This window comes from Magnolia sinica, chromosome 2 (assembly GCF_029962835.1).
Source record: "Magnolia sinica isolate HGM2019 chromosome 2, MsV1, whole genome shotgun sequence".
NCBI lineage: Eukaryota > Viridiplantae > Streptophyta > Magnoliopsida > Magnoliales > Magnoliaceae > Magnolia > Magnolia sinica.
This window is the reverse complement of record NC_080574.1, coordinates 108,284,815-108,356,903: the sequence shown is the minus strand read 5'-3', so window position 1 is coordinate 108,356,903 and position 72,089 is coordinate 108,284,815. Positions and strand designations below refer to the sequence as shown.

At 40.0% G+C, this 72,089-nt stretch overlaps 1 protein-coding gene across 1 annotated transcript; it reads right to left on the bottom strand.

Moving 5' to 3' along the window:
- Nucleotides 1-34,592: 34,592 nt before the first annotated feature.
- LOC131237361 (calcium-dependent protein kinase 18-like) lies at nt 34,593-56,852 on the bottom strand. The gene is made up of 12 exons (XM_058235078.1): nt 56,236-56,852; nt 49,345-49,475; nt 49,049-49,090; nt 48,404-48,515; nt 47,695-47,773; nt 47,369-47,538; nt 44,731-44,857; nt 43,979-44,094; nt 43,750-43,857; nt 41,158-41,220; nt 36,978-37,151; nt 34,593-35,171 (listed from the first exon to the last, which is right to left on the bottom strand). Exons 1-12 carry the CDS (start codon nt 56,629-56,631, stop codon nt 35,010-35,012), a joined length of 1,680 nt encoding a protein of 559 aa, XP_058091061.1. The 5' UTR covers nt 56,632-56,852; the 3' UTR covers nt 34,593-35,009.
- Nucleotides 56,853-72,089: the final 15,237 nt, after the last annotated feature.

Here is a 72,089-nt window from a genome sequence, read left to right as displayed (position 1 = left end):
GGACTTGGGTTAGAGCAACACATCATGAGTTTCTAGAAAATACGCCATCCTTGCCTAAGTTAGAGAACTTCTATCATTGCTAGTTATAGGGAGGTGTAGGGTAGGCTAGGCACGTGGAACCTAGGGTTGGCCCACATGGGTAAAGTGGGCCCCACATCATGATCGATGGCCCAAATAATGTGCGGCATACAACTTTTGATGGACACGTTGGATTTACGCACGAGACGTGGCGTTGGAACCGCGGCGACGATACGATTAAGATGGCATAGGTCTAGGGTCGATCCGAGTCGGGCCTACGTGACCGACTCAAGGATGACCGCAAACACAATTCCAGGGTCGCGGGTCGCCAGAATATGACCAGTAGGACTGCGGGACCAAAATGAATGGAATGCATTCGCACACACACATGCACACATGCGAACTAGGGTCGGATCTTACAATCCTCCCCACCAACAAAGAAATTTCATCTTCAAAATTGATAAAATCAGAACAACAAAATGCATAGCATCATCATATATATACCTCAATCATCAAACACAAGAGAAGGCAATGCAAGCAATACAAGCAATCAATCATCGAATAAATGGGGATAACGCTCTCTAATCTCGGCCACGTGCTCCCAAAATACCTTGGCCTCCAAATGATGACTCCATTGCACATTCACTAAGGAATGACCTTGGTCCTGAGGACCTGCTCCTTCTGATCAAGAATACGAATCGGCTGCTCAATATAGGAAGCATCCTCACGGACCTCAAGTGGCTGCTAATCAATCATAAGAATAGTGTCCGACTCACACTTCCGCAACATAGAAACATGGAACATGTCATGGATTGCGGACAACTCAGGAGGTAAGGCAAGTCTATAGGCCACAGCGCCCATGCGCTCGGTAATCTCAAAAAGTCCAATAAATCTCGGGGCAAGCTTGCCCTTCACACCAAAGCGTACCACACCCTTCATAGGTGAGACCTTGAGATATACTATGTCCCCGACTGCGAACTTGAGGGGTCGACGCTCACGATCAGTAAAACTCTTCTACCGGTTCTAAGCTGTGCACATCCTCTGCTTAATAACATCAATAGCCTTCAACGTCTGCTGCACAAGCTCGAGACTTAAGAGATGATGCTTTCCAACCTCGTTTCAATAACTAGGAGATCTGCATGGTCTACCATAAAGTGCCTCAAAAGGAGTCATGCCGATAGTCGCCTGATAGCTGTTGTTTTACGAGAACTCAGCGAGGCGCATATGCTCATCCCAATTGCCCGCAAAGTTGATGACACAAGCCGTGAGCATATCCTCAAGGATCTGGTTGACCCATTCGGTCTGCTCATCTGTCTGCGGATGATAAGTGGTGCTGAGACGCAAGGTAACCCCCAACGCCTGCTGAAAACTCCTCCAAAACTGAAACGTAAATCTGGAGTCTCGGTCTGAAATAATTGAAACTGGGACGCCGTGCAGTCTCACTATCTCCTCAATGGATATCCTCGCCAACCTGTCCATAGACCAAGAAGCACGCATTGGAATGAAATGAGCCGACTTCGTCAGACGATCGACGATAACCCAGATGGTATCATGACCGCGCTGAGTCCTCAGCAAACCTACAATAAAATCCATCGATATGTGCTCCCACTTCCACTCTAGAATACTCAACGGCTACAAGAGACCAAGGGGTCTCTGGTGATCGACCTTGATACATTGGCATGTGTCACACTCGGCAACAAAACTAGCGATCTGGCGCTTCATCCCCTGCCAAAAATACTGCCTCCTCATATCACGATACATCTTCGTGGAGCCCGGGTGAATAGTAAGTCTCGATCGGTGTGCTTCGGTCATCAGATCACGACGCAACTCTGGCACGTCCAGGACACACAATCGGCCTCTAAAGCGTAATCCACCATCGAAACCAATCTGCCAGTTTGACTGCTCTACGGATGCGCCCTCTAGTCGGTACTCCTGAAGTGACTCGTCTGTCTGTTGAGCCTCGATCACCCTAGCCACCAAAGAGGGTTGAATCGACAAGCTCGAAAGATGAACAATGGAAGACTGCAGACCGAACTCAAAGTCATACTCTGAAACATCCTTGAGCATCTGCCACTGTCGAACCATCATATGTGCCACTAGGCCTCATTGCTGATGGCTGAGCACGTCCACCACCACGTTCGCCTTGCCTGGGTGGTACTGAAGATCAAAATCTCCTTCAATAGCTCCATCAATCGCCTCTGACACAGGTTCAACTTGGACTACGAAAACAGATACTTTAAGCTCTTATGATTCGAGAAGAGCTCGAACCTGACCCTATATAGATAATGCCTTCACACCTTTAGTGCGAAGACAATTGTTGCAAGTTCCAAATTAGGAGTGGGGTAGTTCAGCTCATGGACTTTGAGCTGGCGCGAGGCATACGCCACTGGCTTCCCATGCTGCATCAATACAGCACCCAAGCTAACTCTGGAAGTATCGGTGAAAACAACAAAACCCTCACTCCCATCAGGAAGAGTGAGAACATGAGCGGACGTGAGGTGGTCCTTCAACTCCGTAAATGTCTCCTCGCAGGAGTCACTCTAGACGAACTCGACACCCTTCTGCGTCAACCGGGTCAGCGGTGCTACAATACAGGAGAAACCCTCGATAAACCATCGATAATATCCTACTAGACTAAGGAAGCTATGAATCTCGGACGCATTCATGGGCTGGCCCCATTGATGCACTGCATCAACCTTCGAAGGGTCCACAGCAACACCCTCCCTTGTCACCACGTGACTGAGGAACTTCATCTCCTCCCGCCAAAACTCGCACTTCTCCAGCTTCGCATATAGCTAGTGGGCACTGAGGGTCTCTAGCACAATCTGCAAGTTATCAGCATGGTCCTCTCGAGTCCTCGAATATACAAGAATATCATCAATGAATACAACTACGAACTGATCGAGGAACGGCCGAAAAATCTCGTTCATCAGCTACATGGATATGATGGGCGCATTAGTCAATCCAAACGACATGACAAGGAACTGATGGTAATCGGAGTGCAAATCTATCTTGGAAAAATGGTGTGCTCCCTACAACTGATCAAACAGATCATTAATACGGGGAAACAGGTATCGGTTCTTGATGGTGACTTTGTTGAACTCGCGACAGACCACACAGAGGGGCAACGAACCATCCTTCTTCTTCACAAACAATACCGAGGCTCCCTAAGGCGAACTGCTGGGACAAATGAAACCTAACTCCTAGAGCTCATCTAACTGCTCCTGCAGTTCCCTCAACTCCAACGGTGTCATCCGGTAGGGGGCCTTCGAGATAGGCATGGTACAGGGCACCAGATCAATCTGAAACTCCACCTCTCGACGCGGTGGCAAACCTGGGATCTCCTGGAACACATCCGGGTACTCACAAACAACTGGCAGCTGCTCAATACACTCTGCCATAGAATCCTCGATGATAGAAGCCAAGAAACTAGATAACGGCTCTCCTCTGGGCTCGGCGACGAACTGGAACACTGACAAGCCTGAAATGTGGAACGTGATTGTTCTCACAGTACAGTCTAAGATGGCACTATACTTTACAAGCCAGTCCATACCTAATATAACATCAAATCCTGTCATCGGCATCATGAACAGATCAGCAGAAAGAAACATCTCGCCCACTGACACTGGGCAAGAAGGGCAATAACGGGTCAACACAACGGATTTTCCCATGGGAGTCGAAACGGCCAAGGCCTCAGACACGAACTTAGATGGAATACCGATCGATCGACAGAACTGCTCGGCCACAAAGGAATGGGAAGTGCCAAAATCAAACAAAACATGAGCAACGTAAGCAAAAACAAGAAGAATACCCTCAACGACTCCACCATCTATGACTGCGGGTCCTAGCCTGGCGCCTGCTGTGCAGAATAAAAGTGGCCCTGAGTTGGCAGGGGAAACAACTCGGAAGACTGAGGGTCCTGAGTTTGAACCTGCTGGGCTGCTATACACACTGGACTAAGGGACCGGACATATGGATATCCCTTCTGCTGGTGCTGTGGCTGCTGCTGTCTATGCTACTGTTGTCTCTGCTGAGCGGCTGGCAGTACTAAGATGATGATGAAACTACTGTCTGAACCACAGGTTGTTGAAACCCTGATCTGCCCCTCCATCTCTGCTGACGATGCTACTTGGAACTGCCGGCTTGACCTCTCCTCTTTCGGTCTCCACCGGAACTCTACTCTCTTGACCTCTGGGTTAGACCAGTCCTCCTCATAAACTATTGCTCGATTGTAATGACCCAAAAAATTTCGTGCTAAGACCCGAGTACTACCCTATTTTCCTTAGAAGCTATTTGTGGGGTTACCTAGCGCTAAACTCAATTGCTTGAGAAATTAGCATCAATCACTTTCAATTTGATCTGCATGACTCAAAACCTATAGTATAGTTAGCGCTATGTTACTCTGAAATTTGGGATTCATCGCTAAATCCAGTTGCTCCTGAAAATTTTTAGAAGCTTTGGATCGGACCTAGACCGCGCGTCGAAAGTCCGATAGCGATGATCTTAGACAATTGTGGTCACCATGTTGGACTTGGCCATCACCTCAAAAATCAAGTCCAGATGATGTCCTGAGTCGATTTGATTGAGTCCGGAGTGAAGAGTGTGAGAACGGTGAGAAATTAAATATGATTTTATAAAATCTGAGTCGTGTCGCTTGCGCGATAATTTTAAGCAATCTGACTATTGGATTCTGACCCAATTTCACCCTCTGATCAGGGAAGGTGGCCCAGGCAGGTCATTATGCTTGTGGACCTGATCGAGTTTCGGTGACTGTTGAATTGAGTGTGGTCCGCCACGGCTAATCTGAAAATTCGATCGGTACGAAAACTCAGTCTGACCTAGATCCATGGTCAGTGAGCTTAAGTCCGACCGTACGTGGGAAAAGGACCACCGAAAGTGTTCCGTTGGATCGAGAGAGGCCTGATTTGATTATAACCTAAGTATACCTTGGCCCTGGGGTTATTTTCATCAATGTTAGGCCTATATAAAGACCTTAAAACCCTCACTCTCTTTTCCATACGAATTTCCTAACCCTAGCTAAGAAAGAGAGAGGAAAAGAGAGAAAGTGAGAGAGAAGTTGGTGAATCATCTTAGATTCTTTCCTGTTGCTCTACATCCTTAAACCATCACCTTTGAATCGTTATTCCGGCAATTCTAAGTTCCTTCTTGGGTAAGTTAACCTAACCCTAATCTGTTTTAGAGCTTAGAAAAGTTTATGTGTTGTTGTAGCTCATTTTTATTCTTGCCTTAGGTTATCTAGTCGCCATTAACGAAGACATATCGTCTGAATCAGTTCGGTGCGCTATTTCTGGTTTAAGGTGCGGACTATATTCGTATAGGTTATGGTTTTCAAGGCTTTCAATGTCAGTTAATGATTTATTCTTGTTGTGGGTGCAATTTCACATGCTAAATGTTATGTTTATATTGTATTCCTGATCTATACGCCTTGTGTAGAGATTTGTGTATTCTATGTTTATGTAGAAAGTACCGTGTACGTATAAAATATGAGCATATGATTGCCATGATTATTTGTCATGTACTTGTGCTAATTGTATGTGTGACAACTCCTTGGCAAAAGGAATTGTCCAAATGCGTGTATTTCAACATGTGTCATGTATGTTGAACTATGTATTCTAAGTGTTTGTAGAAATGTCTGAATGGTCTACAGTGTAACATATTATCCTATTTACGGGCGTTGAGGAGCGATTCTCAACTCTCCTATTGGTGTGTATGTTTTCCTACATGCAAGTCACATTCCTTGTTGCTTAACTTCAAGTATTTCTTATGTTTAAATCCATGTTAAGTTGATATTCTTCAAATGCTCACATACTACATGATTTGAATTATTGTTCCATTACTATTCTAAATTGTTGATATGAATATCTGTTATAATGGAATATGTTTGGGACTATGAATAGTCCAGGAAATCGGTAATCGGTCTTGAGTTCGTGGCTGAAGTTGCTTTCGCCACGAAGGACGTGATTTGACGAACCCGAGTCATATTAGAGTTGTCGGCAGTGGTTTGGCCATACGGAGTGTTTGCGCACTCTATGTCGTTCAACCCAACGTGCGCTCGTGCTAGTCGAGTTCGTCAAGTAACCTGATTGTCCGATGTATGTTCACCATGTATGGACGCTATTGTTTGAATCTAGGGTACCAAACTTACCGATGAAATCCCGTTAACCGTTATACCTTGATCCGCTAAGACTCATGAGCCGAACATGGTGGTATGGGACACTATATTCATATTGTCGGCCTACATTGATTGGTGACGAGCCCTTTGTAGTGACCTCGAGCATACCTGGATACCGCATTAAGGTGACGAGCCTTATTGTAGTAACGAAGGTATGATAGGCATGTATTGATTGGTGACGAGCCCTTTGCAGCGACCTAAAACCATATGTTCGTATGAGATTGCCTAGGACTGAAGACCCTAGAATGGATCACTGTGTGGAAATTGATATGAGGAAGGTACCTTAGCTTCCCAATCCTGCTGTATGAAAAGGACTAATAACAACTTGGTAATCATGTTCATACACCGCATTGCATGTGCCTAGAAGAGGTGGAGCACTTGAGGTGATGTCATGCGTAACGTAAGATGAAGACGTTGAGGGTGTACAGGCGAGGGCACGCATCATTCTACATACATCCTTGCACTAACAAGAGTGATTAGGACATGTTTGATTGTTCTGCTTTATCATTACTGCTTGATTGAATTGATAACATGTTAACCTTTGCTTTATTGTTCCACTGAGTTGATCATTCACTCCCACATTCTGGGATGGTGTTTAAACACCCACCAGACTCTGTCTTAGATGCAGATATTGATGCGACCCCTGAGGCAGAGCAGGAGTTCGAGGATGATGAGGCTGCATTTTCTTTCATGCAGTTTTCAGGCGGGTTCTTGTGTGTCATGTCCTGATGTGCGGGAATTCTGGATTTTCTTTTGGAATAGATAATGTCTTTTGATGCTTGTATTTTTTATAGCAACACTTGTAATATGACCTGGCATGTATACGTATTTCAGGGACTTACACATGTGCACCTATGTTTCTTTAAGTCTTCCACTTGCGTCTTTTACTTATCCCTGAATTATGTTTACAGTTTGGCTTAATCTATTCCATGGTTTATGTACTCATACAGACAACATACATCTATCATTAAATATGTTGCATAAGTGATGTTTTGAAACTCAGGAGCTGAGTTATGCTCGACCTCCGAATTTCAGGGCGTTACAAGTTGGTATCAGAGCATGAATTGGATCAAACCGGACCTGGGTTATGGTCACACACCGCACACTATCACCACCTTAGTGTATTTGGGTGCAAGTTTATCGTAGAATTTTTGTTTGTGTCCCATTGCTTCTATCAGCGAAAGTTTACTGAAAACGATCGCCTAGATCGAGTCTGTGCGCACTCCTGATCACACACAGCGACCCAAAAATCTCTTCTTGACAGTCCCTTGATGAGTTTAGATGGTTTATCTTCCCATCTCAACCCTTCAAATTCAGTAAACCTCTGTTTGTATCAGATTTTAACCTGAGTGGCCCGATGTGTATCGAATTGGACTAAGGGGCCGATCGGGGCATTTTCAGGGGGACCCAGGGGGGACCCACACCATTTTACAGCTTAGGGGCCAGGAGGACCTCACCTAAACGGTGAGTCATCCCCGGATGGTCCAGAGACCGGCGATGACCTCGCTGGTTCGGCGAGCCCTCGCCGCCCAGCGGGCCAGGCCGGCTCGGGCCGACGCCTTTGGGGCCTAGTGTGGCCCACTCCTCCATGGTTGCTCGATTAAAACACCTCCTAAACCCTATTTTCTTCATAAAATACCCTCCCAAGCTCTCCTTTTCTTCAAGTTTCTCTCAAAACTCCACCAAAATCCCTCCCCAATCTCCTTCTTCTTTCATTTTCGTGCACACCCAACTAGCCCATCTCAAAACCTCATCCCCATTGCTGATTTTACTCTCTTTTCTTCTCATTTGAGCTCTCAAATCCTTCTTTGAGATCTCAAGTGTGTGGAAGCTTCACCATTCTTCCCATTTCTCCCTTTTCTCTCATTTTCCATGGCCCTCTTTGAGTTTATCACGGCCATCTTTTCCATCTCCACCCTTCTTTCTTTGATGGGGAAGAAGAGAGCGCCCGTGGATGAAGCCGGGCCTAGCCGCCTAACCCGTGCACAAAGGCCGAGAGGTGCCGCCACGAGCAAGACCGCCGTCCGTGAGTTTCAGACCAAGCGGGACCTTGATCCTCAAGCTCCCATTGGAAGAACCTTGTTGGCGGAGCTATCTCATGGAGTCTATGAAGGCCGTAGGGTCCTTTTTGAGGCTCATATTGATCCGCGGCTATTTGGAGAGTTTCTATTGTTGGAGCACCTGGAAGGGGCTGGTTGGTGTCCCTTGTTTGATGGCGAATATCGCGCCAATGCAAGCACTGTTCGAGCTTTTTATGCCAACATTCATGATCCTTTGCTGGAGCCTCTACAGTTCAAGATTCCTTGTGGTAGCGGTCGGGAGGCCACGGTCAACGTCGCTTTGATATCCCGACTCTTGAATGTGCCGCTTAGTGAGGTGCATGCCAGTGAGAAGAATTTAAGCTGTATGCGCGAGAGGGATCATCGCACCCGGCTCTTGTGTGGTCGTCTAGTCGAATGACAGCCTAATAGAAGCCTTCTAACTACCAACATGACGGACGACTTTCGCTTGCTTCACCACATGTGTACATTCAATGTATATCCAAGGTGGAGCAACTGTAGTGAGTGTACGCGCCTGATGGTAGATTTTCTGTATTAGGTGGGGTAAGGAGCGAAGCTATGTGTGCCAACGTACATCTTGCGCCAGATTATCCTTATCGCTCGTTCGAACAGGAGGACCGAATCGCTCCCATTTGGCCGACTTATCTGTAAGCTTGCACATGAGTTTGGCTATAGGCTTGGGGCAGAAAAGTCGGTACCTGTTCGCCACATTAATCTGACAACCCTAAAGCAGATGGACATTGGTCTTCATCGACAAGCCTCAGAGAGTGAGGATGAGACAGAGAGCGATGAGGAAGAGAGTTATGCCGAGGGTGGAGCTGAGATTGAAGAAGAAACAGAGTAGGACGAGGAAGAGGTAGAGGCACAGGATACGAGTGAGAGTTCTCCTCCTGTGGCACTAGAGCAGAGCGTAGATCAGGCTACCAGGGATGCCCGTATCGCTCGGCTTGAGGAAGGGCAGGCTGTTCTACGTCAGAATATCATGGATCTTCGAGGCCTTGTGAAGCATAAGTTCAAGAAGGTGACTCGAACTCTGAAGTCTATCCTGTGTTGTTTGTATGATAAGGGTGCCCCGCCTCCATCTCCTGATTTCGATGAGTAGCTACAGTTGTAGTCGTCCTTTGCTTTGTTTTGTGTTTGCCGTTGTTGGCATAGTAGTTGGAAGTTGTTTGTTGTTTGCTGTTTTAGATGTTTTAGTTCACATGCTTTCCCTGTCGTGATTCATGTAATGCTGCACTTCTTGTATTGCGAAAATTTTATTAAATGGAATGCATGTTGTTTATCATTGAAGTTGTGTTGTGATTTGCTGTATGGGTGGATTATGTGGATGTAGAATCTTACACGTTGCATCCTCTGTTGAAGGTAGAGTATGTCTCCGAGTGAAATGGAGGAATTGAGGAAGCAGATAGATGGTTTGTTGAATTTGGGTTTTATTCGGCCTAGTGTGTCTCCTTGGGGAGCACATGTCCTGTTTGTGAAGAAGAAAGATGGTTCCTTGCGATTATGTACTGATTATTGCAGGTTGAATCAGGTCACTGTGAAGAACAAGTACCCTTGCCTAGGATCGATGATTTATTTGATCAGTTGAAGGGGGCACGGTACTTTTTGAAGGTTGAGCTGCAGTCAGGGTATCATCAGTTGCACATCAAGAATGAGAACGTGCAGAAGACCGCTTTCAGGACTATCTTTGGCCACTATGAGTTCCTTGCGATGTCGTTCAGTCTTATGAATGCACCGGTCGTGTTCATGGATCTGATGAACAGGGTGTTTCGGCCATTCTTATTCCGATTCATCATTATCTTTATCGATGACATCTTGATATATTCTGCGAGTCGGGAAGAGCACTAGGAGCACTTAAGACCGGTCTTGGATACTCTTAGGAAGAATCAGCTTTTTGCACAGTTTAAGAAATGCATTTTCTGGAAAGAGGAAGTCAAGTTCCTGGGACATGTGGTGTCCAAGGAAGGGATAGCTGTCGATCTTGTTAAGGTAGCTGCAGTTCAAGACTGGAAGAAGCCTGGTTCAGTTACTGAGGTAAGAAGCTTTCTGGGTCTAGCAGGCTATTATCGACGCTTCATACGAGACTTCTCAAAGATAGCCAGACTGTTGTCTTAGTTAACACGAAAGGATTTGAAGTTTGCTTGGAATGAGAGGGTGGAGATAGCTTTTCAAGAGCTGAAGGACAAGTTGACGTCCGCCCCTGTGCTAGTATTACCAGAGCAAGGGGTTAAGTATACGATATATACTGACGCCTCTCGCGTTGGCCTGGGTTGTATCCTTATGCAGAAGGACGGGGTGATTGCTTATGCTTCGAGACAGTTGAGGAAACACAAAAAAAATTATCCTACACACGACCTGGAGTTGGCAACTGTCATTTTCGCATTAAAGCTCTGGAGACATTACCTCTACGGAGAGGAGTTCGAGCTCTTTTGTGACCACAAGAGCCTTAAGTATATTTTCACGCAGCGTGACTTGAATATGAGGCAGCACCGATGGATGGAAACATTGAAAGACTTTAAGTTTGATGTTTCTTACCATCTGGGCAAGGCAAACATTGTGGCAGACGCGTTGAGTCGCAAGAAGGCTATAGAGTTTGCGGCTCCGCTAATGATAGCAGAATGGGACATGTTGGAGTTTGTGCGAGACTTTGAGCAGAAACTTACAGTGGAAGAGCTGTATGAGGTTATCGCACACATTTGTGTGCAGCCCCTCATGGACGAGAAGATCGTTGCAGCTCAGGCAGATGATGAGCTTTTGGCGAAGATGAGAAAGCGGGTTGGTACAAATGAGAACTTTGAGTGGAGTGTTGGTTCAGATGGGGGCCTACGATTTCATGGCCGGTTATGTGTCTCAAGCATTCCTGACTTGAGACAGGAGGTTCTCGAGTTAGCCCATAGTTCTAAGCTTGCGATGCATCCAAGTAGCACGAAGATGTATCAAGATATGAGAAGATCTTATTGGTGAGACAACATGAAGGTCCACATTGCTGAGCTTGTATCTCGTTATCTCACGTGCCAGCAGGTCAAGGCAGAGCATCACCGACCTCCTGGGCTGCTTCAGCCCATGCCCATAGCAGAATGGAAGTGGGACTTCATCTCTATGAATTTTATTTCAGGGCTGCCGAGAACGAGGAAGGGACATGACTCTATCTGGGTGATCATCGACCGATTGACAAAGTCAGCTCATTTCTTACCGATCAGAGTCACAAACTCTATAGACGAATTGACTAGGTTGTATATCAAGGAGATTGTACGTCTGCATGGAGTTACCTTGGAGATTGTTTCTGACAGAGACACACGTTTCACATCTATCTTCTGGACTCGTATCCAGGAAGTGATGGGTGTGAAATTGAAGTTTAGCACCGCGTTTCATCCGCAGACAGATGGGCAGACGGAACGTGTGAATCAGTTTCTGGAAGACATGTTGCGAGCTTGTGTTTTGGATTTCAAGGACAGTTGGGATGATTGTCTCCCTTATGCAGAGTTCGCGTATAATAACAGTTTCCAGGCGAGTATTGGCATGGCTCCCTACGAGGCATTGTATGGTCGCCCGTGCAGAGCACCGCATTGCTAGGCAGAAGTTGGCAAGCGTAGTTTGATTGGCTCGGAGTTGGTGTAGGCGACTTCAGAGAAAGTTGACATTATTCAACGTCGACTTTTGACAGCCCAGAGTAGGCAGAAGAGTTACGCTGATACGAGGTGGCGACCGCTTGAGTTTAAGGTTGGAGACCATGTATTTCTTAAGGTTTTCCCTATGAAGGGAATTCTGCGGTTCGGTAAGAAGGGAAAGCTCACACCGAGATTTATTGGTCCATTTCAAATTCTGGATCAAGTGGGAGCAGTAGCATACCGCCTTACTTTGCCCACACCACTTGCGGGTGTGCATAACATATTTCATGTCTCTATGCTGAAGAAGTATATTCCTGATCCTTCGCATATTATCAGTTGGGAGCAGGTGCAGTTGAGTGAAGATGCCACATATGTACTGCGACCGACGCGTATTCTAGACAGGAAGGAGCATGTATTGCGTAATAAGGTCATCCCTCTTATGAAAGTTCTATGGACGCATCATAGTGAAGAAGAGGCTACTTGGGAAACTGAAGCTGAGGTCAGAAAGAGCTACCCTCAGATCCTTGAGAAATATGAGAAGGTACGAATTTCGAGGATGAAATTTTCTTTAAGGGGGGTAGATTGTAATGACCGAGAAAATTTCATGCTAAGACCCGAGTACTACCTCTATTTTCCTTAGAAGCTATTTGTGGGGTTACTTAGCGCTAAACTCGATTGCTTGTGAAATTAGCATCAATCACTTTCAATTTGATCTGCATGACTCAAAACCTGTAGTATAGTTAGCGCTATGTTACTCTGAAATTTGGGATTCATCGCTAAATCCAGTTGCTCCTGGGAATTTTTAGAAGCTTTGGATCGAACCTGGACCGCGCGTCGAAAGTCCGATAGCGATGATCTTAGACAATTGTGGTCACCATGTTGGACTTGGCCATCACCTCAAAAATCAAGTCCAGATGATGTCCTGGGTCGATTTGATTGAGTCCGGAGTGAAGAGTGTGAGAACGGTGAGAAATTAAATATAATTTTATGAAATTTGAGTCGTGTCGCTTGTGCGACAATTTTAAGCACTCTGACCATTGGATTCTGACCCAATTTCACCCTCAGATCAGGGAAAGTGGCCCAGGCATGTCATAATGCTTGTGGACCTGATCGAGTTTCGGTGACCGTTGAATTGAGTGTGGTCCGCCACAGCTGATCTGTAAAGCCGATCAGTACGAAAACTCAGTCTGACCTAGATCCATGGTCAGTGAGCTTAAGTCCGACCGTACGTGGGAAAAAGACCACTGGAAGTGTTCCGTTGGATCGAGAGAGGCCTGATTTGGTTATAACCTAAGTATACCTTGGCCTTGGGGTTATTTTCATCAATGTTAGGCCTATATAAAGACCTTAAAACCCTCACTCTATTTTCCATACGAATTTCCTAACCCTAGCTAAGAAAGAGAGAGGAAAAGGGAGAGAAAGTGAGAGAGAAGTTGGTGAATCATCTTAGATTCTTTCCTTTTGCTCTACATCCTTAAACCATCACCTTTGAATCGTTATTCCGGTGATTCTAAGTTCCTTCTTGGGTAAGTTAACCTAACCCTAATCTGTTTTAGAGCTTAGAAAAGTTTATGTGTTGTTGTAGCTCATTTCTATTCTTGTCTTAGGTTATCTAATCGCCGTTGACGAAGACATATCGTCTAAATCAGTTCTGTGCGCTATTTCTGGTTTAAGGTGCGGACTATATTCGTATAGGTTATGGTTTTCAAGGCTTTCAATGTCAGTTAATGATTTATTCTTGTTGTGGGTGCAATTTCACATGCTAAATGTTATGTTTATATTGTATTCCTGATCTATACGCCTTGTGTAGAGATTTGTGTATTCTATGTTCATGTAGAAAGTACCGTGTACGTATAAAATATGAGCATATGATTGCCATGATTATTTGTCATGTACTTGTGCTAATTGTATGTGTGACAACTCCTTGGCAAAAGGAATTGTCCAAATGCGTGTATTTCAACATGTGTCATGTATGTTGAACTATGTATTCTAAGTGTTTGTAGAAATGTCTGAATAGTCTACAGTGTAACATATTATCCTATTTGCAGACGTTGAGGAGCGATTCTCAACTCTCCTATTGGTGTGTATGTTTTCCTACATGCAAGTCACATTCCTTGTTGCTTAACTTTAAGTATTTCTTATGTTTAAATCCATGTTAAGTTGATATTCTTCAAATGCTCACATACTACATGATTTGAATTATTGTTCCATTACTATTCTAAATTGTTGATATGAATATATGTTATAATGGAATATGTTTGGGACTATGAATAGTCCAGAAAATCGGTAATCGGTCTTGAGTTCGTGGCTGAGGTTGCTTTCGCCACGAAGGACGTGATTTGACGAACTCGAGTCGTATTAGAGTTGTCGGCAGTGGTTTGGCCACACGGAGTATTTGCTCACTCTATGTCGTTCAACCCAACGTGCGCTCGTGCTAGTCGAGTTCGTCAAGTAACCCGATTGTCCGATGTATGTTCACCATGTATGGACGTTATTGTTTGAATCTAGGGTACTAAACTTACCGATGAAATCCCGTTAACCATTGTACCTTAATCCGCTAAGACTCATAAGCCGAACATGGTGGTATGGGACACCGTGGTCGAGCTGTCAGCCTACGCTGGGGTGACGAGCCTCCCCATAGTAACCAGTGAGCAACCAAACTCGTGAGCTGATTATGGTGGTATGGGACACTATATTCGTGCTGTCAGCCTACATTGATTGGTGACGAGCCCTTTATAGTGACCTCGAGCATACCTGGATACCGCATTGAGGTGACGAACCTTATTGTAGTAACGAAGGTATGATAGGTGTGCATTGATTGGTGATGAGCCCTTTGCAGCGACCTAAAACCATATGATCGTATAAGATTGCCTAGGACTGACGACCCTAGAATGGATCACTGTGTGGAAATTGATATGAGGAAGGTACCTTAGCTTCCCAATCCTGTTGTATGAAAAGGACTAATAACAACTTGGTAATCATATTCATGCACCGCATTGCATGTGCCTGGAAGATGTGAAGCACTTGAGGTGATGTCGTGCGTAACGTAAGATGAAGATGCTGGGGTGTACAGGCGAAGGCACGCATCATTCTACATACATCCTTGCACTAACAAGAGTGATTAGGATATGTTTGATTGTTCTGCTTTATCATTACTGCTTGATTGAATTGATAACATGTTGCTTTATTGTTCCACTGAGTTGATCACTCACTCCCATGTTCTGGGACGGTGTTTAAACACCCACCAGACTCTGTCTTAGATGCAGATATTGATGTGACCCCTGAGGCAGAGCAAGAGTTCGAGGATGATGAGGCTGCATTTTCTTTCATGCAGTTTTCAAGCGGGTTCTTGTGAGTCATGTCCTAATGCGCGGGAATTCTGGGTTTTCTTTTGGAATAGATAATGTCTTTTGATGCTTATTTTTTATAGCAACACTTGTAATATGACCTGGCATGTATACGTATTTCAGGGACTTGCACATGTGCACCTATGTTTCTTTAAGTCTTCCGCTTGCGTCTTTCACTTATCCCTGAATTATGTTTGCAGTTTGGCTTAATCTATTCCATGGTTTATGTACTCATACAGACAACATACATATATCATTAAATATGTTGCATAAGTGATGTTTTGAAACTCGAGAGCTAGGTTATGCTCGACCCCTGAATTTTAGGGCATTACATCGATGAACAACCTAGTCAAACGTCTCCAAACAATGCCCAACCACACGGCTGCAAAGGGCAGGACGCAAACCAGTCACAAAACGATGGGCCCTCATCTTCTCATTGCTGGTGAGATGAGGAGTGAATCTAGACAAGGCTAAGAAACGGGCCTCATACTGAGATACAGACAAATCATCTTGCACTAGGGTCTTAAACTTGATCGCTCACTGGATCTGAACGTGCTCAGGGAAGAAATTCTAATCGAAACGGATCACGAACTCCTGCCATGTCCAAACGAACTGAGGCCCGACCATCCTGGATACAGATGACCACCAATGACGGGCCTCACCCTGAAGAAGATAAGTCACAAGGGATCCACAGGACACTGTATAGTGTTAAAAATCCTCGCAACTTCAGTGTGCCATGCCTCGGTAGCAGAAGGCTCAGAATCACTGCTAAACCTCAGGGGATCATGCTGCAGGAACTCTCAAGCTATCACACTAGCATGTGGTAGGTCAGACTACCCAAAAACTTCGATGGTAGCAGGCTGACGGGTCTGCAATGCAATAGTTACAAGCTGCATCAACTGCTGGAAATGCTCAGCTCCTATAGGTACTGTCAAAAAAGTAGGGGTGGAACTCGCGTCAGGTAGAGGCACGAGTGTGGCCGACGGGGTAGGAGCCTCTGTAACTGGAATAACAGGCTGAGGAGGGGGAACCGATGGGGGAGTTGGAGCAACTGAAGGAGAGGGTGCTATAGGCTCAATCGAAGGAACAGGATGGATCGGAACCTCAAGAATCGGATTCTCAACAATGGGAGCAGGATGTGCTCAAGTAGGACGGGTATGTCGAGCGCCTCATCCATAGGCAACACGACCACAGGTGTTACGACCTCAGGTGCCACGTCTAGGCAGCATCATCTACAAAACAATGACGATGCGAAGAATTAGGACAATTACAAGCTCGATACAGAGCGAAAGGAAAGGTCTCGGGACACTACTTGTCCAATGCCCTAAGTAGACATGTGATGTTATCCCGAGTTATCCCAAAATTACTTGTCATACTCTAATACCAACTCTTATCACGCCCCAGACTCGGTACCCAGACTCATAAGGAACCCGATGGCCGGTTCTGGCCACAACAGCCTCCATAATACCCCATTCTCGACTCCTAAGACAGGTTCCGATCCTCAGATCCTACAAGGAGGATTTTCATAATAGTGTAATTATTTCTAATACGAGCATACCCAAGATCACAAAAAGTATATCTGAGAATAATAAGGCACACATCACAAAATCTACTATGAATTTGAACTTTTACAAGTTTACAACAGGTTCAAAAGGACATACAAAAGATAATAGAAAATAGGAGAAAGTCACCAACACTGGGTCCTCAAGCTCAGCTCTAATCCACGCTTTGCCGCTCTACGGAACCTGCCTAAGATCACCTGCACGCATCAATCGTGCATAAGCTTATAGAAGCTTAGAGGGTGGTGAAAGTGTGTGACAACGGTGCACAGAAGAATAGTAGGATATGCAAGAAGAGAATCATGCTCACTGAAGATATCACTAGCCTTTTCAATGTTTATCATTAATACGATGCAATGAGTATTGGGCACCATACCAAGGCAATGCATGAGGGGCTTATACAGCCAATGTTAAAACGATGCAAGTAATGCTAGTGCCCATATCCAAACCATAAGTCAAATACATTTCCAATAATAAGAAAATCACCGGGGTCCATTACACTACTGAATGACTATCGCTCTACAGACCCCGCACAGTCAAATGAGCGTAAGAGACCTCACTACCTGCCTGTGGACAGCCTGACGGTAACGGACCCATTTACGAACTGGTCGGACTCAGTTTAGCAATGCCTTCCCTCACAGGCGGATAAGGCCACATCTCTACCCAATCGACCATACGATGGTGGAAATCATGGCCTAACGGTATAAGGCCCTCGTGCGCTTATAGTTTCCACTCGGTCATGGCGTTGGGGCAGATCCTTGGTACCATGAAAGTTTTGAGAATTTCACCCATGGGCATCCTATGCACTCGGTATGCTTAAGTAATATTTTCGGTGTCCACACATACGGCCATCCACGAATATCCCTGTGAAGGCAAGGCTCTGATGAAGTAAGGGCGGTATCATCATGAAATGCGATGCCAATACAAGAGTCACACATACAGATCATGCACAAGCTTCAAGCACTCAATGTGCACAAGGGAAGAAACTCCATCTCTCAATAACCACCATACAATGCAATCAATTTATATGTGTCATAATGATGTGAGTGTGCTACCTATAGAATGTATTCCTCCGTCCTAAGGAGGGACAATGTTTAGGTACATAGACAGGTACTAAGGAGAAGTAAAGTCCTCTAGTGGGGGCCCAATACTTTAGGATAACCCACAAGCTAGAAGAATCATAAAGCCTCAAGGAGGAGACGGGACTAACAAGGTCCAAGGTGGGCCTTCAACCACCTATAAGGGCCTTATGGGCCTACCTTAGGGCCACCAAGGAGGACATCCAACCTCAATTAGGTCCCAAAAGGTAGCCTGCTACGCATATAAAATAAGGTCTAAGGCCCAAGCAATACGTGACCTGATGGGCTATACACGAGCTCAACTCATAAACAGTATGGTGGGACCTCAAGCGAGGTTTCGAACCAACTATCATAAATTCACATTTTGTGGTGGGCCTCATCAGCAGCCCAGTAGTTCATTCACATGGGCCATTTTGCACTTAACACAAGCGAGTTGGGCCTCACATCCTAGCCCAAGTATGTGGTCAATTTAGTGGGCAGCGAAAAGGCCCAACTACTTGCATACTGTAGCCCTTAAACCCATCACAATAGGTAGAAGAGTATAGGCCCAAAGGTCAATGGGCCTACTAAAAGGATCTAGTCCACAAGGCCTAAGGAATTAGTCAACTAATCACACGCAACATTCCAATAAAACTCAACTTAGGTGGGCCTCAGCTGAGACCTAATCACACCACAAAATGCTGTAGAGAAAAGGAAGGATAACTGATCTAAGTCCTCCTCACATCTGATGGGCCATGCTGTCCCAATTCATTTATGGGTGGCAACATTGGACCCAATGCCAAATTCCAGCCCACCCAAATTTCTAGGTTGGTTGGAGTCCAACAATAAAAGTATTTCTTAGTATATTTAATCCCTGATGACCCACACACATCACTGTAGACCCCACCAGATGAGAGAGGATATGCAACACATATATCAAGTGGGCGAGGCCGTTGGAATGCAGGCCCAGCACTAGCCTAGGGCAGGGATGTCCCATGTGTAGGTAGCCCTATGAGCCCGGGGTATCTAGCCCAAAAATTCACCCAATGGGCCCCAATTGAATACCAAAAAAAATAGAGGATGATCAATCTCCTAAGGACCCTACATGGATGGATGGTGGGGTATACAACACATCAAGGTGGGCCCACAAAGCAGGCTGGACGCCCCAGCCTGGGCATCCCTGACTGGTGGACCACTCCCGGCTGTACCACGGTCAGATCAAATGTCCGTTAGGTCTGAAATTTTACAAAGTGATACTTACATAGGTGGGTCACACCTCCACTAAATTTCACAATTTTTGGATAACTAAAAATATTTTAATTAATTTATATAAATAAGTCTATCTAGAAAATCGGACTGACCTAGACGTCCTAACGTGGTGGGCTGGTCTAACCCTTGCCACGGTATGTATAGGGGTACATTGGCCCTAAAAATTTGTAGGTGGGTCCTAAAATGAGTAGGACACCTCTATAAAAAATTTTAGAATTTTTGGACAACTGTAAATATTTTAATTCATTTTAAGAAAACAATCTATCCTAAGATTCTGCCTGATCTAGACACCAGAATATGGCGGGCTGGTTCAGCTATTTCCATGGTGAGTACAGGTATCCATTAGTCCTGAAGTTTTGTGGGTGTGTCCTACTATATATGGGCCATCCCCTTGAAAAATTTTAGAATTTTTGAAGTAGTAGAAGTATTTTATTTAATTGATACAAATTCTAGACAGCAATGTTTTCCAAAAAAAATCTGCTACTGCACAATGTTGCTGTCCCCATGATTGGCACCTCATGGGGTGGGCATAGGCTTCTCAATTCACTGGGAAAATAGGTGGGTTTGGTACTCCCATGTAAAGAGAGCGGTTGGGGTCCACTGGAGCGGCCCACTTCCCCAAATTCAAGGTACAATAGGCTCCTCTCCAACATGCAACATTGCTGGACTGTCTAGAAATTTATGGACATCCAGCCTACTTTGGCCCATCCCATAAGCCTCAATCAAGGGTTAAATGATATGGGGCCTATCCTACATCAAGGTAAGGTCCATTCCTCAAAAAAGCTCCAAAGAAATTTGGGAGAAAAAAGGGCATGCAAACAAATCCAAACATTAGCTCAAAAGTCATGCTCAAACTGGGCCTGAAATCTAGATAGCAACATATGTTGTCCCTATTTCAGCCCATATATCAAAGGGTTTATGACCCTGATTCAACATGTGGGGTCCACCTTGATGGGTTAACAAAATTCTAGACCCATGAGCACACTCAGACCTCCATGAAAAAGCCATTTTGGAGGCCACTTAAACCATGCATGTATGGTGGGCTTGAACATCTAGTCAAAGTAGTCATGGACTTCCCATCTAGCTAAGGGTCTGAGATGTTGCTGACCTCTCCTTGGTGGGCCATACATCATCAAAATACACTGGAGAAAAATAGAGAAAAAGGGAGAAGGAAGAAGCAATTGGCCATTGGTGGAAGGTCCCGCCACTAATGGACCTCCCACACCCAAATCCACACTGTCCACTATGTTATGATATATACATGTTATAATACATCAAAGGAACTTGCTGGAGGGTAGGGATCCTTTTTTCCACATGCATGCAAGGCCTAGATGGCCTATGGGGTGCAAGAAATGAGAAGGAGAAAGCATCATGGTGGGTCCATGGAGAGTAACCCACCATGGATAGAAATATGGAGGATCTAGGCCCATGGCCTCATCCTAGGAACCATGTAGGACCTCCACCATGGATTGGTGGGTCCTACATGCTTCCATGCATGTAAGGAAAAGAAAGAAAAGAGAAGAAAGAGAAAAAAAGCTAAGGAGAGCACCCACCTAGAAATATGCCTTCAAACTCCAAGATCTGGGTACTAGGCTTCAATAGGAAGATAATTAAAGGTTGTAGATGGGTTACTGATGGCTAGATGGAGAGGAAATGAGGGAAGAAAGGGCTAGAAAAGAGGGAAGAAGGGGCTAGAAGTTTTTGCTAGGAGGAGAGGAGAATGAGAGAATGAGAGAGAGAAAGAGGAGGAATGGGAGAGGTATAGCAAAAAAATGATGGGATTTCTAGAAAGATGAGGAGAATGATGAGTTTTCTCTCTTGAAAAGAGAAAAATCCAGATTTTTGCTAGAAAAGAGGACTTGGGTTAGAGCAACACATCATGAGTTTCTAGAAAAGAGGCTATCCTTGCCTAGGTTAGAGAACTTCTATCATTGCTAGCTATAGGGAGGTGTAGGGTAGGCTAGGCACGTGGAACCTAGGGTGAGCCCCCATGAAAAAACGTGCACATGGGTAAAGTGGGCCCCACATCATAATTGATGGCCTAAATAATGTGTGTCGTACAACTTTTGATGGACATGTCGGATTTACTCACGAGACGCGGCATTGGAACCACGGCGACGATATGATCGAGATGGCATAGGTCTAGGGTCGATCCGAGTCGGGCCTACGTGACCGGACTCAAGGATGACCGCAAACACAATCCGAAGGTCGTGGGTCGCTGAAATTTGACCGGTAGGACCGCGGGACCAAAATGGATGGAATGCATACTCACACACACACATGCACACATGCGAACTAGGGTCGAATCTCACACATAGGTTCTTAAACCATACCATTTGCCGATTCTAATTAGAGTGTTGTAAGTTCTGTTTTTGTGGTTGTTGATATCGTTGTGGTTGTCCTTATTGAGTGACGAATGGTGTGTTGTGGGCAAAGGTGATAAGATTGTCATTTTTATTGGATAAGGGATAGGGATATCATCATCATCGCTCCAGTATTCGGTAGGCTCGTATTCGATGGACTCTTCATCCACCTAATCCCACTTTTTTAGGGAAGCCTGATGTGGCCAGGGGGAGATTGTCTTAACCCTTATTCCGGTTTCAACTTGTTCCCCATCACAGATTAATTTGATGAAGTTGGCATATGGATACAAGACAAGGTATCTAGATATACTCGGGTTTGCCGAGTGAACAATCATGGAGATCTGCTCTTTCTCATCGATGGGTGTTTTCATTTTGGTGACCTTGGCCCACCACTATCCAACATAAGCTAACAAAAAGTCATTATTCCTTTGTCTCAAAGTAGCAAGATCTACCTTTCTGGGTGTTACATTTAGATTGTACACAAAGCGATTAATGAATACTTAGGATATGTATTCCCTAGTCTTGACTTTGTGATGATCAACTGATGTGTACCAGCTTAGCACGTTACCTCTCAGAGACTTTTAGAATAATCAGATCAAGATTCCACCATCCTCCGCCATAACATTAAGTTCACCACAAAATGCTTTCATGTGGGCTACGAGGCATTCCACACCATCATACTGTTCAAATTTCAACACCTTGAAGTTTTGAGGCACCCTAACTTCCAGGAAAGGGCAAAGATCTCTAAATTTGATGGACAGGAGATCCACCGCATGCCGCTTTTAGAGTTCACTTTTCATGGTCCTGAGTTGATTATCGAAATGTTCCCGGAATCGATCAATTTCAAAGGGACTAACTGAAATGGGTTTCCCCCTTGTGGTGCGTGTATCGCTTCCTCCTCCTTTTGAGGAGAGACCAGATTATTGCTCCCATTAGGGGGAGTATGATGGATTGGAACTGGGAGGGGAGATGGCAAATGAAAAGAAATCCCACCAGCAGGATGATGATGGCTACAAGAATGTACATGATGTGGTTGACCGGAATGACGTTGGCTCCCATTAAGGGGAGAATGTTGGAATTGATTGGACAGACTTTGAGTGGGCAATTTGATTTGGAGTGATCAGCAGGTATCCCGGCATGCTTTGGTTTGACGACGCAGCTCCGCTTGGAAGGAAGTGAGTCATGAGATTTTCTAATATATTCATTCGAGGGCTAGGTCATTTATTGGAGCAATCACGGGTTGCCTGGGAGACTCTAAAAGATATCCTGGACTGTCTCCCTAGACCGACATGGTTGTCGGTGTGCGAGTTTGGGTAAAGCTCTGGTGCATGTGTGTTGGGTGGCGCACTAGTAAGCGATTATTTTTTATATATAATTACAACAGAAAATAAAGTGCGGTATGTATAGACAGAAATGTAAATGAGACTAGTATGTACTGGAATGAAGGATGTAAGCAAGAAAGTATGGAATTGGAATGCTGGATGATTATAAGAAAGTAAATGGACTAGTATAGAATTGGAATGCTAGATGATTTCTATAAAGTAAATGGACTTGTATGGAACTGAAATACTGGATGATTGTTTGGAAGTAAATGAACTAGCATGGAACTGGAATACTAGAATACTAGTAAAGACTGAAAGTTAGAAGAATCCCCTAAAAGTGTACAGCCCGGTGTTTCAAGTCGGGCGTTGACTAATGGTTAGCCATTCCCTAGTGGAGTCAACATTCTGTGAACACTAATGGTTGCATGAGTCAAACGATGGATATATATATATATATGGTGCTAGATCTAGGAATATTGTACGCACAGTTGATACGGGCAATAGCACGTGAAGGCCAAATACCGAAGGTTATCCAGATCTAGTGAAACCCATTACTAAGACATCCATACATGAACCTTACAGAGGGGTTGAGAAAAGAAGGTTAATAATTTTTAGGTGTTCAGTTGATACGGGCAGCAGCATATGTAGGCCCAAATCCGAAGTCTATTAGATCCAATGAAACACATATCTAAGACCTCCATACCTGAACCTTGTAGAAGGGTTGAGAAGAGAAGCTAATGCTTATACTTATACCGTTCGTAATACCTTATACAACCTTTTCGTGTTCATGTATTGGTCAAAATGAAGGCCTCAGAATTCACAGTTGGGTAGAATCTATGGAATAGCGTAGAGATCAGGAAACTCAGAGAATTTCTGATTTGAGTAACTCTTGGATAGGCCTATGATATAGATTTTGGGTAAGGACCTCGGTTATAGAAAAGGAAGAAGTCAAATACCCTTTTACTGCCCGTGTGAAACATGGTCTCTACTTTACTAGGTTAAATGCTTTCAAAAGGGATTCAAGGAACTTCCAGTAAAAAATTAAGATCTGGATGTTTAAACTACAGGAGATAAATTGAAAATGGAATGAAAACGGTAGAAAAAGATTTTTTGATAAAAGTACAAAAAAGAAAAGGAACATAAAGTTTTTGGTTACTCCTTAACTCACATTTTTGATACAGAATATCCTCAAGAGAGGCAACTGTAAAGCATACTTTACGTGATATCAGAGCAAATCCTATTACCCCAGGTGTTCAAAGCAGGAGAGTTGAAATGTACAGACTGAAAAATGATAGATTAAAAATACACTTAGCTTCGAAATTGAAATGAGATAGAAGGGATTAAAATATTAGAAGAGGTCGAGGGAATAGAGACTCAAAATCTCTATTTCTGTCTCGACCCTAGCTGGACGCTCCCTAGATTCTGGCCTCTCTCCATCTCTGAAGGCCCTCTAGATGGCTCTCTGGCATATGCCCAGATCCACTTTGGACTGATGACCTCTTTGGACCGACGCCCCCTCCCTCAGATGTTGGCTCTAGCTCCCCCTCCCCCAATAAACATTTTCAGTGGGCAGGCTCGACTACCACGAGCCTCAAGCTTAGGTGTTGAGGTAGGTTTCTGTGAACCGTGTCATCACATGGATCATGGGTATGAAGGAGGCACATGTCATTGTAACACCTCAAACTTTTTAATACCCAAGTATTGAAATTTCTCGAGTGTTACCATGAAATTTAACTTATTATGTACACATATACGATACCAATCTAGCTATCTTCACCTTACATCTATTCTCCAACACGAATCTGACCATTGGCAATAATCTTTATTCATAGATCAAGCCATCTGACCGTTGATTTTGAGATAGGATCATCATATATCCAAGTATTCTCACTTGTCTATCATAACCAACCATTCAGTCAACTATTCACCGCTAGGTAAAGATATCTGATCGTCCACTTTGAGTTTGGACCACCTGATCAAAGTAAACTAGCTATTTGATCTCAGCATCCACTCGTACACATATAAAATTAAGATTTTAATCCGTTCATCTTGTTCACCACCTGTGAATATGCTTAACCCACCATCAAAACTATGATCTGAGAAACTTACATATGTGAACAAGTCACTTGAATCTAACAGTATTCATGTTCTACCTCTTGATCACTCCAAAAACTCACTTGTGATCATCCGTTTACAAAACTGACCATACACCCAGTTACATACATGATCAGAGTACTAACCATTAGGTTTTTTTTATTTTTAACATGTCATCTGACCATCCATTATATAGTTGATATATGTACATTCTCTTAATTAGTTTGGTGAATAATTCATTATTCATAATGATTTAGATATAAGTTCTTTTGTAGGAATTACTTAGAAATGTTCCTATAACCATGTAGAACCAGTAGATTTTTCTAAACTCTCATATCAATAATGATTACAAAAATGGCATTAATCTAGACCCCTGAATTCTAGATCACATGGTTCCCACGATCCGTTTGATGTGAAATTTACACCATGCCTATGTGTCATAAATTAAATATACATGTCAAATTTTAGCCCTTAAATCATTATAAAAGTGACCCAATTGACAAATCAGCCCCTTAACCGTTGATTTTGGTGTCCATCAAGTGAAGTAACCTCATGGGTATTCGTAGTAGAATATTTTCCTTCATATGAACGACTTGAATTGCCCATAATATAGACTAAGTGTGAAATATGAAAACCCCACTTTGGTAGGTTTTTCCTTAGGAGCGAAGCTATCCTTTAAATGCCTACCAACTCCTTATAAATCTGGATCTTTCGATTTAATCACTTCCTGCCGTCCAATGCAACTTAAATTTTGACCACACTTTGGTCTCATATGACTATGAAGTTATATAAAATTTAGGCCCCGATCTATGATCCTACATCGTTGAAGGTTGAAGACAGTTCCTTCCTTTTGATACAAAATGTGAGATTTTAGATTTATGATTTTTCCACCATCGATCAACTACCAAATTTTGTCCAACCATTTGCCTATCCTAACTACACATTTTCTCCAAAATTGAGCTATATTATTAAATGTGGACCGTAAATTGAGATCAAGTTCGTTTTGGTACCCATTAGGAGAATTTTCAAGATAAGTCAATCTAAATTTTAGATCACCATGAAAATCACATACCCCGACTCTATTCGATGACTCTGACACAATGGATGAATTATATTTTTAAAAAAAAGATCGTCAAAAAAAGAAAATTTGGAGAAACTCAATCTAAGCGGGATGAGAAATACACCCCTCTCACAGGCCCTCCTTTTAAAAGGGGTGTGCGTGCCCTTCTCCACTCACACACCCATACCCCCAACTCCTAGGAGGGGAGAGAGAGAGAGAGAGAGAGAGAGAGAGAGAGAGAGAGAGAGAGAAGGAGAAAGAGAATGAGAAGCCTAGACACCCTCTTTCCTTTCTATATGTATAGTGTCTCCCTCTTGCTCAAGCGATGTCGTGATTCATGTGTAAGCTTTCCTACATAGATATCTACCTAGGGTTTAAACCTAAGACTAAGGTGAGGGATTCCTTTAAGCTTATCTTAATTTAAGTTGATGCAATTTACCTTACCTTTTACATGCTTTTATGTTACTATGAATTCTCCCTGCAATTGTTTGATTTATCACCATCAATTATTTATCCTTTAGGAATTATGGTATGATGTTAATTACGTGTGATCTTTATTAATTTATGTGGGGCGATGGATACAAGTCTTACCCTTGCCTTTACTAATTTTATTGAGTTAGCCCTTACTTCTCTCCTCTTTTGTTGAGTTAGCCCTTGTTACTCTCCTCTTTTGTTGAGTTAGTCATTGCTACTCTTCACCTTCATTATGTTAGCCTTGTACTACCTCCCTTTATAGCTTGGGCATGTGTCTTGAAATTCTGAAACTCTCATGGTTAAATTTATTTTCCCTTTAGTGCAGGTGATGTGTTAGAGGTCTCACATCTAGTGATTCATATATTTTATCGTGGACGTAATGCGTTACGGGTAGTGGCCCTCTTGGTTGGCATGTAATTCCATGGGTTAGTTGGCGTTGTGCACAATCGAAGTAAGTAAATCACCATGCATGTTACATCACTTTTCGGGATTGGATGTCGCAAACAGTCGCTCCATGAATACATTGTGCTACGTAAATCCTTAAATCGCATTGTTGTGTTGCTTTGAGATGTTCGCATAAATCCTTGCTAATGTTGGACACGCCGGTGAATCTCCATACTTATGAGACTCGGAGCTAGTCGGGTTTTCTATGAATTATATTTCACATTGTGATGATCACTACGTATGATGAGTCACACACACTTTGCTAGGTATGCGTTCATATATATATATATATATTGGTTGCGCATACTAACACCACTCGTAATGGTGGAGTTTGAAACATATTAGAACTCTTATATTACTTTTGTGAATCTCTTGAATTATTGTAATCTTAAAGGATAACCATCACTATGAGTAGGCCATTGATCATCTCCAACCATACAGATGATGCAAGTGATATACAAATTGAAGACCTAGAGGACCATCTCCCTATGGAAGATTATACTAAATGAATAAGAAAATAGTTTTATATTTCTGTTGCGAACTCAATAATGTAATAAGTTCCCATTGAGAGGGCATTTAATAATTTATTGAATTCTTTTACTCTAATGAAATAATAAATACAGTAGATTTTATTCTCATGAATGGTTACCTTGATAAATGTAAATGGATGTGATATATATATATGTGTGTGTGTGTGTGTGTGTGTGTGTGTGTGTGTGTATATATATATATATATATATATATATATATATATATATATAGTACGATTTTTAAAAGCATTCAATTTATACATTATTAACACCCGGAATCCTCGGGCACGAGTATATACTCGGGCCACAGAAATTTTAGGATGTTACAGTCATGACATGTATGATGGCATAAGTGAGGGCATGTGTGAGCCAAGCCATATGTAAGGGAGCGAGTGGACGGTCAGAATCCGCAAAATCACTAAAAATATGTTTTTTCAAGCAAAGATGGCGGCGGCGCCACCCTCTTTACACAAAGACGACACTAGTACTGCCGTCTTCGAGCGAAAACCAGCACTTACCAAAGCTGACACATGGCACGTTTCTGGGCTATACTTTGGCTCAATCTAGACCGTTGGTTGCCTTTCTACGATGATTTATCCATTCAAATCAAGGGCCCACCTAAGTTACAAGGCTAAGTGGTCATGTTTTAATCAAGGGGTATCTACACTCCACCCTTGACTTTTAACGGGCGAAACCTCAGTGATTATATGAAATCCACTCTAATCATTTCTTATCAAATCGTAGCTTAGTATAATGATAATTAGCTTTGAAAATCTCTCAAAAAAAGGTATATGAATGTAATACTATATTAAGTTGGTAGTTTTCTATAAATCTCTTATTTAAAAATTATAGTTATTAAATGTCTAATCAAAGAGTCCAGCCTCGTGCCCACCAGTCCGCTGGATACCTAACTTACGCTCTTAACCTGTGGCATGCTGAAGTGGGCCCACCATGATGTTTACGTAAAATCAATCCTGATCATCAGGTGCCTTAATCCATTTTAATCATAGGACCCAAAAATCAGCCCAATCTGTGATTTAAGTGAGCCATACTAAAAGAAATAGTTGAGAGAGAAATTTACATCATTGAATTTTACATGATCCACTGTAATGATTATGTAAATTTTGATCAAACCAACATAAACACAAAAATTAGGCATGGCCCTCAAAAACCAGGCCCATTCATAATTCAGGTGGGCCACACCAAGGGAAACAATTTGGAGGGTAAGTGTTATCCAATGTATCTTTTCTAATCATGTGATCTATTCGAATCATAGATGGAGCAGTTTCTACAACCTTATGGTTAAAATTGGATCACTTACTTGATGGTTGAAGTGGATTTAAAAAATACATGATATGATCCACCTAAACAAGACCACAAATTCACCACAATGGCTCTTACGCATGACACGGACTGTGAGTGAACTCCTCACGATGATGCATGTGTTTTATCCAGGCGAGTCATTTTTTATTATTATTTTTTCCAACTCATTATATGGCATGATACCAAAATTGAAAATGATCAATGCTCAAGGATGGTTTCAATCGGTGGACGTCAGTATCCCCACTGTCTTTTGCAGTGTGGTCCACCTGAGCTTTAAATATACTTCAATTTTGGGTTCCTGTCTAAAATAAGCTGGAGAAACAGATGAACGGCATAGATTAAACATATACATTACAGTGGACCCCACAGAGTCTTCACACCATAAGGTAAAGGGGGGGGTGAGGGCCTCACCCCACAATCCCATGGACATCAGAACTATAAAAGTCTCCAGGTGGGTGGGCCTAGCCTCATGTATTTTAAAAATCCACTCCAACCTATACACAGCACTAAAATTTATGCCCTGGCCCATCCGTAATTCAGGTGGGCCACACCAACGGAAACAGTTCGGAGGGTGGACGTCCCACTTCACACTGTTTTCACTCATGTGGCCCATCTCAATCACGAATAGAGCTTATTATTGGGTCCTAAGCCCAAGGAGAGCTAACCCATCTGATACACATCACACTGGGCCCACTTGTGCTGGTCAATGCACCTGACCATGAAATGCTTATTGACGGTCTATATTCGGGGAGACCGATGGGCCTAAATCAAGTATATTAATTATATGAAATTACTCTTAAAGAGCATTTCTAAACACATGCGCGGAGAAAATGGCAATGCACACACCACTACATGTGCTAGTGGCCGGCAGGTGCAATATCCAAGCCATCCATACGGTGGTCCTGACCATGTCTATGTTCCCTTCCAAATTTTGCAGCTGGGCCACAATATCAGAAACATTAGCACAGTTAAAAATTTTCATCCAAGCCATAAATTTATTTTATAGACTTTGGTTCATATGATCAATATACCAGGTTGATCTTGTGGCATGGATCTGCCAGTTTTTTGGCAGATTCAACTCAATTCGGGCAAACTCCCTAGTTGAATCACCCAATTTTAAAACAATGGGTTAAAAAAAAAAATCAATTAAAATGAAAAAATAAAAATAAAAAATTTATAAATGCATGAGCAATTATGTATGCTGGTAATTGAATAATGAGTTCATATTATTCAATTTACTTAAATGCCTTTGAGAAATTGAGAGATGATAACTTTTCAAGGGCAATTTCATATTTTCATGGGTGGAGAGAGAATTCAGATTTAAGTTAAATCCAAGAAATACTAAAATAGAATGAAATTACTTAAAAAGTTTTAGAGGCAAATCGTTTTTTAAATGAGAATTCTTCTTTAGTTAATTAATTAACTAAATTACATAAAAGCGTTTAAGAACCAAATGGAAAATTGGTTTAATAAGCGTATTTATGACTTTTTATAAGTTAGCATATTAATTTTCAGGGAATTACTTTCATGCCCTTAATAAGTTTGAATATATATTAAGGTTTTTTTTTTTCCTAAATAGGATATGGAGTGAGCGTCCAAATAGCACTCTTTTTTTTAAACTTTGTTTTTTTTTTTTTTCTGAAAGTGTCTTTTGGGTGTTTTTTGTTTTTTGTGAGACGAAAATGCCCTTAAAATTTTCTTTACTACTATTTTTTGGCTAACTCTTCTTTTACCACTGCATTCTAGAAACCTTCCATGCTTTTCGACTATTCTCCAATAATCATTCATGCTTTTTTACTATTTTTTTGGGCAAAAACTCTCACCTTAGAAAAATGGTTTTTTCTTCTTTACAGCTATTATATTGAAATGAGCCTATTTGGAAAGAAAATGAGAGAAAATTAGATGAAAATTACTACAAAATTTTCACTTTTGAAAGATGGGTTTTTTACTAAGAAATAGATGGAAAGAAAAGATATAGCAAAAACTTTATTTTTAGAAGATGAGTTTTTCTTCTTTCTACAAAGATTCTACTTAAATGAGTCAGCTTGGGATGAAACTGATAGGAGGAGACAAGATATATTTAAATAAATAAATAAAATCTACTTTACTGACATGACTCCATTGTTTGTTAGGATGTACTATTCATGAGCTAGATTTTAAACTCACTTTTGAAAGGTTAAATGGTGCCTAGATGAAATGATTCCAATGTTATTTGAATGGTCATTAAATTATCTTTCCAATGAGAATAAGATTGTCCTGATCGGACATATAACAGGGGAGCAATAACCATTTTCGTGGAATCATGCAATGCTAGAAAAATCGCAATCGCGATATGAATTTTGGGCCCACTTTCAAAACATGTTATCGAGATCTAGACGTTGGGCTCACTTATTAAAAGTCGAACAATATCTAAATGAGATTATTCTTCTTTTATTCGAAAGCTCATCAAATTATCTTTTCAATAATAACCCCAATCTAACATGTAATAAGGGAGTTATTACCATTTTTCTAAGATCGCATGATATTGTAAAATAGTAGTCGTAATCACGTTATGAACTTTGGGCCCTCTCTTGAAAGGTTAAATGGTATACAAATGAAATGATTCTAATCTTATTTAAAAGATCATCAAATTATATTTCCTATGAATCCAAGATCTCTTCGATCTGACATATAACGAGGGAGTTATAATCATTTTTGCGGGATCACAAAATGCTGAAAAAATAAAGATCGCAAGCTGAACTTTTAACCCCCAATTTTAAAGGTCAAATGGTGTTCAAATGAGATGACTTCAATCATATTTTAAAGTTTGTTGAATTATCTTTCCAACAAGCCTAATATCATCGCAATCCAACCTGTAACAAGGAAGTTATGACCATTTTCACAAGATCGCATGATGCTGAAAAAACAGCATCGCTATCAATTGCATTACGAACATTGGGCGCACTTTTGAAAAGTTAAATAGTGACGAAATGATATGATTATAGTTCTCTTTAAAAGCTTAAAAAATTATCTTTCTAACAAGCTCAAGATCATCTCAATCCTACATGTAATAAAAGAGTCATGACCATTTTGTGAGATCATGTGACGCTAGAAAATCCATGATATCTTAACACTGTCCCCGCTTTTATAAGTCCATATTACATTGTCCCACAAAAGTAATCATAACTCCCTCATTATAAGTCAGATCAAGGTGATCTACATCTTGTTGGAAAGATAATTCGACAGTTTTCAAATAAGACCAGAATCATCTTATTTAAAATTTGTTTCACATTTCAAAGGTGGGCCAAAATTCTATATCGCGATCATGGCTTTTCTAACTTTGAAAAATCTCATGAAAATAGTCATAAATCCATTGTTATGGGTTTAATTAGAGTGATCTTGGACGTATTGAAAAGATAATTCAATGAGCTTTCAAATAGCATTAGAATAATCTCATTTGGAAATCATTTGACCTTTGAAAAGTGCCCCAAAGTCTAGCTCATGAATAATACATTCTATACAACTGTGGAGCCATCTAAGTGAATCTTTTGCAGAAAGAAAAAAAAAAAAAAATTTAAATTAAATTAAAAATTGTCTTCTAAAGGTGGAGTTTTTTTTATGTATCTCACCTCCTTTAATTTGTTTCTTCCTGAGCAAAATCTTTACAAAAAGAAGATAAATGCATCTTTTAAAAGTATTGGTAAAAGACTCTTTCTCAAAAAGTGAAATTTTTTCAATATGTTTACATCTCATTTTCTTCTCAAGCAGTATATTTTTACATAACATGTAAAAAGAGGAAGAAGAATCCAATTTTCTAAGGTGAGAGTTTCCGCCGAAAAGAATAGTCAGAAAGTGTAAAAGATAATTGGAGTGCAATAGTAAAAGAAGATTTAGATAATAGTGGTATGAGAGATGGGTAGAGAAAAAGACCCAAGGGCAATTTTGTCTGTAAAAAATAAAAAGCACCAGTAGGCATTTTCAGGTATTAAAAAGTAAGTTTTTAAAAAGGGGTGCATTTTGTGGCTCCCACCGAACCTTGGGTGTATTTAAGAAAAAAATTGAAATAAATTTTCAGGAATTTAACTTACCAAGGGCATCACTGTAGAGGTGGACACGAACCAAGCCGAGCTGGGCACAACTCGGCCTACCCCAGCACGAGGTCGGCTCGATTCAGTCCGAAGCTCGAGCTGAGTTCGAGTTGAAGCGGCCACTGACAATCTAAAAATTATAGGGACAATCGGGCGGCCATTTACAGTAGCTGAGTTCGACGGCCGAGCTGTTAGTTATGGAGCACAGGGATGACCTGACGGCCATTGACAGCAACTCGATGTCCAGCTCGAGCGGGCGCCCAAAATTAAAATGAGATGGAAAACAAGGACGATCGGGCTATCAGTCATGGAGAACAGGATAGCCCGACGGCCATTAAGAGCAACTCCGTGTCATGGAGAACAGGATAGCCCGACGGCCATTAAGAGCAACTCCGTGTCATGGAGAACAGGATAGCCCGACGGCCATTAAGAGCAACTCCGTGTCCAGTCCAGGCCGGCCACTCGGGACCTGGGTCAGAGAGAGAGAGAGAGAAGGGAGCTCGAATCGGGCTAGGGCAAAAAGGGAAAGGACGGGCTCAGGTCTAAGGGAAAACTTGATAGAAAAAGGGGCAGGCGATTCTACGAGGGGGGGTGTTTTATATATATATATATATATATATATATATATATACTCGGATCCAAAAAAAAAAAAAAAAAATCGAACTCAAAAAAAAAAAAACAAAAGGCTCTGCTCGGATCCAAAAAAACAAAACAAAAGGCTCTGCTCGGCCCGAACCCAGCTTTCGATCCAAGCCAAGTCCAACGAGAGTAACGGTTTGTGTCCAACTATAAGGGCATGCACGTAATTTAAAATTAAATGCTAACATGTAAAAAGACATAAGTAACCTTATAAAACCATTTTCCACTTGGTTATTAAGGGCTTTTAAGTAATTTCAGTTAATTAATTAATTAAAGAGGAACTCTCATGTAAAAGAGAATATACCTCTAACACTTTTAAGGCCTTTCAAAATATTTATAGTTAGTTCTATTTTAGTATTTGGAATTACCTAAATTACTAAAATGCCTTTCAAAACATGCTAAAATTACAGAGGTGACAAAAATTAGAGAATTGTTTCAAGAAATATAGATAAGAGTGTCATATCCACTACTAGCAAGGGGCACCTTTATACCAGGTGAACATGCTTTTTCAACTAAACATCTCATAGCAGGCAGGCGTAAATGGCTGAGATATCCCCCCCAAATAATGCTTCGCTTCATGCAAATCGGGGCTCCATCAGAGGATATCAGTGAACTCTTCAGAGGTTCCTGTTTTCTGCAAGGCCTCAATACAAAATATTGCGACTTGTTCACATTTGATGATGCATTTAAACCATAGTTAGCAAAACTGCATACAGCATAAAAGCTAGCCCATGAATACTTCCAAAACTCACCAGACTCGACTCAAAACTCCACTGAGTCCTTGCGAGTCAAGTGAGGAAACTTGGTTTTGAGACTGATTCGACCCAGACTCGAGAAGACTTGTCAACTCAACTCAGATATGATGCTTGAATGCAAACTTGTAGTTCATAAAATTAAGTGATGCCCCTCTACCAGCTAGACAGATTTGCTGTTAGATAATTTCATTTTACAATTCTTACATGAGAAAACACTATTTTAATCTTCTTTATGTTTTTAAATATTTTAATTTATGATCATTAAAAATTGAGTTAAGTTGGGCGAAGTCTTTGGGTTGATCATAATTATTAATTAAATATCGAGTCAAGTCCAGTCATATCTTTAAGTCAACCTGATCTCAACCCGAGTTTTCACAGGTAGGGTATCATGACAGCTAAAGTTCCAAAATGCAATAGGAAAATAACAAATAGAATTACGAAAAATGTTGCATTACACAAACATGAGATGCTACCAGCTCGAAACACCAAATTGGCATTGATAGATGTAGTCACATTACATTTGCCAAGCAAGACGAAAGAGGCCCCTTCAAGCCTAAGGATGTACAGTAGTGTGTGGAAGAACATTTTACCGGAACTGCTCGTCGGTGAAAAGTTGGGAAACCGGGTTCTTCTTGAAGCAACATGGTCTTGATGAGGCCATGCAGATTAACCATTGATTTCCTATTCTTCAGTTGACCACGCAAACATGAAATGAGGTGGGACACAGGAATGGCTGCAATGTAGTCTATGAGATTGCAAAATGAGCATCGGCTTGATCTCCCACAACCCTCTATTTTCTTTTTCTCATCAACCATCTCCATATGGTCTACTTGCTGGAGTTGCGTAAACCGGATGGACTGGGCACGTTGCGTGAGCTCAAGCTTGCAGTTCTCAAAAGCCTGCGGAATTCCGACAAGCTTATCCTCCCATCTTTGTCGATGTCGGCCTCCTCTAGCAGCGGGTCAATGGAGCCCTTCAAACCTGTATGCTGCAAATGACAACAACAAAACCACTCAGACTCTAAGAACCACAATGAAGTTTCCTACCCAATTGAAGTACTCCAAAAATAGCATTTAGAGCAATTTGATGGCTGCTCACTTGCTCTTCTGCCACCGTCCCAGCTTCAAATGGCAAGTGAAATGCACCTCCAGGCTAAAATTAACTTGAAGGACAGTTCGTCCATTGACAATTGAATCAAGTATAGTAGGTTTCCAAATACACCATAATGTTATAATGTTTTTATAAGACCTAGATAATTCTCATCGAAAACCATCTCGGATGAATCAGGAGAGTGTGCACTCTGTTTTACTCATATGGGATATTATTGGGTGAGGGTGTACTGTAATTAGGTGGTCCTCTTGTGCACCATGCATTTCTGTTTTAGGGTTTTTATATAAAATGATAGTTTGGGTTTGTAATCTTAACTTGCAATTGTAATCAACCTTAGATAGTATGGGTTTGAAATCTTGACTAGTAATTGTAATCAACCTAAGTAATAGACTATTAGATAGTGCTTGAATTTAATCAAACAATGCAATAGTCTATTACATTGTAGTACCAGTGGGAGTCTTCTGCTCTCATTGCCGGTCCCAGGCTAGGATAAAGGAGGGTTGCGTCAGGTTGGCAGACTGTGTCAACCTTATACCATAACTTCCATCATGAATCCAAACCCTATGACATTATGGCCAAACAGGATTCATGTAGGCAACCCCAATTAATTGGGATAAGGCTTAGATTATGATGAATGCTGTTTGTTAGAATTAGCTTCTTTACACGGCCCTTTTTTCCAGAGTTTATCTTTTCTTCTTCTTTCTTCTCCACCATGTGATTGATTCAGTGTCCATCCTACATATGGATACCACAGTTTCTTTCTTCTTTTTTTTGGGAAAGATGGTGCAATTTTTATTAGGGCCAGAGGCGGAGAAACAGAAATACCACAGGTTTCTTAACCAGGAAGCTTTTCAAATGGGGATTATCAAGTCCCAAGTCTTAGGAAATGTTGCACTGGATTCTGTACAACGTGAGGTGCATGGTATTGTGATCAAGACTGTTTATCTGACGGGCAGAATGTTAATGGAGGATGCCCCAGAAATCTCCAAAATTGGAAGATCCTAATCCTTCAATCAACTGCCTATACATCAATGGTTACGAACAAAGTACATCTAAGGTCCACATTCAACAGAAACAGGCAAGAGATACAGGAGTTAGGATCTTGAAACACAGGAGAGCTTTTAGTAGCCTTCATCAATGGTGGGGGTCATCAGTGCAACTGTCTGGAAATCTGAACATGGGCTCCAGTACACATACAAACTACAAGCTCATGTGACTCTGCAAACTAGACATTTGCTGAGGTGAAAGACTAATAATTCCTCTTTTAAACATACACAAATTGATGAGCTTGTGCAGTTGGGACTGAAGAACATCCAGGGTGGGTCGTACCATGGGGCCCACATGCCGAGATGGTCAAATAATGGGAATCATCCATCTTCCGGGTGATAGAATGGATAGAACAAATTGATCTCATTGAATGAATAACTCCGACCATAGATGTTTACATTTAAGTGCAGGTAATAGAAAATTTCAGTGGTTCATATTCAATTCCACAAATCAATGGTCAAGACCATCCTTTCAGTATGATCAATCTACTCGCCCATCCACAATAACTGCCATAATATGGACAATTTAATCATCCAACCATCTCTATATGGGTCCCATAGGTCAAGACATCCTGGTGAGCTGAGAAGCAACTCCTGTGAAACAATGTCTAAGGCAATTATAACGTTTTGGAAAGTACCATCCTTAATTCATCGGGTGTGATGTATCCATCTCTATCAACATCAAACTTCTCAAAAGCCGCTTGAGAGCGTTGGTGCCACTTCTCAGAGTCATGTTCCTCCAATTGATGCACATGCAAAGTTGCCGCCACAAACTCAGTGAAGTCCACCAAGCCATCCGTGTTGCTATCAATCTGCCACAACGAACCAGATACTATTGTAAATTTTCATAATCTCTAACTCCCTGCCAAGTAACTTTAATTACAATCAGCATGCAATGATCATTACAACACAACTCATCTGATATATTTGCACTTCAATTGTATTTCTGATTGGGGACATTCAGAATATCCACGTGAGCTTGTTTGGTGCCCACTGCGAATAGGTGTGTGCACTTACAAACATAGGTACATCACACTTTGTTGCATATGCATGTATGTATGTATGTGCGAACTATGTGGAGATCCAATTCCCCTTTAACAACAAACAGGGAACTTGTTGTGACCAAGTTTGTACATGTAGGGCCCATGATTGATTAATTCAAGCCAATGATCAGATGGCCCCCACCACGGATGGACCACGCCCCCAAATTGGTTTATACAAGCCATCGAATGTTCGGTCTTTTCTCCATTGGTTGAGGATTGTTGGTGCATTTCTTCTTAATCATGCATTTGCATGCCAACAATGGAAAGGTTAGGTTGGATCAATTGAGGAGATTAACTGGGCATGGTCCACCCATGATGGAGCTCATCAGATCAATGGCTGGGATAACCAACAATAGCCCCACATATACAAACTCAGTGCACAACAGGGAAGTTCCTCGTTTGTCATAAAACTCGACATCCACACACACACAGCAGCTTGCATAAACCAACGCACAAAACAGACCCATGCACACATGTGCGTGCACATACATACCAAAAATGTATATACGCAAATGGATATATTAGATCAATGGTTTGGATAAACTAACAATGGCTTCACATGTACAAACTGAGGGCACAACAGGTAAGTTCCTTGTATGTCACAAACAGGGAACTCAAGGCGTTTACCTCGAAAATGCATTTACGTTTCCACAGCAATGCTTGCATTTCCTCCTTAGAATCTAGTGAATGGATCTCCATTTCCATAGAGGAAATGCAACAGCATTAACTAATACCCATTCATATCTCAGAAACAAGCACTGACTTCAGCGATTCTATATCAGTCGTCCTTTCATCTCCTCCACTTCATACACATCCACTGTTGACCGCCATTATCATTCAAAAGGGAAAATGCTGCAAGGAGCCAACCACCCCACTGCTCAGGTAAGCCCCTCACTCCTTTGCTTTAGGGCCAAGGGGGTTTCTGTGATGTTTCTTATTTATTTGGAAAATGTATTAACAGCAGTTATTAAAACTTGCAGACTTAAGAACATGTTGCCTCTGTTGTTTTATGTGATCATCACGTACCACTCAAACTGAATGGGAAATTTTATAGAATAACTATAAAACCAGCCATGCTTTATGGGACAGAATGTTGGGCAGTTAAGGAATAACATGCTCATAGGATTAATGTAGCTGAAATGAGGATGTTAAAATGGATGAGTGGCAAGACACGAAGGATAGAACTAGAAATGACTGCATTCAGGGAACTTGGAAGTAGCACCAATAGGTAATAAGGTGGGGGAAAGTAGACTTAGATGGTTTGGTCAATGTGCAACGGAGACCAGGAATCATGCCGGTTAGGAGTCAGTACAAGTTGAAGGCTCTAAACGGGCAAGGGGAAGGCCCAAAAGGATGCAGGAAGAGGTAGTAAAAAAGACTTCATGACCTATAGTCTAACTGAAGTTATGGCCCTTAATAGAGTGGAATGGCGTGACAGTATTCATGTAGCTGGCCCCAATTTTATTTTATTTTTAAATGATTCAGTGTTTCTTTCTTTCCTTGAACAAGAAAATATGTCAAACTTCATTTCAATGGAACAAAACTCGATCAACTCTGTAGCTGTGCAAAAAGTCATATTTTGCCCATTAAAAGACAGAAGCTTGAATCTTTGCATGTGGATGTAGATTCCGAAAGCACTATCACACTAAGGCCTATTCTGGAAATTCTATCACCCTGAAAATTTTAACCATTATCCACAATTCGACTGCATGCAAACTCTCTAGTTAGGGATGGCAATGACCCTAGCCCGGCCCTAGATCACTGAGCCCTGGCCCAGGCCCTAATCAGGCTAAAAAACCCCCAGCCCTAACCCTAAGGGCCAGCCAGGCTCACACTTGACCTGAGACTGCATAACCTAAACCCACGAAGACAGCATTTTTGTGTTTTTTTTCCAGAGGTTATTTCGGTTTGCTAATTCCACGCAAGTGTAGAGCCATGCACATCCACATGCAGATAGATGTGCAAATACGAAACACGAGTGTGATGTCTAAGCTTTCCATAAGGTTGGAAATAATGATTAGATATTTGACCTAGTAAATCAAACAGTTTCACACTTACAGTGTGCCACACAGTAAATTGACGATTCCAATTTTCTTTGCTAGCCATTCATTTATTTTGATATGCTTTGGACCACCTAGGGTGTGAAATTGTCTAATTTTTCTTCCAAAATATCTAAACAGTGTATTTCACCTATTAAATGGAAAGCTTAGATCTCCCACACATGTCAAATTGTGACAATGTGCCTACGTGTGGATGTGTACGGCTCCCACACACATGTGGAATTAGCAAACTCCTGCATTTTTTTTCTCCAAATAGTAATACGAAGAGGCTGGTTCCTCTAAAGTCCTAAGTGTCTTATTCTGTAGGTGTTGCAAGTATGGCCACCAGGTTGTGCATATGACATCTAACACATCCATCAAGGTCAGTGCGCGATGAAAGTTGGATGCTTCAAAAATCAGGCCAATCAACCATCAAGCGGGTTGCCATCTGAATTTGGAGGTTTGTGGATGGTTGTCCATTGTTTTCTACAGTGGGTCCTACCACTGTGTATATGCCATCTAACAGTGAATTACTGAGCCCCACCACAATGATGGGATTTCCCAAAAATCAGGCTTATAAAATAATTAGGTGGGCCACACCATAGAAAACAATTGACAACCATTTAAAAAACTCCAAATTCACATGGTAGCCCATGTGATGGTTGGATCAGCCTGATTTTTTGGGCATCCAACTCTCATGGTAGGGTGATTCTGTTGGACAAGCTGGCTGCATTACATGATTTGTGGGACCCACGTGCAACACTAGTAGAATAAACTTCTAACAAGCACTTGTAGGGGAACTGGCCTCTATATTGAATGCCCTCATTGACTCACCCATTTTGACAGTGTGTGTGCATGTATGTGTGTGTGTGTCACTCTACATTACCAAAAGAGTAAAAGAAAACACTTTGATACTCTGGCAGAGTGTGATGGATGATATGCAAGCAGTTAGAAATTAATATTGCACACATGGCATCAAATGGAACCATCTAGATTATTAATACCAGTTTAGATGTACCATAAACCAAAAATTATGCTTATTTGATCTACTAACTATCAGATTGGTGGACACTTATTGGATGGTTAAAACTGAAAAATATCCAATGGTATTATTTCAACAAACAAGGTCTATGAACTAGGGGTCAGGATTGTTCAACCAATCTGATTTTTGGAGGGTAGGTTATCGAGAGTGGTTTCCACAGTTTATTCAGTTTAACTTAAGTTAATATATGCTGGCTTTGGCCTTTTTATATTATATCATCATTGTTCCAAAAAAAAAAAAAAATGCCATGTGTACCATTTCTAAGTGCCTGTGTATCAAACATCATATGCAGCCGGAGCATCCAAATAACTCTCTATGAAATTCAATACAGTATACAGTAGGGGAGTTACCAAGGAAAAAGGAGAATACGATCAGGCAGGCTAGGCTGGGCTATTCATAATTGGCCTTGGCCAGGCCCAGCTGGACACTGGGCCTAGATTGCAACCCATGGTCCTGCCCTCGGACCAAATTTAGGGCTGCTGGCCCGGCCCTACAGGGGCACGCTGCCTGGGCCCATTTCCATCCCTATTTCTAGTAGTACAAACAAGTCGAAGGTGGTGACCTTAACTGTGGAACCATGGAAAAAGACACTTATGAAGTAGCCAAAGAATATGTAATATTGAAAACATGGAATCACACCAAGGAGGACATATTGTATAGAACTGAGATGAAAATGAGGGGAATATCGGCTTACGGCTTGAAGAATCTCCAAAACACGTGCCTCTCTCATTCTCCAAGGAAGATCTTTGGCAAGGGCCTGCACAGTGACCAACAAAAATATGACGATAATAAAAGGACAAATGTGACCTCCACGATATGAACTAATGTTAAAGAACATTAATCTGTACTTGAAAGAAACTGATTATATACCAATAGTGTAAAATACATAATGGTATAGAGTACTAGATTAATGACCAGCAGTAGAATGCCTATTAATCTCTACGTTTTTTGCAAAAGATTCCAACAAGAATGCTAGACTACCATCAAATCTATATCTTCTATCTATGATTTACATCTAAATATATAATAAAGAATTAATTACAAATCATCCAATACTCCATTCTAACAAAGAAGCATTCGCTAGTGCTGTTTTTGGAGAGATTGTTTCTGAGCTCGAGCCATAAACAAAAGCAGGTGAGGATTTTTTTTTCTTTGTTTATGCATCACAAAACCAAAAACTTGTAGCAGCGAATGAGAAACCTTAAATATTCAAATTAAGTAATTTTCTGTGGTAGATGTTCATGGTGTTTTAAAGGTTCAGTACCAAACATTTGTTTGTTAGAATCAAAAAGTAAGAGCAGGTTCAAATGTTCATTTGTGTTTGAGGCTATAACATGCAACACTATTCCTGTACTGTGGGAAAAGCATGAGACAGACGACTGTTGTCAGAGAGCTGAAAGAACATCTCGAAAGGTGGTGACAAGTGTTCTAGGCATCTGTAATTCTGCTCCAAGATGACAGAAAAACATTTCACAAGGTGGTGTTCGGTATTGTAAGTTCTGTCATTATGCTGAAAGACACTGAAATAACATCTCACAAGGTGGTGTCAACGTTTTAATTCTTCAAAAACTCAATGGGCATATTTCAAAAAATGCTAGAGTATTTGAACCATCCAACCACTTTCATAATTGCTCCAAAAACTCCTCTCCCGGCAAGCTTGCTAGACTAGGGAATGTTCCGTCATTACTTCGCCCATATTGACAATAGGCCAGCAAGCATGGATAGATGCTATAAAATCTTCCCTTTTAGCGGTGGCAAGCTTCATGCCACTTCAAGAAGAAAGACGCAATCGATCAAGCCATCACCCAATAGATGTTGAACAGATCAAGAACTTCACCAGACACATGACACAACCTCTAGGGTTTTACGTTATAAATCATCTAACAGAAAATTTGTGGAAAGGGCCCTTCTAAATTGAGATATCAAGATCACCCCTCAATTTTTCTAGCTCTAATAGAACATATCAGCCAAGGTGTTCCGTAACGGTAGCGGTGGCCGTAACGGCCACCACCAGTACCATTATGATACGGGCCGTAACGGCTGTCACAGCCCCCTGTATCGGTCGTTACAGCCATTTTCTATTTTTTGAACAATGTTCTTCCTGGACCGTTATGGGGCCGTTACAAGACCGTTACAGCATGTTTTTCTGTAACGGCCGTTACGGCCGTTTCGACCCAGTAATGCATAACGGTTATGACCATTACCGTTACGTAACCGATTTTGAATACCATGATAGCAGCCAACCCAAATGGCTGGGAGAAAGGCCAAGCAGATGATGATGAGCCCAGTAAGGGACACCACAATTCTCTACAACCATATTGAAAATATTTTATATTTTTAGTTGAACGCCACTTGATTCAAAGTTCCATCTTTAGTTAGAACTTAGAACACATGCTATCCCACCTTGAGCCCCAACACAAGAAAACCTGTCATCTAACTAAAGGCCTTTCCATTACTTCTGCCCTCTTCTATTGAAAATAATAATAATAATAATGGATCTATAAGAAATACAAGATCTATTTTGTTTTTTTTTTAGTCTTCTTCTTTTTTTTTCTTTTTTTAATGATTAATAGAGTCATATTTTCTTCCATTTTATTTGCAAAAACATGGACCAACCAGTGAAGGTTTAGCCCTTGCACGCAGTATTGTATGATAGCAAAAATAGTATAAATCGAGTCATCTTAACTGTGGGCTCACTCTTTCGCAGAACGGGTAAACGATGGTTCAAGTTCATGCATAATCTATCCACACAGACTACTTACGTCAGTCAGTAACTAAAGATCCAAAATTGGTAGGAAAAGGTGAAAAAGTTGGAAACAAAGCTTAGCTTTCAACATATTGGCAAACAATGGTTCAAGCTTCATGCCTAAGTGATCCACATAGACTACTTTCATAATTTTATCAGCCAGTACCTAAAGATCCAAGTTTGATATAACATGGCGAAAAGTTGGAAACATTTCTGCCAAAGCTAGGCTTTTAAATATGATGAGAACTTCAGTAATAGAATATCTTTTCAGATTTTAAGGCTCCTTAATGAATCTGTTCATAACGTGCCTAGATCTATGGTTTGATCAAATAAATATGTTTCCAAACATTACATGATGCAATGCTACACCAAGCATATAATGACTAAAAAAAAAACAAAATGAATAATCAACCTTGGAAACAGAAAAGGAGAATACCCCAAAGTGCATGCTGCACCGAAAGCACCATAGAAAAATAAATTAATAATTTCATAAGTACTATTAAATTTGCATCCATATTAAGAATATGAAGAAAGACATACTTGTCTCATTTCTTCAAGACTAATTGATCCATTTTTATCCACATCAATTGCATCAAACTGATCGCGGATATCAGCCAACTCCTCTTCATTTAGTGTACTTGCTAATGCCTTAAAAAGATCGAGAAACAACCAAATCAGAATCCTTCTGAACTATCTGAAAGAAGTCATGGTAACAAGAAATATTTTCTTTTTTCTTCCAAAGGATTTCAACCAAAAGACAATTTCTTACCCTAAGAGCAAATTGTTTCAAACGGCTGTATTTCACAAATTGACGCATGTTGGATAGAACAGATATATCCACAGGGATCTCTGATGCATCTCCCCCTTCTCTCACCCATGGATGTGCTGGAAGAAAGAATATTGATCAGAAGATATTTCCAATCAACTTACAAGTAAAACTGAAAGAAAGAAAATACAGCCATCAACCCATCCAACCATATAGTTCAGATCAAATAGATAAGAAGTTTGATAAGCACACATTCCTGACACCATGGTATGGTGTCAGCAAAAGGAATAGATAATTCGAGGCTATAAACTTCTTAGTAAATTTGTTAATCTAAGAAGTAAGAGAAGATGTTTTCAAGTCATTCAACCTGTAAAATCATCATCTAAGCCTTATTCCAACTAATTGGGGTCAGCTATAGGAATTCTGTTCCATCATTCCACTTTATCGAGGACCATATCCTCAGTTAAACCATAGGTCATCAGATCTTTTTCTTACTATCCCCACATACATCCTTTGGGGCCTTCCTCTTGCCCTTTTAGAGCCTTCAACTTGAACCAGTTCAATCCTTCTGAACGGCACAGCTCTTGGTCGCCGTTGCACATGGCCAAACCATCTAAGCCTACTTTTCCTCATCTTATAACTATTCGTGCTACCCCTAAGTTCCCTTTGTACCCTATCTACTTTAAATCATACAACTGTCCAGAGACATGTCTACTAAATGCTATTTAATCCTTTTGATGCAACTAGATACATACACAAGGCTTGAGCTGCAGTCAGTCTCACACGAGGATCCTTCACTAATAACTTCTTAACAAAATCTTTAGCACTGTTGCTTATGCTTGGCCAGGGCTTGCGGCGAAAATCAGGCTTGTTTTTTAAAACCTGCAACACAAACAAAACCATGCATGTTACTATTACTGTTGCATAGTATAATTCCATAAAATTAATCAACAGCTCTGATTGTATATGCTAAACTAGAACATATTAACCATGAAGCTCATATGTTGACAAAAGATATTGAAACCAAGATTTCCAAAAGATTCTGAACCAAAAAATGGCAACGACAATGCTAAAGAAATGCTAAGATTATGAAGCAATCAAGTGGATGATTAGTTTGCAAGACTACATGAGGTTTCAAGTTTTTTTTTTTTTTTAAGGCTAGGAACAGGAGAAACCTGCAATTAAGAAAGAATATGAAGACCAACACTTGGAATTAAAAAGTTTCACCTGCCAAATAGTAAATTATATATTTTGTCTCTGAGGGTGTCCTATCAGAGAAAGCCTTCCATATGAGGTGCTAGCTTCCAGTGTTTCAGATCCAGCAACCACGGCACACTCAAGATAAGGGGCAACGTCTTCAGTGTCAAGGTGGATATCAATCAAAAGGCATGTGCCTCAAGCATCATGGCACTTTGCATCCTATGGTTCAGGTCTTCGGGTTTTTCTTTTCCATTATTTCTTATTTTTTGCCAACAATATCCCCAACACAACCTCATGAAACACTTGCGTGTATGTGCACCACTTCAAGAAGGTGTTAAATCCGAGCTTCAGCTTAGAGAAAAAGTTCAATTAAAAAAAGGAAAAACAAATTGTTTCAGATTAGTTTAGGATGGGCAGTTCAAATTGATTTTATGTGAATTTCACACGCGCCTAAAGTGACATAGCCCACATAGGGCCCAAAATGTTTACAGAAGTGATCTCTGGAAGGATCGGAATTGTAACACTCATTGGGTTAGGGTGTGTGGTACTGTGCGCCTGCCAGATTGAAATATGTGTGGAATGCACAGGCCCCACACCATGTGACTTCAGCTGGTGGACTTCCAAACCTTGACAATTTCGCAACAAAAGGCATCTGAAGATTCTGGACACCTTGATCATGATCGGCATCACCATGGTCAAGAAACTAGTCCATGGACATGAGAACATCTTGATTAGAGATTGGTTGGACTAGCGCAGACCCACAACCATGGGACCCACGCACACTAGCTGAACATTCTTTTCTGGAGTATTTCCTTTTTAGTCTTTTTTTTTCCCTTTTTGTTGAACTTCAATTAATAAGAGCTTGATTGTTACATAGAGAGTTAGCATTATGACAAGGAGAGTAACAAATCTTTAAAAGACCCAAGTCGAAGTAGGTTAGGGGATGTAGGTTTTGGGATGACTATTTGTATCAATTGATGAATTAAGAAACTAAGACTTGTGTCAGAATTTACTGCAAAGGGAACGCCCCTATTGCGTGCTCATTGGATTGTAAAGATTGTTGCTGAGATTGCTTGCCAATCTCACCACCAAATCTATCCAGTTGCGCATAGATCTTCATTGAGTTGCTCACAGATCTTCACATGTTTCTTCCCGGTTTCCCTCCTATGGGAGTTTTCTCATTCATTAGCACATTTCCGACCAGATCAACACTTTGACCCATTCAGAGGCTGCATAATTTTGTATTAGGACTTAAGTTTCTGCACTAACAGTACCAGAGTTGAAGTTCATGAAGCTATTTGATTCGATTGTTGAACCACACTTCATAGGATGAGGATGCAGTATATCAAGCGCAGGGTGCAACAGACACAGGACCAGTAGCCGATTCCATAGGAAAAAAGCTCAGCACAAAGGCAGGCAGATGCTTTAACCTTGCACGTAGCACAACTGAAGACTCAGAAGCATGTGTTGTTGATCATGAGGATGAGAATGAATCCAACAGTCCGCAACATAACTGTGTCACGCTGAGGAATGCACATGCTCGAGAAGAGTATTTCAGCCCCTTTCATGATCAAGCTCCACGACAGATGCCACATAATGGGAATTATCCCACAAAAGTATTTTCAGATCTAACAAGAAATTTTGCAATCAACATCAAGGTTCCTAATGGGGACGTGGCTTAGAGAATGAAGGGACAAAATAGAACATAGCATGCACATGAAAACAGGAACTTCAGCTTATTTCCAACTCAAACATGTGGCACAAAAGAAAGTAAACATGAAAATGTTTTTTAACCATGTGAATAAGAAAGCAGAGAATGAAGGGACAAAATAGAACATAGCATGCACATGAAAACAGGAACTTCAGCTTATTTCCAACTCAAACATGTGGCACAAAAGAAAGTAAACATGAAAATGTTTTTTAACCATGTGAATAAGAAAGCCTAAGGCCCTGTTTGGTAGACACCAATAATTAGTTCATCTCATTTTAGTTAAAGATAGTTATGTAATAGAGATCTCGAGGTCTAAGATATAATGAGTTCATCTCATTTTAGCTAACAGATATTATGCATTAGAGATTGATCTCTAGTACATAACTACTGTTAACTAAAATGGGATGAACTCATTTTTAGGCGCCTACCAAACTGGGAGTACAAGTCGGTGCGTTTTAACTGGAAATCAGAATATACCACACCTCCTTGAATATTCCATCCTCTGTTTTGTCCCAAAAGGGACGCCTTCCACAAAGCAAAATGTATGTAATCACACCAATACTCCAAACATCTGATTCGGGGCCAGACCTGCGCTTCAGCACCTCCGGTGCGACATAATAAGCACTACCAACGATATCTTGGAACTTCCTTCCTGCATTATCCCAGTGTTATTTCAACCATCATGCACATAAACAGTGGTTTTAAAAAAATCTATCTCCGAAACATTTCAAATCGTTATATGCACATTTATTTTTGATTAAACTGATGAAGATTTAAGTCAAAAGAACAGAACAGGTTATAGACTGACCTGGCTTTATAAAATCTGACAGACCAAAATCTGTTGCCTTTAACGGTGAATCCTCCTTTGTGGACTTGAAAAGAAAATTCTAAACAGAAAATATATTACATTAGTTTCTTAAATAATAAGCAAAGCGGTTTTGCTACCATTCTTCATGGGGACGTTAGCAATGTCCCCAAAGTTTTTAACAGATGCATGGGAGGACCAATTGTCAATTTGAACAGCTCATTCTTTCACACAATTAGGGACAAACTATTGTGCAAAAATAACACCAATCAGATTATCATAAGCATCCAATAAATAACATGGAAAATAAAGGTATATACAAAATAGGTCCAATCATCATCTTGAACCATCTATTTGATAGATTCCACTTTGTATTGCTTATGATTCGAAGGTAGCATTTTGGTTTGATGATTCTAACCATGCGATCTATGGCTCATTAAAAAAAAAAAAAAAAAAACATACTGTTGTAACAAAATGGCCTTCGCGAGAAGGTTAGATCATCCGATCAGCATGATTTTTGTAATATGGCTTGCTCCCAACGGTACTAATGAATGAACCATCCCGATTGATGATTGGGCATCCCATGGTTCATTTAAATGCCTTGGGAACATTGCTAACGTCCCCATGAAGACATTAGCGAAACCCTAAGCAAAAACTAGGATGACTCCATGAACCAGAAATTAACATCTTCCGACTGTTATCTGACTATTACCTCAGGTTTCATGTCGCGATGTACCAAACCATGTAAGTGACACTGTGCTGCAACTCTGAGCATCTGGCGGACTATTATTGCTGCATCTTTCTCAGTATAACGACTATCCTTTCTGAATAAATAGAACCAGTTCCAGAATCAGTGTGCTGAAAATATTCTTCATAAGATAATATACTCCATGAATAATAACATAAAGCCATCAATGGTATGGTTATCCAAGGAATCAAAACTCACTGAAACTGAGGTGATTCAGTTCATTGGAGAACTAACCGAGACAGAACTCAAACATGTATGTTTCGGCACGAGTCACCATGCAACTGGTTGGTTTCAGCCAAAATCAAGTTTTAAAACATTGGTGCTATCCAAAGTAAACCTAAGATTTTAGAAATCAATTACAGAAAAATAAAATAATAATAATAATAATAATAATAAATAAACAAAACAAAACAAAACAAAGAAAGAAGAGCAATGATAAAAGATACAGCAGATGATCCATTTGAAAAATAAAAAGAAGCAGCAGATGATGAATTAACACATCACACACAATCATGGCCAAAGAAATATCATAACATTAAGGGCAAAGATAAGTGCATTACAGAGATAACAGTCAAAGGAACAGGCACAAGAAGAGTTATGCAGACTTACTTCGCCAGTATGCGGTCCAGCAGTTCACCGCCCTCACACAACCTGATAAAGAAACATATAAGAAATCAGATCACTGCCATCTAGTTTCTATGCTACTATGAAGCCTAAACATAACAGACGTTTGCTATGATGAGGTCCATATTGTAGTCACACTACAAATTGTATATCTTTTATGTGATCAATAAATAAAGTATGAGAGAGAGGGATAATGGAAATGTAAAGAAAGCAAGAAACTGGAGAAGAATCTTCAACAGAATCCAATAAAAGATACCAAAGTTTTGATAAAGGATTCTTACTCCATAACTATATAAACATATGAATCATCTTCAAATGCATTATGGAACTGAACCACATTCTCATGGCCTGTCAAGGCTTGTAGTATCTTGACTTCCCGCTTAACATCCTCGACAGCAATAGGAAGAACCATCTGCCAACAAAATGAAATGCTTCTATAAAACCATTAATAACAAATGCTTCAAAAAATGAGCATTACCAATGCATAACCATTCTTCCAGACCTTCAGGCAACAACATTTCTAGCCATGTTAAGGTAATCATAATATCTACCTTCATTCAACTCAAGAGAGAATATAGTATTCAAAGGGGAAATGGGTGAAAATCAACAGCAACATTTATTGTGAAAAACAGCTGGTAAGTTCAACTCCTGCTCTATCTTTTTTTCATACAATGCCAGAAAAAAAAAAAAAAGAAGTTTAAATAATACAAAAAATGAAAAACTGAATAACTTCTACTTGCAAGCCAGGGCAAGCTACCTTCTCAATTGTTTGAGCAAGTCAGTTACAAGGTATGGGATTTCAAGATGGGTCTCAGGCACAGACACTTCATTGCACACAAAGGGATATCATCTAGCAAAAGCTGTAGCATGTAGTTCTAAAACCACCCTCAATGATGACATTTCTCCAATTTCATTAAGGGAAACAAATGCAAGTTTTCTCCCCCTAATCACCAGCGACCAACAAAATATTGTTCCATCTATAGCTGAACAAAACATCAAGAGAAGCAGTAACAGATTTGGGTGTAAGGTTGTGCAAAACATCTCATAATAAAGCCTTGAAAAGCCTTGAAAGGCCCATATAGGCTAATCTGTGTGTGTGTGTGTGTGTGTGCGCGCGCGAAAAAGAGAGATAAGAAGAAACTTAGGAAGAGATAATCTACAGGGAAAGGAATTCCAAAGACAGAATCTCACAGCTAACAGCTTAAGAGTGAGCATCAACAATCTCATTCTCCTGTCCCCAGCATGGGAAAACAAAACATTTAACCTGGAATCAATGAGGCATATCTTATTATACAAAATTTAGCTTCCATGGCTCATTACCCGTGATATAACACTTGCTGCAATCGCCTTCATTGATCACCACTACTGAGAAATTGCTAGAGAATACTCTCGAAACCTCCCTAAGAACCTTGGCCACAGCCTCACCAGCTTCCCTCACTCAAGGGCCAGAAAAACACGTGGATAACACCCTTGTCATCTCTCAGAACACCCCAAATCAAGCATTTTCCTGGGCTATCCTATCAAGATCCATCAAAGTATATCCTCTAGAACCCACCAGGTGGGCTTCTCGACGGTAAGCAATCAGGTCATCCGACTTATCCCACATGTCACCACGTATGACAATCATCCAATCTCTAAGAACATCAAAAGTAGAGATCACTCTAAATTCTTTTTAATGAAAGTCCCCACTTGATTTTGCTAGATGTCATCCTCTCACCAATCTCACATCGGTAAAAATTCGACTATTTCTCTGTTTCCTTATCTCCCAGAAAAGGGCAACATGAACCATTCCCCACATTATTTGTTCCTCTTCCCTTGAACAGCCTTGAACCCCTAGCTCTTGAAAAGTTCCCTCATCTTATTTTGGAAAACCAGTGAAACTCCAATCACAGTGAATACGTAGGCCAAAAATGTATTTCAAGGCCTCCCTAGTGTAGCATGTGATCATGAAATAATAGGAAAGCTCTCCCTCCTTCCCTGGAACCTCTTAAAACCTAATTTTAGAGCAATAGAGAAATCACAAGTTGCTTGGGCATGAGATGAGATCTTTATGGGAGTTACAAATAGACTTTGGTAATCCCACTGCTCAACACCAAGTCCAACCCTTGGTGCATGGCTACAATAATTGGGAAGTCACTTTTCTCTCCACTAGTGGCCCTCACATTTGTTACTGCTACCTCATACATATTCCTAGTCACGTCAATGTACCCTCTTGAAACTCCTTTCTTTCCCACACCCATTAGATTAACTCTCTAGGGAGTCAGGGACCCTATCATAAGCTTTCACTAAATCAATAAAAACAATGTGGAGATCCTTCCTCCTCTCCCTATATTTCTCCATCAATTGTCTGAGTAGGAAAATAGCTTTAGTGGTAGACCTCCTTGGCATAAAAACAAACGAATTTTCTAATACATCTCATGCTTTAGTCTTTGCTCACTCACTCTTTCCCAAAATTTCATATCATGTTTCATAAGTTTAATACCACAATAATTAGTGTAGGCTATATCTCCTTTATTCTTATAAATAGGTAGCAAGGTACTTTTCCTCCATTCTTCGGACATTTTATTTGATCTTACAATCATATTGAAAAACTTTGTCAATGAAAATAACCCAATATCTCCCATCCACTTTCAAACCTTTATTGGTAGATCATCTAGTCCAAGGGTCTTTCATGTTTTCATCTTTCTCAAGCTTTTTTTAATTAAGATATACTACTATGAAATTATTGATGGACTCAGACGTCATTTGAGTTTATGGTTCCTTCTATCCTTATACTCTTGGAGTGACTACCATTTAACAAGTTCTGAAAATAACTTCTCCATTGTTATTGGTCTCATTGTCCTTAACTAGTACCTGTAATTATAGCTCTTAATGGTACCTTTCCTCTCACTCCTTTTGCAAGTTTGAAGACATCCTTTTCACCTTCTGTCGTCCCCAATCTATTGTAAAGATCATGATAAGCCTTAAGTTTAGCCTCACTTGCTACTTTTTTAGCAATTTTTTTGGCATTTCTATACTTTCAAGATTTTCATTGTATCTAGTCCCTTGCCAGACTTTGAAACATAAATGTTTCCCGTTAATAGCTTTTTGTACATCGCCATTCCACTACAAAGTTTCGTTATATGATTGGCGTTTACCTTTAGATACTCCTAAAACACCTTTTGTCCCTTTCCTAATGTTTTCAACCATCTCATTCCACGTAACATTTACTTCTTCCTTGACATTCTACTTTCCTTCTTCCATCAATTTATTTCTAAGTTACATTGTTTTTTCTCCTTTTAAATTCCACCACCTAATTTTTGGACACCTATTAATTTCATTCCCTTTCTTCCATCTCTTAACGCAAACATACATAACCATTAACCTATGTTACGCAGTCAAACTCTCTCTAGGTATCACTTTGCAATCCTTTCATATTGATCATTTTATCTTCCTAAGTCGAAAGATATCTATTTGGCTTATATATGATTCACTTTTAAAAGTAATTAAATCTTCATTTCTCTTTTTAAAGTATGTGTTTGCTAGAGCTAAGATTGTTTTTTCTTACTATTTATCATATTTTTCCTTTTTTAAAATTAAAAAATTGAAGTATCGTGTAACTTACACTACACGCTATAGAGGATTCGATGCTACGCAACATGCTACCGCTATTTAAAACATTGGGTGGGAGTACCAAGTAATATCCATAGACTTTTCTTTGCATGAGAATTACAAAGTTGACCCCCAGCATCTAAGCACTTTGTTTGACAAAATGGGGAGTGTGCCCAAAACTGATAGCTTTGAATGGTTTGGTAGTTGAGGTTAGGGTGGTTACCAAGAAGTGGCATCAGTTGTTGCAAAGAGGGTATAGATTCTTGTCATGGTGAAGTGCCACTTGGACTATGATTACAACCTTTCAAAAGAATCAGGGGAATAAAAGTGAAAGGTGAGCTCTCATGGTGTTTTTTAAACCCAATTGTGGATCAACATTACTAGAGAACACGCTAAATCTTTTTAGTAGGGATTTTAGATGCTCCCAGCAGCTTCCAAATATCAAGATTCAGAAAGGGATTTCTAACTATGCCATTATGTGTTAACGAAGAGTTATCTAAGCTCCATCTTGGAAGGGTTCTTTTGATTGATACCAAGGCATTTTATCAAATGAAAGAAAAGAAGATACAAAATGCATCAATATAGTGGATAAGAAAAACCAAAAACATATACGAGGCCTTGAAACATGTTCCTTGGCAAGAGGATCAGCCAATTCATTTGTCGCCCATGGAATATGAACAATAAATGCACACGTGGAGGATGTGATATCTTATTAGAGGGAATTACCATGGTTCAATCAACTTGGTTGGCAAGAATGGCAACGAGCGGTGGGGTGCAATACCATTGCAGGGATCATTCACATTTCTATAAAGATCTTTCTTGCACACATTCACATGGAATCTAATCTGTTACTAGTGAACCATCAGGCCCCTCATTAGTCTCCATCATACACAAAACACAAAAACACAAAAACTGCAGTAATCTTTGTAAAGAGACTCTGCAAGGATTCGGCTGTCCTATAATGTTCCTTTAAACCATTAACAGGAGCATACCCAAACTCCCCAAAACTGAGAAAGTCATCTGCTTAACGTATTGTCCACAATAGAACCTACATGCTCAACCTTGCTGTCCCGGTAACCTCATTATTATAGGCCTTGCCTCGGTCCTTTTTTTACCAGATTCTTCAAACTCAAAAGCATTTCATCCCCTCAATTTCATCATAATTTCTGAATAGGTTCCCTTTACCCAAAGCAGGAGCTTCACATCTCAACAACCATCAGCATTCTGTAACAATGTTATTGATCGTCACCAATTGCTCCATAATAATGTCGCATTGTGCCATTACTGGCAAGTAATTTAACCATGAGAGGTATGATCATTCAAGAGTTGATGTTACCCAAATGTGCTGAAAATGGATATACTTCAGGGGTGTGTTTTGGAATACAATGCGCTATCAAATTGAAAGGTGATTAAGCTTAACCAAATTGTATTCCCCTCAGCACGCATGCGCGCACGCCCACACAAAGACTTCGTCATGTTTGAAGGCAACTCTCCTATTGATTAAACTGAAGGAAGTTTGAAGGCTACTTACCTATTGATTAAACTGAACATTCACAGTCCAATTCACTTAAGCATCCAAACGCAGCCCTAATAGAAAATTGAAGGCTACTTTCTCATGTTTGAAGGCTACTTTCATATTGATTAAACTGAACATTCACAGTCCAATTCACTTAAGAATCCAAACGCAGCCCTAATAAATTGAAGACTACTTTCTCATGTTTGAAGTCTACTTAAGAATCCAAACGCATCCCTAATAAATTGAAGGCTACTTTCTCATGTTTGAAGTCTACTTTACCAATGATTAAACTGAAGGAAGTTTGAAGGCTACTTTCCCATTGATTAAACTGAACATTCACAGTCCAATTCACTTAAGCATCCAAACACAGCCCTAATAGAAAATTGAAGGCTACTTTCTCATGTTTGAAGGCTACTGTCCCATTGATTAAACTAAAGGAAGTTTGAAAGCTACTTTCCCATTGATTAAACTAAAGGAAGTTTGAAAGCTACTTTCCTATTGATTAAACTGAATATTCACAGTCCAATTCACTTAAGCATCTAAACGCAGATCTAATTTTAAAATAAAAAATAAAAAATAAAATTTGAAGGCTACTTTCACATGTTTGAAGTCTACTTTCCCATTGATTAAACCGAAGGAAGTTTGAAGGCTACTTTCCTATTGATTAAACTGACCATTCACAGTCCAATTCACTTAAGCATCCAAACGCAGCCCTAATAGGAAATTGAAGGCTACTTTCTCATGTTTGAAGTCTACTTTCCCATTGATTAAACTAAAGAAAGTTTGAAGGCTACTTTCCTATTGATTAAACTGAACATTCACAGTCCAATTCACTTGGCATCCAAACACAGCCCTAATATAAAAAATAATAATTGGAAGGCTACTTTCTCATGTTTGAAGTCTACTTTCCTAGTGATCAAACTAAATGAAGTTTGAAGGCTACTTTCCCATTGATTAAATAGAACATTCACAATCCAATTCACTTAAGCATCCAAACGCAGCCCTAATAGGTAGCCAAAGCTCATTTCTAACGTCTGAATCCTCACTAATATTTAGGTTCTTGACTTAAAACCAAGATGGAAAATGTATACTCTTCTAATGTAAATAAAAGCTAAAAGGTTGAATTTAAACCCAGTAATTAATTTATTATTTCATAAAAAATAATCATGTTTAATATTCAATTTTTCAGGGAGCGAGCAGAAGTTGAAGGAAGCTCTCTCCCACCGCAGCTTGTAAAAGTCCCAAAATTTGAGTGTTAAACGTAAGAAAAATCCATCGTAAGTTCCATTTCCAAAACTGAACAAAAATAAATAAATAAATAAATAAAAATGCTTGGTCCTATTATCTGAAATTCTGCACAAAACCTGATAATTTTAAGTTGTCTAACTAAAGGTCAGGACTAACACAACTTCAAAATCCTACATCTGAAAAAAGATCATATGAAAAATAGCAGAACAACAATCCCGCAACAGATTTCTCTAGCCCTTCCTATTCATGCTAGAAAAACGAGGCAACCAAAATCCTCAAAGAAATCAAGCAAAATGACGCAACAGATTGATCAGAAAAATGCTATCCGAGGGGTGAATCCTCAAAAACATTAAGAAATTGAAAACTTAGAAACGCAATTCAATACAATAATAAACCAAAATCTAAACAAATCTAAAAGAGAAATAGAGAAAGTAGCCATCTCGTTGTGAAATTTTCAAATTCAAAAGCCAACACCGTCCAACACAAAACCCACACCCAATTTCTTCTTCGACAGATCAAATTCCCAAAATCCACCAACAATCACCACATGGTTTGGTTCCAACAAAAGCAGAAAGGAAAAAAAAAAAGAATCAGAAACCAAATTGCCAGAAGACGTCCACCAAAATCCAATCCATCAAAAGAAAACCAATGGAGGGGAAGACACACACACACCCAAAAAGAAGAAGAAGAACAACAACAACAACAAGATGAAATCTTGAAAATTCACATAAATTCCCCACCAAATTGCAGAATTAAAAGATGGGCGACGAAGAAAAAAGATGAAAGAAACATAATTCCCAATTCTCAAAAGAAAAACCTTATTCTTATCTATCCGCTTGACAGCGACACGATCCTTGGTGGCCTTATCAGTGGCAACGAACGTGTAGCCGAACTGACCGTGACCGAGAAGCTTTCCGATCGAATACTTCTTGTCGAAATCCTTATCGTAGCCGAAATCGGTGCGCTTCCCGCAAGGGATGACGCCGCTGGGACGCTTGGAATGCCCCTTATCTTTGGGCTGGTTCTGCTGCTTTAGCTGATGTGAATTCTTCTTATGGTTTTCACGTGGTGGGTTGCCCTGCTTCTTTAGTTGTTGAGCAGTTGAAGTTGTTGTTGTTGTTGTAGAAGGCTTGTTTTCTCTTGGAGTGTGGGAATTGCTATGGGTGTTGCTGGAGGAGCCAGTGACTTTGCGGGTAGAGAAGCAGGCACCCATGATGGAAGGGTGGGAGAAGTGGGAATGAATACCATCAAATGAAATGGGAGTGTGAATAAATTGCAACGAAGAAAAGATGGGAAAAAGGAAGGAAGGGAGGAAGAAGGTTGGTTTTGGGTAAGAGAGAGGAAGAAGAGGAAGCAGGTGGTCAAAGAAGACTTTCTGAAAGAGAGTGGAAGAGAGGGAGGTGTCCAGAGACGCGGATTCAGTAACTTGTACCGAGATCGGCTTCCGAGACCCATCGTGATATATGGCTTATCAACACTCTTCATCCATTTTGCCATGTAATTTTAAAATACAAACCTAAAAACTAAGCCAATCCAAGGCTCAAGTGGACCACACATTGGAGATTAAACGATCGCCGTTAAAATCTTCTTGGGCCTAGCATTTTTTCCCTTCATATACTGTACGTGACCTTATGAACAGTTTGGATTGCAAAGAAACATCATAGTCGGTCCTAAGAAGGCTTCAATGTGGACCACATTTCATATGGTGTGGTCCATTTAAACCTTAGATTTTTTTTTTATTTTTTTTTTAGAGTCTTTTATTTAAGAATACATGGAAAAATAAATAAAGGGTGTTTATAAATTCATAAATCATAGTGCCCCTCAAAGGAGGATACTACTCCGGTGCCAACGTGGATTAGCTACTACAAGGTTGAGTAGGGAGACTAGCTACTGAAGTGATGTCACCAAGCCATGTAGGCTGTAATATAATGTATGTGTTTTATCCACACGGTCCATCCACCGTTGAAACCTTTCTAAGGTCCACCATGATGTTTATTTGAGATGCAATCTGTTCATGTTTTAAATCACACAAGAAAAAAGGGAAAACACAAATATCATTTTGATCAAAACTTTTGTAGCCGTTGGAAGTTTTTAATTATAGCGTTACTCACCCTATTGTTTTCTACGGTGGGGTCCACTAGAGCTTTCCGATTGATTCTTTAGCTCGTGCCTTAATATGGTCTCTCCAAATGGATGTACGTTATGGATACAAAACATACATTGTGGCCCACAGAGCTTGGTGACGTCACTTCAATGGCGAGTCTCGCTGCTCAACCCGTCAGTAGCAAATCCGCGTCCGTCCGGTGCACCCTCTAGATCTCTCTCTCTCTCCTCCTCTTATTGGTTTGGATAGAAAAAGACAAATCTTCTTCTTTTTTTTGTCATTTATTTTTCTTGTTTAAATGGTGAAACCTGGGCTGTCGTTCTTGCGGTGACTCGTCTGCCGTTCCTGTGGTATGCGCGTGTGCGGTGTTGAGGGTGCAACATGGGTAGGGGTCAACTTGGACCAGCCCGACTCGGACATTTGGTTGAGCCTGGTTGGTTGGGTTGGGGGGCCGTATGCAGCTCTAGCTGGACCAGAGACCTCTAATCTATAATTTAAATATTTAAAGGATACAACTGAGCAAGGAAATATATAATTGCAACATTGGTATACTAACATGGGTGCTGCAGGAAAGTAGCAATTTCCTTAGCATTTTCTATAGTTGGTATGCAATTTTCAAAAGACAAGTCCGCACACTCGGACTTAATGCCTCGGGTCACAAAAGGATGTGTCAAGTCCGAGGCATGATTCGCTAAACCGAGACAAAGGTTGAGTCGGTTCGGACGACTCATCAGCGTTCCGGGCATGCGTCGGGCGGACCACCTTGCCAGACCGACCATCGCTAGGTCGGGCCTCATCCCGGATATCTTGGGATAAGATCTCCGACCCCGAAGCTCACGGGATCGGATGAAGGCTCAAGATGGGCGGGATCCTATTTCCGTGATACCAGGAGAATATCTCGCGCTCAATATCGGGAAGAGAATCCTTGTGCGACAAATGTCCCAGCAGCTATAAAAGAAGGACCCCTGTCACCTTGAGAGGTACGAAAACAAATTCTCTCTAAAAAGCTCATCAATACTCTTAGACCCAGAATCCAGGCCTGACTTTGGCATCGGAGGGTCCCCTGCTCAAGCCAGGGTCTCCTTTGTCCCCCTTTTTTGTGGTTCCAGCTCGGCCAGCCTGACTTGACTGTGGATGAATTTCTACACCTTTACCAAGTGAAGTCCAACCCTCGTCATGTAGGTTGGTATTTGTTAAGACTCAAATATTGCATATTTTTCCCCATTTATATCTTGGTTTTATGAACATAAATCATCTTAATATTCTATTTTACTCATGTATGTGTTGCAAGGTGAATTTAAAAGCTTGGATTGAAAAAGGTGTTAAAAAGTAAGAATTTGATGCTCAAATTCACCAAGGCAATGGATGGATCTTAGGAGATCAAGATTGAAGAATTCACATGCCAAAGATCCAAGAAAACCAAGCGAGGAATGAAGAGAATCGAAGATTTGAAGTGAAGAATCCTGAAATCGTCCTAAAAAAGTGTATTTTGAAGCTGTGAAGTTTATTTTGAAAAACTAAGCAGCAGGAAGTCTGTTTTAAACGAGCTATGCAGCGAGAAGTCTATTTTGGGAAAATACGTATATTTGAGGCGTTTTCTAGGGTTTTCAACTTTGTACGAAGTTTGGAGTTCCCTACTTATAAATAGGGCCTCCTAGGGCATTCTAAAGCATCATTAGAAGCATTCAAGAGCAATATTTAGGGTTTTTTTAAAGAGTTTTTAGTTTTATTAAAGCTTTATAAGTTGTTTCTTTCCTTTTAGATCTTTTTTATTTGCAATTTTTCTTCTTTCTTTCTTGTTGCTTTTTATTTCTGCAATTTAATTATGTTTTTCTAAGTTCCCTCTAGCCCAAGCTAGAAGGGAAGCACATGGGTTTAATATTTCTTTAAATTATGATGATTGATTGTTTTAATGATGAGAATAATGGTGTATGCATATTATCTATTATTTAGGTTTTGTTTTTATCCTCTTGTAAGATCCATATGTTTCCATCATATGAGATTTACATTGATGGATAGGCTTACCCTAGATTAATCAGATTTCCTAGATAGGAGATGTTCTCAACCTGTTATATTTCTTTGATATTCATTATCCTATAGATATTGAATACTTAAAATCACTAGCGCTTGAGAATATATGTCAATGGTGCAAATCTATTATTTTCTAATCTTTTATATCATTTATTAAAATATTTAAAGTGTTTTATTTTCCGATTAGGCTGACCATAGTGCTCAGATCCTAGTTGTGTTATCCAAGTCATCATGATTTTGGAACATTAATCTATGTGTGGAACTTTGAAGCTTGGGTATTTTTTTTATTCAATTGAATTACATCCATTCAAAAATCCAAAAATCAAATCATCAGTTTAGTTTTTATTACTTAGTTTGTTTTGCATTTGATTTTTTCCTTCTCGCAATTCATCTCCCTGTGGGATCGACCCTGTATTCACAGGATATTACTTATGAACCTCTGCACTTGGAAGCAAGCAGTCAAGTTTTTGGCGCCGTTGCCGGGGAGAGACTGAGATAGATCAGATCTGTGCAAGATAGCCAAGGTAAGTTTTCTTCTAAACCCTCCAGATTTTTCATAGATTTTTTTATTTTTTTTTTTTTTTTATTTTTTTTCTTATTTTCTTTTTCTTTGAAAATAAATTCAGTTGGGACTTTCAAGCACTAACTATGACATAAGGTTGCCCTGCTTGGGATTTTATCACCCAAGTGCTATGGTTGTCCTATAGTTGCTGTTTGATCACAAAGATCATCCGCTGAATCTATTTTTCATATTAGCATAGTTTAATTTCTGCATTAGTTTTACTTTTATTTATTTATTTATTTTTTTATTTTGCTTTGTGGATTGAACCCTCATGGTCGCCCCGCCCGGGTTGTTGATTTATTTTGCTTTGTGGATTGAACCCTCATGGTCGGCTCTGCCACCTGGGTTGTTGATTTATTTTACTTTGTAGATCGAACCCTCATGGTCGGCTCCGCCCGGGTTGTTGATTTATTTTGCTTTGTGGATCGAACCCTCATGGTCGGCTCTGCTGCCCGGGTTGTTGATTTATTTTGCTTTGTGGATCGAACCCTCATGGTCGGCTCTCCACTGGGTTGTTGATTTAAGTTTTTATTTTTATTTTAAATATTATACTTGCTATTTGAATTAGTGGTATTTGTTGTGTGGTGTAGATGGTTTATGTCCCGTTGGAGTAGGGATCAAAACAATCGACTTTCCTCCAAAGGTGGACTAGTTCTAAACCTTGATCATTCACTTAGAAGAGGCACTTAACATCACTTGGATTCTATGGCAGACCCAATTGATAATCCAAATCCAAATCTGCCAGATCCAATTATAAATTAAAATAATCCTCCTCTTGAGGATGAAAATGAAGTTCATAGGAATGTGTTAAACCAATCATGGACTTTACATGAACATTTATACCCTGAGAGATCAACTTTACTATCTTGCATAGTGTTCCCTGCTCACACAGGGAACATTGACTTTAAACCAGGTATGATTCAATTAATTCCTAAATTTCATGGCTTGGATTAAAGCTCCTACTTTCACCTTAAGGACTTTGAGGAACTAATTGCAACATTACAAGTAAACAATGGTAATCGGGATGTACTTAAGCTTAGGTTATTCTCATTTTCTCTAAAGGATCGGGCCAAAGCGTGGCTCAACTCTCTAAGACCTAATACCATCACTACATGGCAAGCCTTAAGTAAAGAGTTTTTGACAAAGTTCTTTCCTGAGCACAAAATAAATGCACTAAAACAAGAAATCATGTCATTCTCCCAAAAGGGGAATGAACTGTTTTTTCAAGCTTAGGAGTGCTTTAAAGACCTTCTAATTACTTGTCCACATCATGGTTATGAACCATGGTACGTGATTGATGCATTTCAAAAGGGGCTCACCATGGATACCCATCAGTTCATAGAGATGATGTGTGGTGGAACCTTTCTTGATAAGGATCATTATGAGGCTTGGGATTTTTTAGATATGTTAGCAAAGAATGCGCAGACATGGAATGTCTCGTTAAACCAGACCAAACTAGACCCATTCCTAGAGAGAAAGCCGGGATGTATGTCTTAAGAGAGGAAGACGACCTTAATGCAAAATTCACAGCATTGGCTAGAAAGGTCAAAGCATTAGAAATTAGGAAGGTTGATATGGTTAAAGCAAACACTTCCTTAGGTAATTTTTTTAGCATTTTTGGTGGTACAAACCATGACACAAAGGATTATCCAATAATCTCAGTTGTACAAAATATCACGCATGAGAGTGAGCAAGCAAATGCTACAAATAACTACCAAAGGTCAGTTATACAACTAATGAGAAACACGTATAATCCAAATTGGTATAACCATCCTAATCTTAGTTGGAGGAATGGACCATAAATTAATGTGCCCAATGCACCTCAAATGCCTCCACAAAATAACTTCTTTGGGGCACCTAACAATGCACCATATGTGCCCCCACCAAAGCGATCATCTGTGGAGGATGCATTGACCGCATTCATGAACTCTCAAGCTCAAATGAATCAGTCTCTAATCCAATCAAATCAGGAATTAAAGACGGCCGTGGCTAGGATTGAGACTCAACTAAATGCTAGGGAAAAAGGCACTCTTCCTTCTCAACCTGTGCCAAACCCCAGAAACACACATTTCATTGGAGACCCAAATCCAAGCGAGCTACATCATGAACAAGGTATGGCCATCATTACCTTAAGAAGTGGAAAAAAAGGTCGATAATAAGATAATATAACCGGTAGAAATATCGGGGGATGAGGCACTGTCTCAAGAGAATGATGAATCGGTTATGGTTCAAGAGCTGCAACAACAAAAGGATAAAGAGACTAAATCATATAAGCCTCCAGTTCCGTTCCCATTTAGACTTCGGAATCTAACTGTCCCCATGAAATATCAAGAGGTGTTGGATGTGCTCTAAAAGGTTACTGTCAATATTCCTCTGCTTGATGCCATTAGATAAATTCCATCATATGCTAAATATCTCAAGGACTTGTGCACTATAAAGAGAAAATTAAATGTGCACAAAAAGGCCTTCCTTACTGAGAAAGTGAGCGTTATCATTCAACAAAGGGTTGTACCCAAATACAAAGACCCGGGAAGTCCCACTATTCCTTGTATTATTGAGAATTTTCAAATTGAGCATGCTTTGCTAGATTTGAGTGCAAGTGTCAACTTAGTACCTTATTCAGTTTACAAATAAATGGGGTTAGGCGAGCTTAAACCAACCACAATTACACTTCAACTCGCTGACCGCTTTATTAAGGTACCAAGGGAAGTTTTAGAGGACGTGCTAGTCCAAGTGGAGAAATTCTACTTCCCGTGGATTTTATTGTACTAGACACTGAACCATGTGGAAATGCTAGTGCTCAAGTTCCGATCATTTTAGGCCGCCCATTCCTAACAACTTCAAATGCAATCATAAATTGCAGGAATGGAATGATGAACTTGTCTTTTGGTAACATGACACTATAGCTAAATATTTTCAATCTATGTAAGCAGCCCATTGATAATAATGAGATCCATGAGTTGAATTTCATGGACTGCTTGATAGAAGAAGAGGAATTAGAACCTAGTCTGACTGATGAATTGATTCAAGTCATTGGAGACTTGAAAAATTCTGATTTAGAAAAAGTGCTTGCTGAAATTTCTGATGATAATGAGAGCATTACCACTCAGGACATTGGTATGTGCCAATGGAGACCGCGCACTCAAATCCTATCTATCGAGGACTTGCAACCTCTATCATCACCAACCAATGTTCCAAAGCTTGATTTAAAACCACTGCCAAATGAGCTTAAGTATGTATACTTAGGTGAAAATAAAACTTATCCTGTGGTGATCTCTTCATTTTTAGAGAAGGATCAAGAGATTAAATTGTTGAAAGTTCTAAGGGACCACAAAGGAGCCTTGGGCTGGACCATTTCTGACATCAAGGGTATAAGCCCTTCCATATGCACCCATCGGATCCACCTCGATGAGGACGCCAAACCAATTAGACAACCTCAAAGGCGTCTCAATCCAAACATGATGGAAGTTGTAAAAATGATGTGATCAAATTATTGGATGTGGGAATCATCTACCCAATATCCGATAGTGTTTGGGTGAGTCCAACTCAAGTAGTCCCAAAGAAATCCAGAATAACTATTGTGCAGAATTCTAATAATGAACTCATACCAACACGTGTCACCACTGGTTGGCGTGTTTGCATTGACTATAGAAAATTGAACCAGGTCACAAAGAAGGACCATTTCCCTCTACCATTCATTGATCAAGTTTTAGAGAGGGTAGCAGGTCACTCCTATAGTTTTCTTGATGGATATTCTGGATATAACCAAATAGAGATAGCCCTGGAAGACCAAGAGAAAACCACGTTCACTTGTCCATTTGGCACGTTTGCTTTCAAACGGATGCCATTTGGATTGTGTAACGCCCCAGCAACTTTCCAACGGTGTATGTTAAGTATTTTTTCAAATATGGTTGGGAAATTTCTTAAGGTTTTCATGGACGACTTCTCTGTATTTGGGAGTAGTTTTGAGGAATGCCTCAACAATTTATCTCTTGTCTTGTCTAGGTGTGAAGAGAAACACCTTGTCTTAAATTGGGAGAAATGTCATTTCATGGTTCAAAAGGGAATTGTTTTGGGCCATGTTATCTCCAAAAATGGAATCGAGGTAGATCGCTCAAAACTTGACATTATAGCTAATCTACCTATCCCCCGAACTGTTAGAGATATTAGATCACTTATAGGGCATGCTGGTTTTTATAGAAGATTCATCAAGGACTTTAGTGTTATTACTAGACCCTTGACTAATCTTCTTCAAAAGGATGTTCCATTTAAGTGGACAGATGAGTGTGCAAGTGCTTTTAATAAAATTAAATCATCCCTTACCACTTCACCTATCATGCGTCCACCAGATTGGACACTTCCTTTTGAACTAATGTGCAATGTAAGTGATTATGCCATAGGGGCTGTTTTGGGCCAAAGGAAAGATAAACGGCCCTACGTTATTCACTATGCGAGTAGAACTCTAAACTCGGCCCAAGTGAACTACTCAACAACTGAAAAAGAGTTACTTGCAGTAGTTTTTGCTTTGGATAAGTTTAGGTCCTACTTGTTGGGATTTAAAGTGATCATTTTCACGGACCACTCGGCTTTGAAATATTTGTTATCTAAGAAGGATGCAAAGTCGAGACTTTTGAGATGGATCCCCCTACTCCAAGAATTTGACTTAGAGATAAAAGATAAGAAATGAGTAGAAATTGTAGTGGCCGATCACCTTTCCAGATTGGTGTTAGATGATTCTACTGAGGAGATGCATATCCAGGATACTTTTCCTGATGAACAATTATTTGCGATCTCCAAATTGCCTTCGTATGCGGATATAGTAAACTATCTTGTAACGGGAAAAATGCCATATCATTGGAAGTCACAAGATAGGAAGTGTTTTAAAACCGAGGTTAGGAACTTCTTCTGGGATGACCCATATTTATATAAATATGGGAGTGATCAGATTTTTAGACGTTGTGTCCCAGAGGATGAAGTTCAGAGTGTTATTTCCTTTTGCCACATCGAAGCATGTGGTGGCCATTTTTCTGCAAAGAAAACCACTGTAAAAATTTTACAGTGTTGGTTTTACTGGCCCACCATGTTTAAAGACACCCATACTTTTTATGTTGCTTGTAATAGATGTCAAAGATTGGGAAGAGTGTCCTAATGCAACATGATGCCTTTATCCCCTATTTTATCATTGGAGATTTTTGATTGTTGGGGTATTGATTTTATGGGCCCATTTCCATCTTCTTTTGGATTTCTTTATATATTGGTTGATGTGGACTATGTTTTCAAGTGGATTGAGGCAGTTCCAAGTAGGACCAATGACAACAAAGTGGTCATACGATTCCTTAAGGAAAATATTTTTGCTAGATTTGGAACTCCAAATGCCATCATTAGTGATGGCGGGTCTCACTTTTGCAATAGAACATTTGAGGCTTTGATGAGGAAATATAGCATCAAGCATAAAGTGAGCACCCCATACCACCCACAAACGAGTGGACAAGCTGAGATTTCTAATCGGAAAATCAAACATATTTTAGAGAAAACTATAAGGTCAAATAGGAAGGATTGGTCCCTCAGACTATCCGACACTTTATGGGCTTATAGGATTGCTTATAAGACCCCGATTGGAATGTCCCCATACAGATTGGTGTATGGAAAAACTTGTCACTCGCCTGTGGAATTACAACATAGAGATTACTGGGCAATAAAGAAATTAAACTTTGATATGGACCAAGCAATTGGACAAAGGAAATTAGAATTGAATAAATTGGAGGAGTTGAGGAAAGACTCTCATGAAAATTCTAAAATCTACGAAGAGAGGAGCAAAGCTTTTCATGACAAAAACATCCTGAGAAAGAATTTTGAACCTCGGCAAAAGGTCCTATTATACAATTCTTATCTATAGTTCTTTCCGGGAAAGTTACGATCAAGATGGACAAGCCCCTTCATCGTGAAGAATGTTTATACTCATGGGGCTGTTGAAATTGAGAATCCACGTAATGGCAATATGTACAAGGTTAATGGTCAGAGATTGAAGCCTTATCTGGAAAACTTTCATTTGGGAGAGGAGTCTGTCCCTCTTCATAAGCCAGAATATTAAGATTGATGCTCCTAGTCTAACGGAGCATTTGTGTAGGATTTGTATCAAATTCAATTTTTTTGTGTCATCTAACAGGTGAGTTCTTCATGGTAGGTACTATCCACCCTTTTTTTTATTTTTATTGTTCTCCACATTACATTGGGGACAATGTAGATTTTAGGTTGGGGGGTGTGGATAGTCATCCATGTAAGTTTTTTTAAATTTTATTTTATTTATTTTATTATTATTTTTATTATTTTTAGGTTTCAGTTAGGTTTAAATTTATTTTTTTAGGTTTATGAAAATATATATATATAAAAAAAAATTTCAACATTTTCAAAATAATATTTTTATATACAAGAATGTGAACATGATATTTTGCGAATTCCAAAGGCAAATTTAATACCTAATCTAGGTTGATAGTAGTCAATTCTGACAACAGGAAATTATAAACTTGAGTTCAATTATCTAATCACTAGTTTAAAGTGAGTTGTAATTTGATGTACTGAATTCACAATACACCCTAGCTAACTAAGTGAGGAATATGATATGTGAACTAAAATAACAACTTTTGATTCAAACAAGGTTGAATGAACTAGTACCATTGATATATGTTTAAAAGAGAGAATATTAAAGGAAAAAAAAAAAAAGAGTGATGGAAAAAAAGAAATTTTTATTATAGAGCATGAATGCAATGACCATAACAATCGTGTCAGTAATCCGGAGTAAGAATACCTAAGTATCCATTACTGTTACCATTACAAGTACGATACCTTAGGTTATGAAGCAAACCCGATGGGAATCTTCATCTAAGGGTGGTCTATAATAATGAGGATATAATGATAAAAGAAGAAATGTCATAAAAAAATGAGATAACTAGAGATTTCATATTCTTGGGATGATTGAAAGGAGTTAGGATAGGGAACATGCATATTTCTCAAAGTTAGACTAGTGTCACGAAGCACCTAAGGATATTAGGTTATAACTATTCTAAATTTTGATTAGGTCTCTGAACTCAAGGATGTAATGGATTAAAAAATTAAGATTCTAGCTAACTTCATATCTAGAGTAAGTATTGTTTTGTTTTGGAATTCATATGATTAATGGAGGCATAATTGTATAAATTTTATAGTGTTGAAATATTTTTCTTATTTTCAATGTTTGTGGGTAACATTTCTGGAAACCCTCACGAGACTATAACTCGTCCACTAGGGGAAACCTAGGGGTTTAAAGGCTTGTTGCATATGCTAAATGCAATCGAGATTACTTGCGAAAGTGGTGTAGTTAGAATTTTGTTTTCATTTTAATTTTGTTTCTAGAATTATTTTTTTCTTATTTTTATTTTTCTTCGCTTATTTTGCCCGGGACTATCAAAATGCTGGTTGGGGGGTGTGTTAAGACTCAAATATTGCATAATTTTCGCCATTTATATCTTGGTTTTATGAACATAAATCATTTTAATATTCTATTTTACTCATGTATGTGTTGCAAGGTGAATTTAAAAGCTTGGATTGAAAAAGGTGTTAAAAAGTAAGAATTTGATGCTCAAATTCATCAAGGCAATGGATGGATCTTAGGAGATCAAGATTGAAGAATTCACATGCCAAAGATCCAAGAAAACCAAGCGATGAATGAAGAGAATCGAAGATTTGAAGTGAAGAATCCTGAAATCGTCCTAAAAAAGTGTATTTTGAAGCTGTGAAGTTTATTTTGGAAAACTGCGCAGCAGGAAGTCTGTTTTAAACGAACTATGCAGCGAGAAGTCTATTTTGGGAAAATACGTATATTTGAGGCGTTTTCTAGGGTTTTCAACTTTGTACGAAGTTTGGAGTTCCCTACTTATAAATAGGGCCTCCTAGGGCATTCTAAAGCATCATTAGAAGCATTCAAGAGCAATATTTAGGGTTTTTTTAAAGAGTTTTTAGTTTTATTAAAGCTTTATAAGTTGTTTCTTTCCTTTTAGATCTTTTTTATTTGCAATTTTTCTTCTTTCTTTCTTGTTGCTTTTTATTTCTGCAATTTAATTATGTTTTTCTAAGTTCCCTCTAGCCCAAGCTAGAAGGGAAGCACATGGGTTTAATATTTCTTTAAATTATGATGATTGATTGTTTTAATGATGAGAATAATGGTGTATGCATATTATCTATTATTTAGGTTTTGTTTTTATCCTCTTGTAAGATCCATATGTTTCCATCATATGAGATTTACATTGATGGATAGGCTTACCCTAGATTAATCAGATTTCCTAGATAGGAGATGTTCTCAACTGTTATATTTCTTTGATATTCATTATCCTATAGATATTGAATACTTAAAATCACTAGCGCTTGAGAATATATGTCAATGGTGCAAATCTATTATTTTCTAATCTTTTATATCATTTATTAAAATATTTAAAGTGTTTTATTTTCCGATTAGGTGACCATAGTGCTCGGATCCTAGTTGTGTTATCCAAGTCATCATGATTTTGGAACATTAATCTATGTGTGGAACTTTGAAGCTTGGGTGTTTTTTTATTCAATTGAATTACATCCATTCAAAAATCCAAAAATCAAATCATCAGTTTAGTTTTTATTACTTAGTTTGTTTTGCATTTGATTTTTTCCTTCTCGCAATTCATCTCCTTGTGGGATCGACCCTGTATTCACAGGATATTACTTATGAACCTCTGCACTTGTAGACTGAAATTTTTTTTTTTTTTAAATGGAAACACCTTGTTTATCTTCCTTTGTGAGAATTTTCCCTCTATTCAAATAAGCTTTTAATTAATTTCAGTGGTATTTGAAGAATTTGAAAATGTACTTCAGTATGAATTCTAAAGATTTTATTTTTAAAAGTTAGCCAACAAAGCCTTCTTGAGCCAACTAATTCTCTCCCAAAAAATGTAAGCGCCTATTTTCTCTCTTCTACACCACTTGGTATATATAATCCTAGTAGCCTAAGGCCCATTCAAGGGCACCATAAAAAAATTAAAAAAAAAAAAAAACATCTGCATATGAAAACCTTGTTTTAAATAGAAACTAGAGTTTTTCACGTTTAAAAACCCACTCAACATCGTTGATTTCAAAACCACCCGCTGAAATACGCACTAAAGAGTCCAATTGCAGAAAATTGCCTGTCCACAAAATTATCACAATTACATATGGCAAGACCCAATGCAAGTTGTATCATAAGCATGCCTCAGGTTGGCTTGGGTTCAATGTCAAGTTGAGTCAAGGTCATGTTATGATTTAGTTGTTGGAGGCAAATATGAGCCAATGGAGAATATATTCCGGTAATATATTTGTTATTTTTGAAATTTCAACACTTAAACCTTCCACTTTAATACTATATTAAATCACCACTTGATCTAAAAGCTCCGGCCATTAAAAGATCGCCGTGTATTAATGTATATTGAGGGACTTTAAGATTGGGTGAGAACCAATCACAATAGTGTGGACAGTACGGGACCAGCCCATGAAATCCAATTTCAATCAAATTCATATACTGAGTTTCGGGTCCAAGTAGTTAATGGTGGAGATGGAATCGGGTTCAACCATTTGAAACACATGAGACATCAGCACTGAACATATACCCATCGGATACTTGTTTCTAATATGGAACCTCTCATTAGATTGGCTAATCCATTTTCAGGGCCCACTTTTTCCTTTTTCTGTAAGAACACGTCTCTGATAGGGATCCAAATCTAATCCTGAGTGGGAGACATCTCTAGATCCGATTTTGGATCTAAACTAATTTTAGACCCGATTCCAAATCTACGCTCATTTTCAATCCTAATTCAAAATTGAAATTGAACCAAACAGGACCAGGTGGGACCCATGCTTCATATACAACACTACCTGAACTAAGAGGCCACCTCATATACAACAGCCAACGATTCAGGATCCTAACTCTTGCTCGGGTGGTAAACTTTCAGGAGTTTCAACACCCGGTCAAGGGTTCTGGTGAAATTTCACTAGCGTGAGTGTGTGGGGGTGTTTGCGCGTGCATTCAAAAAAAAAAACACCCAACGATTCACGACTCACCAGAGTCAGATGTGACAACTCTATGAGCTTTAAGATGGAGGATGAATCCGTCGACCCTCAACTTGACTCAGGACCAAATGAATTGGTCCAAACGGCTCAGTCCAAAAAAAATAAAAAAGGGCTTGGTCTGAGATAAACCTGACCGGTTAATCCTACTCACACGACACAGTCTCGGGGAGACCCGAAGCTGGGTGAGACATTTGAGTTGTGTACATGGTCTGCACCCTGAGAAAAAACTAGCCTACTCACCAGGTATATATAATCTTCCACTCAGGAAGAATGGACGGTATAGAAAATGTCACAGCGGTCCACATTCCATGAACAGGTCGTCAGTGTGATAGCTGGAATCCAGGCTTTTTGGTACAAGTTCACCTATACCGAGCTGCCCAGACCCTTAGGAGGTGTTTGGCGCTTGGCATTGGGAAGGATTAGGTGGGATGGGATTTTAAAAAAGCATAATTATTACACGTGGTAGGGGTTGTCCCAGTTAGCATGTGATAAGCTTAATTCTATGCTATGTTTGTAATACGGTGGTACATTGAACGGATATACCCATTATCATTTGAAATTATTGAGAATAACACGTGTTATATCAAACTGTTCATCTGTTTTGTAACCTCATTTTATGGCAGATCCAAAACTTATGTGGCCCTAAAAAAGTTTTCAACGGTAGGTATTCAATCCCCACTGCTTTCTATGGTGGGGCCACTTGAGCTTTAGATCTACCTGATTTTTTAGCCCATACTCTTAAATGAACTCAAGAAATGGGTGGATGGTGTGGACATAGCCCACACATCATGGTGGGACCTACACAACTTGCCAACATTGAGTGGAATTGGCACGGACCAATGCAATTCCATCTAATCTAATTCCAATCGTTTCCATTCTTCCCAAAGATGGAGTGGAATTGGCATGGGACCAAATTCAATTCCATCCCACCTAATCCCACTTAATCTCATCTAATACCATGTGCCATACGCCCCCTTGATATGGTGGGATTTGATTGGGCAGGCTAGTGTTAGAGATGGGCCCACACAACTTTTCAAATGCTTTTTGTGGACCCCATTTTGGAGGGAAGCCGATTGGCTGGTGTACCTAACACCAGCTATATAGCTGCCGTGGGTACATGTCGTGCAAAGATGAGCATTGACACTCCTTGAGGTTCAAGTTTATGAACGGTTCAAAGGAGATCAAAGCTACATGGGCTCCATAGTAATGTATTTATTATATCATATTATTCATCTATTTTTAAAGATCATTTTAGAGCATTATCCAAAAAATGAATAATATCACATGATCATTTTGACCACACCATAAATAGCAGTAGAGATGATAATTTTCATTGTCAAATAACTTTTAGGGCCCACTATAACATTTATTTTACATCCAATCTATTCATAAGGTCAAAAATACTTGAATGAAGAGGGGAAAAAGTTTTCATATTGATCCAAAATTTCTGTGACCCCAAAAACGATTTCAATGGTAAACGTTTAATCCCCCACTGGTTTTTGCAGTGTGGTCAACTTTATAGTTAGATCTGTCTTATTTTTCGTCTAAAGCCTTAAGATGAGCTAGCAAATTGGATGGACAGTTTGGATATAACACATACCTCATGATCAGACCCAACTTGCTGACATTAATACAACAACTATATAGGTGGTGTGAGGTACACTAGCAATCCGCTTCCACTTCAGAGTCCCACCTGCTGTCGAATCAAATCCAGCAATGATAGGAGTGCAGGGTCCCCGACTGTAGAAGTCGTGATGGTATTTGATTGCTTAGTAAAATATACAAAATATTGCTCTACCAACTTTACTTGAGAGATGCAATATGTGTATATTTTATTTTATTTTAGTCCTCTATGGTCAACTAAAAAAAG

Excerpts from the sequence above, each read along its gene's own strand:
- LOC131237361 (XM_058235078.1), bottom strand. The coding sequence starts at position 56,631 with ATGGGTGCCTGCTTCTCTACCCGCAAAGTCACTGGCTCCTCCAGCAAC. Across the intron at positions 44,858-47,368 it reads AGGATGGAATATTCAAGGAG|GTTTTAAAAAACAAGCCTGA; the intron begins GTGTGGTATATT and ends TTTGTGTTGCAG. Across the intron at positions 44,095-44,730 it reads GACTGCAGCTCAAGCCTTGT|CACATCCATGGGTGAGAGAA; the intron begins GTATGTATCTAG and ends TCTTTCTTCCAG.